The 72,089-nt window shown below is 41.9% G+C and overlaps 1 protein-coding gene and 1 pseudogene across 1 annotated transcript; both read left to right on the top strand.

Moving 5' to 3' along the window:
• Positions 1-32,225: 32,225 nt before the first annotated feature.
• On the top strand, positions 32,226-35,441 carry LOC115145321 (calcium/calmodulin-dependent protein kinase II inhibitor 2-like). Its single transcript, XM_065026474.1, has 2 exons — positions 32,226-32,763; positions 33,469-35,441. Exons 1-2 carry the CDS (start codon positions 32,601-32,603, stop codon positions 33,537-33,539), a joined length of 234 nt encoding a protein of 77 aa, XP_064882546.1. The 5' UTR covers positions 32,226-32,600; the 3' UTR covers positions 33,540-35,441.
• Positions 35,442-48,124: 12,683 nt separating this feature from the next.
• LOC115135448 (ATP-dependent RNA helicase DDX19A-like) lies at positions 48,125-66,332 on the top strand (annotated as a pseudogene).
• The last annotated feature ends 5,757 nt before the right edge of the window (positions 66,333-72,089 follow it).

The following is a 72,089-nucleotide window of genomic DNA, read 5'->3' as shown; positions in this document are numbered from 1 at the left end:
AGCAAGAGCCAGACACATCTTCACTTCTATGAACAAAAACAGGGGTGACAGGACAGGGAGGGTTACTTCATTCGAGAGATGGCCCCCGGAATTCTGTTAATTCCAGTTCTCCTCTCGAACACTGTTTATTTGTTCGACAGTGAATTATGTATCTTACCCTCCCGCAGTGCGATATGAATCCGGGTGGCCCACGGGACTGGATTGAGTGTCTTCACCTGTAGTTCACCTGTAGTGGATAAACTCTTGGACATACAGGTTTGGTTAATAAAACAGTTTCTTATTCGTCAAACCAATTAGCTAAAAAAAATGTTTTATTAGTTAATTATCCCGTAGGTCACATCCTATTCTAGAACACTATTTACCCATCCCCCTTTTGTTACCTGGCTCTGCCCAGGTAACAACCTTGCCTTATTCTTATACAATGACTTAGATAAGATTTAGTGAATTATCCTTATGTCTGACATTATCATTTAGGAGTGTCCCTTTCATTTTCCACGTGTCCAATTCTCGCTTTTGTCTCCACTCAGTAACTTATCTACACACTATGTTATCTTTGCTCGTCCTGGCCCCCCTTCTAAAACTTCTCTGCTCTCCAACCTTCAAGGTCTCTGCAGTGCGGGGGAGGGCTCTTCTGCCTGCCTGTGGCTGTTTTTCACATTCCCAAATTTGAACTACATGCCTCACTGTTTGTCTTTCTAAACTCATGGATTTTCTTTTAGAAAGAACATGTCTATGAGCGGCTTTTCTCTAAAGTCCTTAATCAATCTATCTTAATCCTAACAATAATCCTAAATCATCATAGATGTCCTATATTCCTGTTAAATATAATACTATTTAAAAACTTATAATCTAATAAATGCTAACCATATAAAAAATCCTTCCTACACTAACAAGCCCTCTCCTTGGGGACCCTCAGTATTCTATCTGACAATAACATGGATTTAATATGTGTTGCAAAGTGTGGAATAAACTTTGGTCCTGGAAAACAGAGTAAAGCAGAACAAAGCATTCTTATAACCCATCTGGTCCTCTCAGCTATTCTTATCCAGCACCAGGTGGGCACCATGCCACCCTTCACGACAGGGAGAACAAACATACATGGGTCATCCTCAGTCAGTCTTATCCTCCCCTGAAAGCATGCTTCACCTCAGCCTCTCCAACTGGAGCATCAAGCAAAGGCATCATGCCTGAAGCCTTCACCACATCTGTAACAGACTTCTTAAAACACGGTATGATGCAAGCTGCACATCACATCAATAACAAATAATAAAAGAATTAGGGTCAGAAATCCAGTAACCACCATACCAGTGTACTTACCTAACCAGGCTCCCAACTAAGAACAGTCAGACTCCTCCCCCCCCCATGGTCCTCATCTCAACAGATAGTGCATCAAGCCCATTAAGGCCCTTAGATATACTACCATCTGGACTGGTGTTATTAGGGATATACGTACAACATTGTTCACCGAACATTACATTTTACATTACATTTAAGTCATTTAGCAGACGCTCTTATCCAGAGCGACTTACAAATTGGTGCATTCACCTTATGACATCCAGTGGAACAGTAGTGCATCTAAATCTTTTAAGGGGGGTGAGAGGGATTACTTTATCCTATCCTAGGTATTCCTTAAAGAGGTGGGGTTTCAGGTGTCTCCGGAAGGTGGTGATTGACTCCATCTTGCAGACGCCCCCCTGACTAGCAAGAAGCATATCCTAAGCAAGTATATTCTGTATAAGACAGCCACAAATTGTCCCTACCATCAAAACCAGTCTCCGTGCCTAATTGATCAATAGCTGAATAGTCTAACATTAATTACCTGAATGGGATTTTTAACACAGTGGTGGCAGGTTCGGTCCAGGGGTGGTAGAGGAGTGTGTCTGGCCCTGGTTCGTCTGGGACCTCTGGTTTTGGCAGTACCTTAATAGAAAACACACCCACCGTGTCTGTCCCGGTCCTTTGTAGTCCGGGGGTGTAAGTGCCTGTATCAGAGAGCTTAATAGTTTTGGTGGTTAGTAGGATTTCATCACCTTTACAAAGTTCAACAGTGCTCCCAGGTTTCCCCCATATCATGGAAAACCTATCCACCTTTGTGGGATCCCCTATGCTATAAGGATATCCTCTTCTCCAGTCCCAGAACTGTCCCAAGTTGGTTATCATGTAATCCCCATACCGACACCTTCCCCCATTACACGGGTAATGTCCCCCGTCTTTTGACACTCCTGTACACGGGTGTTAAAACCAAACAAAAATACCTCAATTTCTTCCCTGCCCTGTTGGCTCAAAATATGTTATCTTCCCCTATTTATTCTCAATGATGAATATGACTTTCTCTCTGTTACAATACCAACTCCCTAATAGCCCATTCAAAAAACTTCACAGCTAATGTTATAAGACGGAATCCTGAACCACTTTCTCATTTGCGGTTCAAACAGTAATTCTAACCTCTCAACCAAAACTGCTTCATTTCTAATGAATTTACCTTAAAACTAGTAACTCAATATGACCCCATTCATTATACAAATGACTCTCCCCTGAGGCTGATCAGACCTCAGAAGCCAGTCATGATAAGGTCAAAAGGCCATACCATATTAGACATAAAGATCCCTTTATCCTTACAATAGAAATAGTCACCTGTGTGAGCGTGCCTCTAAAACCTAATGATAATTCCCCTTTGACTCAAATCAATAATCATAAGTTTTAAACATCGTCTACGGATATATTTACTTAAATGACCATGCTACCTTTAGATACAATTTAACTCGATAACATTATTATCCAATGCATTACTTTTTCTCTCTGCCGCAAATGTCGTACATTTCACAGTGTAAGGAATCCGTAATTTAATCCCCGATATTTAATAAATATGCATTCGCATTCTCTCATGGCTCCTTTAATTTACTTATTTTGGGTAACTCTCATCCGTTCCGGAACAAAGAGTTCTATCTAAAACCCGCCAGAACACACTGTTCAACTAAGTTAAATCAAACCCTAAAATTGACTATAACCAATAAACAAATATACAAAACACTTTTATCTCAACTTCTGAAAGGTCACTCGAAGCCTCGATACACACACTAACAGCCATACCGTTTGCTCCGTTATCCCCAGTCCCTGGTGACAAAAGTGTCTCGCTAGTGACGTCATCATCAAGCACTCAACCTGCCAATTCGTAGCGACTTCAAATGGATTGTAAATAATTCTTGTTCGATTAACCAAACCTAATTTATCACATCTGTTCAAATCCTGAATTATAATTTACCACCCCAACCAACATCTTTAAATTCGCCAATTTTATAAAAGCTTTTCGATGGGCATAAATCATAATTGTCTCTTTGTTATCATTTAGAATCCATTTAGCTCTAAATACCTGTCTCGTCTTTGACTTAGTATTTTAATTACAACTCTATTCCCAATACGTTATTCACTTGTCTAATTACAAACTCAGACCAGCCTTAGTGAGTGCACGCCTCAAAAATGCCTTGTCTCTGGGAACAGGGAAATCCCCTTAACCCAAACTTTCACTCCTACAACGACACCCAATAATTCTGATGATCCCTTCACATCGTTCGTTTTAAATCTCTTGATGTATCATGTAACTTGTTTTTCTATCTTCGAATTCTCGTCCCACAATATTTTTTCCACTGTCATACACTCAAACCACTGTGATTACCGTGCACTGTCCCTTTAAGATAAGACATTTTATTTGTTCCCCGCAATGAGGACGGAATTCAGATCATTTTTAGAATACGTTACTTTTTGTTCAATTTCACTGGCGTTACCTTAACCAAAAATCAATACTCGGAAAAACAATCACAACTTTTTACGATTAAACTATTCCTACCTAATTTATAGTCCAAAGCGTTGCACTATATAGCCCCATTGAGTGTCTAGCAATTCCGTTGCTGGCTTATAGACACAAATCTGCCCGCCTTTGTAAAATATATATTCCCTATTCAGATTGAGTTCAGTTTTAAATTCTAATCATCAGAGTAAACCCAACCGAACTTCTCAACTTACTATATCCTAACATTTAAACGCCATGTTTTTGTGTTAAACTTCTCATGTCAATTGACTCACAAATAGCCACAACGTCCAGGCAGGCTGGAACTGCATCGTATCTCCCCGTTATCCCCTCCATTCAACTCCAGGCAACTCTCTCTCTTCTATGATACATCTATTTAACTACGACTCCCATCTCAATACATTATTCCACCAGATCATTTTGGGCGAAATAGCGTTTTACATCGAAATTGTCTCGCCATTATTTTTAATGACTTCTTTTATCAATTCTTATCTAGAACACATAATATCCGTTCAGTTATATCTTTTGCAAACACTGGCGACCGTATTTTTCAGGCAAAACATGCAAATAGGTCAATTACGATCTAAAATCACTTTTAGTTAAACGGGAATCGAACCGTGGATTACCGTTGGTGAGACTGCTGCGCTCACCACTCCCCTACTAGCACAATGGAATTTGACTGAGACTCTCCGCAAATATACCCATTTTCACAGTTATCTGTATTTGTTACTCCGACATCTAGACAACAGAAAATAGCCCAAATTTAAACGCCCAAAGTTTTCCCTCAGTTCCCTTTCTTTACTCGATTGTCGCCTCTGACTTCCCCACAGTTAAATTAAAACCTGTTGACGATTTTTTCGTGGAGTGTTACACTCCCGGGCGAAATGTCCAATTTTGTTACAATTATAATTTTTAAAATTCTATATGTGTGGCTTTCTACGAATTAACAATTTACCGTTACTCAATTGCTTAGTTTTTCTGTCTGGCTATGTGTATTTTTATTTGGATATTTCAGTAGTATTAGTTCAATAGGAACGATGATAAAAATTTTTACAAGATTACCGTCCTATTTCCCAGTACCTTATTTAATATCCCGTCTTAATCTCGGGCGGGTGGATTTCTCACGATTAAGTTTAGCTCTTTTATGGAAATCTTACCAATAGTTTTGACTTTTGAATCAGATTTTTAGGTCTAACCTAACAACTATAAGCCCAGGGTTTGTAAGGCCCTAGTTAAAATCTTATTTTCCGGTTGTGTCAGTAAAGAACTCTAATAATCGTTATCTCACGCCACTAATTGTTATATTTCCCTCTCACATTAGATTTAAGTTACCCTCTCCTCCTTATTCGGCTAAACAATCCTTCCTTTTTTGTCTTAATCTCTCATGATTAAGTTTAGCTCTTTTATGGAAATCTTACCAATAGTTTTGAGTTTTGAATCAGATTTTTAGGTCTAACCTAACAACTATAAGCCCAGGGTTTGTAAGGCCCTAGTTAAAATCTTATTTTCCAGTTGTGTCAGTAAAGAACTCTAATAATCGTTATCTCACGCCACTAGTTGTTAGATTTTCCCTCTCGCATGGAAACATCATGTCTATAGATATGGTTTTTATCTCATTTCTTTAGATTTAAGTTTCCCTCTCCTCCTTATTTGGATATTTTCCGTAGTATTAGTTGAATCGGGACGGTGATCAATACTACCACTATTCACATGACCAATCCAGTTATCTTGCGCATTCTTGCCGTCTCTCTACGCCCAGTATTTGTACAAAATCACCGTCCTATCTCCCAGTACCTATTTAATATCCCTTCTTAATCTCGGGCTGGTGTGCCACTCATGACTAAGTTTTAGTTTATTTACGGTAGTGCACATTACCACAGGTTATTTTCGAACCTGCTTCTGTGTATATCGGTTCTACAAAACCCATTGTATGATGATCATACATCCTTGTGGGGATAGCAAAGTTCTCACTATTGATGAATTCTCACAACATCAATTAAAAAACTAAATTCCCCCAAAATCAAGAATAAGGGCTACTTTACCTGGCTGCCGGCTGGGAAGCACTGTTCGTTTGAATCTAGTCACTCCCTCTGTCCTCTGTGATAATACGCAGGCCTGTTTCAATTTTAACCTCAATTCAGAGGTCAGGTCTTTAGTAAAACGAGTCAAAAACGAGTCCGTGCACGTTTTCCAGCGTACTACCCCAAGGCACAGTGAGAGATATTTAGATCCGGCATTCGAATGACCAAATTGATAGAGGAATTCTAAATTCCTTTATGTTTTATTGCCAAAACCAATTCGCACTCATTTCTAATTCATTAATGAATTGTAAGTTCATTAATTATGCATGAAGTAGAATGAGACCAGTCTTAAAAGCCAAAAGTAACAGCGTTTATTACAAGAGAGTACTCCTGCATACACATTTTTCCACAGGTTATAAACTGAACATGACATCATCAGTTTCCGCCCCTCTCTCCGATTCTCACAAGAGCCCATTGTTCATTAGGTCTGGAACAACTCCCAGACATTTCTTATCTGTCTGACAAGCCATAGCATCGCTTCCCCGTTAACTTCCCAAGAGGCCCAGACAATTAATTCGTTCTGCTTACATTTTCAGTAACAGCTTAACCAATAACTTTTACTTTTCATACCATAACATAATAGTATTAGAATAAATGGTTCTAATCAATAATGTATACATAATTAATCATCTCAACTATAATTTCCTCTAACAACACCTCCCTCTGCAACTGGATCCTGTGACTTCCGGCGCCGACAGAGATGGCCGCCTCGCTTCGCGTTCCTAGGAAACTATGCAGTTTTTTGTTTTTTTACGTGTTATTTCTTACATTGGTACCCCAGGTCATCTTAGGTTTCATTACATACAGTCGAGAAGAACTACTGAACATAAGAGCAGCGTCAACTCACCATCAGTACGACCAAGAATATGACTTTCGCGAAGCGGACCCTGTGTTCTGCCTTTCACCCAGGACAACGGAATGGTTCCCAGCCGGCGACCCCAAAAAACGACTTCGAAAAAGGGGAAAACGAAGCGGTCTTCTGATCAGACTCCAGAGACGGGCACATCGTGCACCACTCCCTAGCATTCTCCTCGCCAATGTCCAGTCTCTTGACAACAAGGTTGATGAAATCCGAGCAAGGGTAGCATTCCAGAGGGACATCAGAGACTGTAACGTTCTTTGCTTCACGGAAACATGGCTCACTGGAGAGACGCTATTGGAGACGGTGCAGCCAGCTGGTTTCTCCACGCATCGCGCCGACAGAAACAAACATCTTTCTGGTAAGAAGAGGGGCGGGGGCGTATGCTTTATGGTTAACGTGACGTGGTGTGGCCAAAACAACATACAGGAACTCAAGTCCTTCTGTTCACCTGATTTAGAATTCCTCACAATCAAATGTAGACCGCATTATCTACCAAGGGAATTCTCTTCGATTATAATCACAGCCGTATATATTCCCCCCCAAGCAGACACATCGATGGCTCTGAACAAACTTTATTTGACGCTTTGCAAACTGGAATCCATATATCCGGAGGCTGCATTCATTGTAGCTGGGGATTTTAACAAGGCTAATCTGAAAACAAGACTCCCTAAATTTTATCAGCATATCGATTGCGCAACCAGGGCTGGAAAAACCTTGGATCATTGCTATTCCAACTTCCGCGACGCATATAAGGCCCTGCCCCGGCCTCCTTTCGGAAAAGCTGACCACGACTCCATTTTGTTGATCCCTGCCTACAGACAGAAACTAAAACAAGAAGCTCCCGCGCGTTGAGGTCTGTTCAACGCTGGTCCGACCAATCTGACTCCACACTCCAAGACTGCTTCCATCACGTGGACTGGGATATGTTCCGTATTGCGTCAGATGACAACATTGACGAATACGCTGATTCGGTGTGCGTGTTCATTAGAACGTGCGTTGAAGATGTCGTTCCCATAGCAACGATTAAAACATTCCCAAACCAGAAACCGTGGATTGATGGCAGCATTCGCGTGAAACTGAAAGCGCGAACCACTGCTTTTAATCAGGGCAAGGTGACTGGAAACATGACCGAATACAAACAGTGTAACTATTCCCTCCGCAAGGCAATCAAACAAGCTAAGCGTCAGTATAGAGACAAAGTAGAATCTCAATTCAACGGATCAGACACAAGAGGTATGTGGCAGGGTCTACAGTCAATCACGGATTACAAAAAGAAAACCAGCACCGTCACGGACCAGGATGTCTTGCTCCCAGGCAGACTAAATAACTTTTTGGCCCGCTTTGAGGACAATACAGTGCCACTGACACTGCCCGCAACTAAAACATGCGGACTCTCCTTCACTGCAGCCGACGTGAGGAAAACATTTAAACGTGTCAACCCTCGCAAGGCTGCAGGCCCAGACGGCATCCCCAGTCGCGCCCTCAGAGCATGCGCAGACCAGCTGGCTGGTGTGTTTACGGACATATTCAATCAATCCCTATCCCAGTCTGTTGTTCCCACATGCTTCAAGAGGGCCACCATTGTTCCTGTTCCCAAGAAAGCTAAGGTAACTGAGCTAAACGACTACCGCCCCGTAGCACTCACTTCCGTCATCATGAAGTGCTTTGAGAGACTAGTCAAGGACCATATCACCTCCACCCTACCTGACACCCTAGACCCACTCCAATTTGCTTACCGCCCAAATAGGTCCACAGACGATGCAATCTCAACCACACTGCACACTGCCCTAACCCATCTGGACAAGAGGAATACCTACGTGAGATTGCTGTTCATCGACTACAGCTCAGCATTTAACACCATAGTACCCTCCAAACTCGTCATCAAGCTCGAGACCCTGGGTCTGACTGGCCGCCCCCAGGTGGTGAGGGTAGGTAACAACATCTCCACCCCGCTGATCCTCAACACTGGGGCCCCACAAGGGTGCGTTATGAGCCCTCTCCTGTACTCCCTGTTCACCCACGCCTCCAACTCAAATCATCATGTTTGCGGACAACACAACAGTGGTAGGCTTGATTACCAACAACGACAAGACGGCCTACAGGGAGGAGGTGAGGGCCCTCGGAGTGTGGTGTCAGGAAAATAACCTCACATTCAACGTCAACAAAACTAAGGAGATGATTGTGGACTTCAGGAAACAGCAGAGGGAACACCCCCCTATCCACATCGATGGGACAGTAGTGGAGAGGGTGGAAAGTTTTAAGCACAACGCATCACCGGGGGCAAACTACCTGCCCTCCAGGACACCTACACACCACCCGATGTCACAGGAAGGCCATAAAGATCATCAAGGACAACAACCTCCCGAGCCACTGCCTTTTCACCCCGCTATCATCCAGAAGGCGAGGTCAGTACAGGTGCATCAAAGCTGGGACCGAGAGACTGAAAAACAGCTATCTCAAGGCCATCAGACTGTTAAACAGCCACCACTAACATTGAGTGCCTGCTGCCAACACACTGACTCAACTCCAGCCACTTTAATAATGGGAATTGATGTAAAATATATCACTATCCACTTTAAACAATGCTACTTAATATAATGTTTACATAACCTACATTATTCATCTCATATGTATACGTATATACTGTACTCTATATATCATCTACTGCATCCTTATGTAATACATGTATCACTAGCCACTTTAACCTCTTCAGTCGACCCTCTACTTTTTTGAACATTCTGTTAAAAATCGCGCAACATTTCAGCGCCCTGCTACTCATGCCAGGAATATAGTATATGCATTTGCTTAGTCTGTGTGGATAGAAAACACTCAGACGTTTAAAAAACTGGTTAAATCACTGCTGTGGCTTTACCAGAACGGCATTTACATCGAAAAGCACAGGAAAAACTGATCACTGAAAATGGGAAAATATATCCATGCGCTACTTGAACCCATTGATAAACGTGAACCACAATTAATTGACTGAGGTTGCAGTACCTACAGCTTCCACAGGGTGTCTAGAGTCTTGTCATTTCCCTTCAAGTTTTTTCTTGGTCAAACACATACAGGACACCGTATCTAATCCGGTCTAGGACCGGATATTTTCGTTGAGTTTCTAGCCGGACATTTTTCCAGACGGACAGCTAATGATCTTTACATCGCCTCCTGATGAATTTTATCGCTTATTAACGTTTACTAATACCTAAAGTTGCATTACAAACGTATTTCGAAGTGTTTTGTGAAAGTTTATCGTCGACTTTTTGAATTTTAAAAAATGACGTTACGTTTTGAAACGATGTTTTTTTAGTTTATCACACAGTCTACATATAACGATATCTAGGCTTTATATGGACCGATTTAATCGAAATAAAGACCCAAATAGTGTTTATGGGACATCTAGGAGTGCCAACAAAGAAGATGGTGAAAGGTAATGAATGTTTTCTATTTTATTGTGCGGTTTGTGTAACGCCGAAATGCTAATTATTTTGTTTACGTCCCCTGTGGGTCTTTTGGGGTGTTGCATGCTATCAGATAATAGCTTCTCATGCTTTCGCCGAAAAGCATTTTAAAAATCTGACTTGTTGCCTGGATTCACAACGAGTGTAGCTTTAATTCGATACCCTGCATGTGTATTTTAATGAACTTTTGAATTTTAACTAATACTATTAGCATTTAGCGTAGCGCATTTGCATTTCCAGAGCTCTAGTTGGGACGCAAGCGTCCCGAGTAGAAGCAACAGGTTAACTATGCCACTTTGTTTACATACTCATCTCATATGTATATACTGCACTCAATACCATCTACTGTATCTTGCCTATGCCGCTCTGTACCATCACATTCATATATCTTTATGTACATATTCTTTATCCCCTTACACTTGTGTCTATAAGGTAGTAGTTTTGGAATTGTTAGCTAGATTACTTGTTGGTTATTACTGCATTGTCGGAACTAGAAGCACAAGCATTTCGCTACACTCGCACTAACATCTGCTAACCATGTGTATGTGACAAATAAAATTTGATTTGATTTGATGGACCGCTCCCAGACGGTAAGGGTAGGCAACAACACATCTGCCTCGTTCATCCGCAACACCCTGGCCCCTCAGGGGTTTGTGCTTAGTCCCTTCCTGTACTCCCTGTTCACCCACAACTGCGTGGCTGGCACTACTCCAATACCATCATTATATTTGCTCACAACACAACAGCGCTAGGCCTGATCAACGATAACGATGAAACAGCCTATAGGGAGGAGGTCAGAGACCTGGCAGTGTGGTGCCAGGACAACAACCTCTCCCTCAATGTGAACTAGACAAAGGAGCTGATTGTGAACTATAGGAAAAGGAGGGCCGAACAGGCCCCCATTAACATTGACGGGGCTGAAGTGGACCGGATTGAGAGTTTCAAGTTCCTCGGTGTCCACATCACCAACAGACTATCAAGGTCCAAACACACCAGGACAGTTGTGAAGAGGGCACGAGAACACCTTTTCCCCTTCAGGAGATTGAAAAGATTTGGCATGGGTCCCAAGATCCTCAAAAAAGTTCTTCAGCTGCAACATCTAAAGCATCCAGACTAGTTGCATCATCGCCTGCGTAAGGCGCCACTGCGTAAGGCGCCACAGCATACGGCCCAGTACATCACTGGGGCCAAGCTTCCTGACATCCAGGACCTATATACAAGGAGGTGTCATAGGAAGGCCCCCAAAAATGTCAAAGACTCCAGTCACCCAAGTCATAGACTGTTCTCTCTGCTATCGCACGGCAAGTGGTTTCAGAGCGCCAAGTCTAGGACCAAAAGGCTCCTTAACCTGTTGCGACAAGCAATCCCGTATCCGGGATCCTATTTATAGCCTCAAGCTCATTACCATAACGCAACGTTAACTATTCATGAAAATCGCATATGAAATTAAATAAATATATTAGCTCTCAAGTTTAGCCTTTTGTTAACAACACTGTCATCTCAGATTTTCAAAATATGCTTTTGAACCATAGCTAAACAAGCATTTGTGTAAGAGTATTGATAGCCTAGCATAGCATTTAACCTTAGCATTCAGCATGCAATATTTTCGCAAAAACAAGAAAAGCATTCAAATAAAATAATTTACCTTTGAAGAACTTCAGATGTTTTCAATGATGAGACTCTCAGTTAGATAGCAAATGTTCAGTTTTTCCAAAAATATTATTTGTGTAGGACAAATCGCTCCGTTTTGTTCATCACGTTTGGGTAAGAAAAAACCCGAAAATTAAGTCATTACAACGTAAACTTTTTTACAAATTAACTCCATAATATCGACAGAAACATGGCAAACGTTGTTTAGAATCAACACTCAAGGTGTTTTTCACATATCTATCGATGATAAATCATTCGTGGCAGTTTGGTTTCTCTTCTGCAGACACCTTGGGGAAACGACAGAAAGTGCAGGCTCATTCCTGGCGCATTCACAGCCATATAAGGAGACATTGGAACACAGGGCATTCAAACTCTGGACCATTTCCTGTATGAAATTTCATCTTGGTTTCGCCTGTAGCATTAGTTCTGGGGCACTCACAGATAATATCTTTGCAGTTTTGGAAACGTCAGAGTTTTTTCTTTCCAAAGCTGTCAATTACATGCATAGTCGAGCATCTTTTCGTAACAAAATATCTTGTTTAACCTGTTAGTACTCTAGGGGCAATATTTCATTTTTGGATAAAAAGACGTGCCCGTTTTAAGCGCAATATTTTGTCACGAAAAGATGCTCGAATATGCTTGGAATTGATAGTTTTGGAAAGAAGAGACTCTTACGTTTCCAGAACTGCAAAGATTTTCACTGTGAGTCCCTTAGAACAAATGCTTCGGGCAAAACCAAGATGTATGACCGACCAGGAAATGAACAGGATTTTTGAGGCTACGTTTTCCATGATCGCCTTATATGGCTGTGAATGCGACAGGAATAAACAGACACTTTATCTTGTTTCCCCAAGGTCTCTGCAGCATTGTGACGTATTTGTAGGCATATCATTGGAAGATTGACCATAAGAGACTACAATTGCCAAGTGTCCCGCTTGGTGTCTGCGTGGCATTTGGTGCGCAAAAGTCAGGTCCCAATATTTTTCCATTCGAATCAGACAACAAAGCAGGCTTCAAGGACGGTGCTTTCAATGGAGAGATATATGCCAAACCACCTTCAGGATTGATTCAAACAACGTTTTCCATGTTTCAGTCGATATTATGGAGTTAATTCGGAAAAAAGTTCGACGTGTAGGTGACTGAATTTTCGGTTAATTTCGGTAGCCAAATGCATAGTAACAAAAGGGAACGATGTGTCCTACACAAGAATCTTTCAGGAAAAACTGGACATCTGCTATGTAACTGAGAGTCTCCTCATTGAAACATCTGAAGTTCTTCAAAGGTAAATTATTTTATTTGATTCCTTGGCTGGTTTTTGTGAATATGTTGCGTGCTAAATGCTAACGCTAAATGCTAAGCTAGCTATCACCACTCTTACACAAATTATTGATTTTCTCTGGTTCTAAAGCATATTTTGAAAATCTGAGACGACAGGATTGTTAAGAAAAGGATAAGCTTGAGAGCAGGCATATTTATTTCATTTCATTTGCGATTTTTAGAAATCGCTAACGTTGCGTTATGGTAATGAGCTTGAGGCTGTAGTAACGATACCGCATGCGGGATGGGGCGGACTATGAGGTTAAAACGGGAACGTTTTTTATCCAAAAATTAAAAGAGCGCCCCCTATCTCGAAGAAGTTAACAGCTTCTACCCCCAGGCCATAAGACTGCCGAACAATTATTCAAATGGCCACCCGGACTATTTACATTTACAAATGACCTTGACTATCCTGTACCCCTGCACATTGACTCGGTACAGGTACCCCCTGTGTATAGCCTCGTTATTTTTTCATCATTTTCTTGTGTTACTTTTACTTTTTTTAACTTTTTGTGTTACTTTTTGATTTAGTTTATTTAGTAAATATTTTCTTAACTCTATTTTTTGAACTGAATTGAGCTTGTGAGTAAGCATTTCACAGTGAGGTCTACACCTGTTGTATTTGGTGGATGTGAGAAATAAAATTAGATTTGCTTTGAACTTCACCATGCTAAAGGGATAGTCAGTGCTTTTTTGACCCATCTACCAATAGGTGCCCTTCTTTGTGAGGCATTGGAAAACCTCCTTGGACTTTGTGGTTGAATCTGTGTCTGAAATTCGCTGCTCATGGGACCTTACAGATAATTGTATGTGTGGGGTACAGCGATGAGGTAGTCATTCAAAAATCATGTTAAACACTATTATTGCACACAGAGTGAGTCCATGCAACTTATGTGACTTGTTAAGCACAATTTTACCACAGATTCTTTTTAGGCTTGCCATAACAAAAGGGTTGAAAATTGTCGTCTCCCAATAGAGTGGACTCAACCTGGCCCTGAGTGTGAGTGTGTGTGAAAATATGTGACTCACCACCTGGATTCGGTCTTATGTAGAAACATTTGAATTTCTGTTTTTTACATTGGATAAAAGTAGAGACTCAGAGCTACAAATAGTATATCACACACTGTATTTGAGGAAACAATGGGAAAGTCATTCTGCTTTGAAAGTTGATCAACTTGTAAACTCACTTTTGATTAAATCGTCTTTCAACGTTTTTGGTACTACTATTGGAGTGTCCTTCTTTGTCTACATCCATTCAGCATTGTTGACACTCTCTTAAGCCTTAGCCCCACCCATCTCTTTAAGGGTTGATCCGTTCGATCACTTACATTTGCTTCAATCCAAGTATTTTTGTCAGCCATCTTTGCTGGAGAAAGTCTCCAGCCTTGGTCGCATGGCATCAAATTCGGCATGGAACTACTCAATATGATTGGTCATTGCCCAGCGGTCGCCCCTGGTGATTTGCATAAAGTTGGGAAAAGTTTATCTTTTTCACTGCCTTCCACGCCACCTTCTCACCGCCCAAAGGTGCCCCGCCCTCTCCGCTTCTCATTGCTTTCCTTGACTTGAAATGAATGGGAAGCGGTGTTTCACCATGCTGCATCCTGTGCAAGTGTATCATGATACACTGGAAACTTTCTTCAGCAAAGATGGTTAACAAAATACTAGGATGGGTTAGTGATTATGTCATAACGAATCATGCAAAAAATGTACAGTTGACAGGAATATGTTAGTTAATGTAGAGACAAATGATTATGCAATTTTTTTAATCATAAAGTTCATTTACAAAAATCGTGATTTAGCAAGCTAACTGACTAGCTAACATTTGCCAGCTAGCTGGCTAGCTTTATGGGTGTTGTGACATGAGTATGAACTTGTAATTCTGGTTGTTTAATGTTTTATGGACTACTGAAACAACCAGCAAACCAGGCTGTCACCTTGTGAGACACTGATAGGCTGGACAATAGAACGAGTCCAAATTCCCTCAAGGCTGAAAACGGCAATAGAATGTTGGCTAAGCTGGAACACTAGCACGAGCCCATGGCAAATGAATTGAATCAAACGTTCACAGAGCCTATTTTGACTGGAATTATGCTTAGATTTCCATTTTGCCTAAATGGTACAAGAAAAGGTATCCCTTTTCATATTACCACTACAATTTGTTCTTAGGACGATGCTGAAAACCCCCAACTTGTGTAGAAAGTAAACATACGCACCTCTATGGTGTCAACTGTGCTTATGTCTGCATGAGGAGGAAGTAGAAAACAAACTGCAACTAAGGATTATTTTTGGCCCAGCAATCAATGACAATGAGATACACTGCCCAGCCTTACATAATTATAAAGAAGAGATTTTCCTGATTAAAATGGTGTCCTACTTGAAAAAGAATCTACATTTAAACATTGAGAGATATTTGGTGAAATATACCAGCATGCCTCTTCCACAGGAAAACAATGGGGGGAGTTCAGCATTCCAAGGGCAAAAAGTATTTCGTGGCTAGCGATCGATGACAACGAGATACACTGCCCAGCCTTACATAATTAGAAAGAAGAGATTATCCTGATTAACGGGGGGAGCTCAAATAATGTTACCTATGTAAAGAAAGGGTTTTTAAATACTTAATTAAATCTATGGTGTTTTTGAACCATCAGTTTAATTGTTATGCTGTAAATGTTTTATTTTATGATTGTAATTGATTAAATAATCTAGCAAATATTTTCTTTCAAGCATTTCTGTGTAATTGCTATTTCAGTAAGGATATACACTTTATTCAGTGACCTTAGGTATTGTCACACCCTGACCTTAGTATTCTTAAAGACCTTGTTATTTTGGTTAGGTCAGGGTGTGACATGGGTGATGTATGTGTTTTTCCTTGTCTAGGGGTTTTGTATGTTTATGGGGCTGTTTCCTTTCTAGGTATATTGTATGTCTATGGTTGCCTAGATTGGTTCTCAATTAGAGGCAGCTGTCTATCGTTGTCTCTGATTGGGAACCATATTTAGGCAGCCATATTCTGTGGGTACTTTGTGGGTGATTATTTCCTGTCTTTGGGTTCTCTGCACCAGAGAACTGTTGTTTTCGGGTTTTTCCACGTTTGTTGTTTTTGTTATTGTGTTCATGTTGGGTTTCTCTTATTAAAAACCATGAACTCTAACCACGCTGCATTTTGGTCCTCCTCTCATTTTGGTCCTCAGAAAACTGTGACAGAATCACCCATCAGTACAGGACCAAGCAGCGTGACAGGCAGCGGCAGGAGGAGCAGCGCAATCAGGACTATTGGACTTGGGAGGAGATACTGGGTGGAGATGGACCCTGGACGCAGCCGGGGGAATATCGCCGCCCCAAGGCAGAGCTGGAGGCAGCCAAAGCGGAGAGGCGGCGGTTTGAGAAGGCAGCACGGAAGCAGGGCTGGAAGCCCGGAGGCCGCCCCAAAATATTATTGGGGGGGGGGGGGGGGTCACACAGGAAGTATGGCGAAGCCAGGTAGGAGACCTGTGCCAACTTCCTGTGCTTACCGGAGAGCGAGAGGGACCGGGCAGGCACCGTGTTATGCTGTGGAGCGCACGGTGTCCCCAGTGTGGGTACATAGCCCGGTGCGATACATACCAGCTCCTCGTATCGGCCGGGCTAGAGTGGGCATCGAGACAGGTGCCATGAAGCCGGCTCTATGCATCTGGTCTTCAGTGCGTCTCCTTGGGCCGGCATACATGGCACCAGCCTTACGCATGATGTCCCCGGTTCGCCTGCACGGTCCGGTCTATCCAGTGCCACCTACACGCACCAGCCCTCCGGTGGCAGCCCCCCGCACCAGGTTTCCTGTGCGTGTCCAGAGCCCAGTACTCCCTGTTCCTCCTCACCGCACTCGCCCTGAGGTGCGTGTACTCGGCCCAGTACCACCAGCGCCGGCACCATGCACCAGGCCTACAGTGCGCCTCGCCTGTCCAGCGCTGCTAGAGCCATCTCTCCAGCGCTGTCAGATTCTTCCATCTCTCCAGCGCCGCTAGAGTCTCCCGCCTGTCCAGCGCCGCTAGAGTCTCCCGCCTGTCCAGCGCCGTCAGATTCTTCCGTCTCTCCAGCGCCGCTAGTCTCCCGCCTGTCCAGAGCTGCTAGAGTCTCCCGCCTGTCCAGAGCTGCTAGAGTCTCCCGCCTGTCCAGAGCTGCTAGAGTCTCCCGCCTGTCCAGAGCTGCTAGAGTCTCCCGCCTGTCCAGAGCTGCTAGAGTCTCCCGCCTGTCCAGAGCTGCTAGAGTCTCCCGCCTGTCCAGAGCTGCTAGAGTCTCCCACCTGTCCAGAGCTGCTAGAGCCGCCAGAGCTGCCAGTCTGCCAGGAGCCGCCAGAGCCGCCAGTCTGCCAGGAGCCGCCAGAGCTGCCAGTCTGCCAGGAGCCGCCAGAGCCGCCAGTCTGCCAGGATCCGCCAGAGCCGCCAGTCAGCCAGGATCTTCCAGAGTCGTCAACCAGTCCGGAGCTGCCCTTCAGTCCGGAGCTGCCCTTCAGTCCCGAGCTGCCCCTCAGTCCGGAGTTGCCCCTCAGTCCGGAGCTGCCCCTCAGTCCAGTGGGGCCATTTAGTAGGGTTGCCAATCCTAGGTTGACGGCGAGGGTCGCCGTTCCTAGGAGACTAAAGCGGACAAAGACTATGGTGTGGTGGGGTCCACGTCCAGCACCAGAGCCGCCACCATGGACAGACGCCCACCCAGACCCTCCCCTATAGGTTTAGGTGTGCGGCCGGGAGTCCACACCTTTGGGGGGGGAGTACTGTCACACCCTGACCTTAGTATTATTTGTTTTCCTTGTTATTTTGGTTAGGTCAGGGTGTGACATGGGTGATGTATGTGTTTTTTCTTGTCTAGGGGTTTTGTATGTTTATGGGGCTGTTTCCTTTCTAGGTGTATTGTATGTCTATGCTTGCCTAGATTGGTTCTCAATTAGAGGCAGCTATCTATCATTGTCTCTGATTGGGAACCATATTTAGGCAGCCATATTCTGTGGGTACTTTGTGGGTGATTGTTTCCTGTCTTTGTGTTCTCTGCACCAGATAGGTCTGTTTCGGGTTTTGCCACGTTTGTTGTTTTTGTTATTGTGTTCATGTTGAGTTTCTCATATTAAAAACCATGAACTCTAACCACGCTGCATTTTGGTCCTCCTCTCCTTCGACGGAAGAAAACCGTGACAGGTATAGACATTTTTTGACAGTTGTTGTTTTTTAAGAATGAACTGTGTTTACTATCTCTACAATGACTTGTTGGACTTCACGAGACTCATCCAAAATGGAAACAGGTTAGTTCAAGCCGTTCCTGCTGATCTGAATGTCATTCAGTTCAATGCGGGATGTAGGGCATTAAGTCCAAACAGGTTACAGAACCATTCTGGAGAGTTCTTGGAAAAAAAGATTCTTGCAATGAACAAGTACAGTATGCTTGTTATAAAGCTCACAGAGCGGCAGGCAGACAGCAGCACCTTCATTAGAGGCGAGGCCACTTTGTTTGATGACGTAGACGTCCACAGGGGACCCATCTTCAACAAACTCATAGCACAAGAATCAGAAGAGTTTGATGACATGACAAAATAAGCTCGAGAGCAAATTTTTGCTAGTCTAGTGAAAGTGTGCTGTAGGTTGACCGCAGATCACCTAAAGCATGGATGGTATGACAATGTATCTGATGAGCAGAATGCTCCAAAAACTAATGTTGCATGTGAGAGGGATTTATGAATGAATAAGATTAAAGATTAGGACAAGCATAATAGTATTAGAGATACCATTCTTGGGAATGGTTGGCTAGCTTAGGTCCTGAGAGGAAAGCTAAGGTCCTTGAAACATCTAGGGCATCAGTTAAAGGACAGAGAGCCATATATTGTGAGCGCATGTTCAAAATAAGAGAGACTAGACTGCAGGCACTTAAAGAGAAACAAGATAGACAAAATCAAAAAGACCTTCAGGGAGTCAGTAAAAAAACAACAGATTACTGTAGATATGGGAAAATATGGTGGGTTCTGGACCAGTGTGGATGAAGTGGATGAGCAGATAGCCAATTTAAGTTACGTGGATAAAATACCAGCTGTGACTGTATTTCATAGAATTGTGTTTGTTATAATATATAACTCTGTGTCAATACAATGTAGCTGCTTTAGGACTGGCAGGAAAGTGATATGAGACAGGGAGCCTACAAGGTAACTCTTTGTTAAACTTGAATGCCCGTTTATAAAATGTAACTTCAGTCATTTGATTAGATTTGCATTCTAATATATGAACCTCTGTTGCTCTCCCAAACCCAAAACAAAGGCTCTTTTAAGAGCCAACTCCCACCTTCCCATTCCCACCCCCTAATCATACTCTTTTAAAAGACTGTGTGTATATATATATATATATATATATATATATATATATATATATATATATATATATATTTGTGTTTAATTAAGTATGTACAGTTGAAGTCGGAAGTTTACATACCCCTTGGCCAAATACATTTAAACTCGGTTTTTCACGATTCCTGACATTTAATCCTACTAAGAATTCCCTGTCTTAGGCCAGTTAGGATCACCACTTTATTTTAAGAATGTGAAATGTCAGAATAATAGTAGAGAGAATGGTCTATTGCATCTTTAATTTCTTTCATCACATTCCCAGTGGGTCAGAAGTTTACATGCACTCAATTAGTATTTGGTAGCATTGCCTTTAAATTGTTTAACTTGGGTCAAACGTTTTGGGTAGCAATTCTACCAGCTTCCCACAATATTTTGGGTGAATTTTGGCCAACTCCTGACAGAGCTAGTGTAACTGAATCAGGTTTGTAGGCCTCCTTGCTCGCACACGCAATTTCAGTTCTGCCCACACATTTTCTGTAGGAAAATCAGGGCTATGTGATGGCCACTCCAATACCTTGACTTTGTTGTCCTTAAGCCATTTTGCTACAACTTTGGAAGTATGCTTGGGGCCATTGTCCATTTGGAAGACCCATTTGCGAGCAAGCTTTAACTTCCTGACTGATGTCTTGAGATGTTGCTTCAATATATCCACATATTTTCCTTCCTCATTATGCCATATACTTTGAAGTGCACCAGTCCCTCCTGTATAGCAAAGCACTCCCACAACATGATGCTGCCACCCCCGTAATTCATGGTTGGGATGGTGTTCTTCGGCTTGCAAGCCTCCACCTTTTCCTCCAAACATAACGATGGTCATTGTGGCCAAACCGTTATATTTTTGTTTCATCAGACCAGAGGACATTTCTCCAAAAAGTACGATCTTTGTCCCCATGTGCAGTTGGAAATCGTAGTCGGCTTTTGTATGGCGGTTTTGGAGCAGTGGCTTCTTCCTTGAGCGGCCTTTCAGGTTATGTCGATATAGGACTTGTTTTACTGTGGATATAGATACTTTTGTACCTGTTTGCTCCAGCATCTTCACAAGGTCCTTTACTGTTGTTCTGGGATTGATTTGCACTTCTCACACCAAAGTGCATTCATCTCTAGGAGACAGAACGCATCTCCTTCTGAGCGGTATGACGGCTGCGTGGTCCCGTGGTGTTTATACTTGCCTACTATTGTTTGTACAGATGAACGTGGTACCTTCAGGCATTTGGAAATTGCTCCCAAGGATGAACCAGACTTGTGGATGTCTACAATTTGTTTTCTGAGGTCTTGGCTGATTTCTTTTAATTTTCCCATGATGTCAAGCAAAGAGGCACTGAGTTTGAAGGTAGGCCTTGAAATACATCCACAGGTACACCTCCAATTGACTCAAATGATGTCAACTAGCCTATCAGAAGCTTCTAAAGCCATGACATCATTTTCTGGAATTTTCCAAGCTGTTTAAGGGCACAGTCAACTTAGTGTATGTAAACTTCTGACCCACTGGAATTGTGATACAGTGAATTATAAGTGAAATAATCTGTCTAAACAATTGTTGGAAAAATGACTTGTGTCATGCACAAAGTAGATGTCCTAACCGACTTGCCAAAACAAGTTTGTTAACAAGAAATTTGTGGAGTGGTTGAAAAATTAGTTGTAATGACTCCAACCTAAGTGTATGTAAACTTCCGACTTCAACTGAGCTATTGCACAGCTACAGAAATAGTTTTGAACTGATTACTGTGAATGAATGACCCTTAATTTGTATTATTACCTGTATTCATGTGCATGTATTGAAATGATACTTCATTACTATTTCAATAACGATTATCAATAATCCTGAACATTAATTCAGTCACCTCATATTGACACTTTTAAGTGGGATGCCCATAAAGAAACCTCCTGTCTTTGCTAACATTAACCCTCAAATTCAATGGATATGGACGTCCCAAGGAACCTGGATAGCAGGATGGCAAGGACCAGAGGGCACGTCATCGGGAAGTTTCCCACCTGGAAACGGTAGCCAATCAGATACATGCATTTGATTTGCTCGAGTTGAAACCGACTGCACGCAAGTGCATGCATTTCATTAGGCATGCTATTAGCATGCAATATCACCAACTTATATAACACTATAACAAAACTTTCTCATGAAGTAAAATTGACGGTCGACCACATCCCGAGTAGCTTAGATACACGGTTTTACAACCATCCAAAGATATCTGCAATCTAACATATAGTCAGGGTGCCTTGTTCATTCTTAGCCAGACATACAGGCATATTTATTAATGTTTATGGTTGGGAGAATTTCAGAAATCACATGGAGGGGGGGGGGGGGGGGGGGGTAGCATGCTTGTGTTGTAAACCCGATGGGGAAAAATGCAGTCAAGGATTGCACTGATAGCAATATGTCTTACACTATAGGCCTGTCAGAAGTTGCACTAATTCAAGTGAATGTCATCACAAGAATGAGGCAATTTGGTGCATTTTAATGGTTGGCAAAAACACAGCAGAAGCCAATAAACAATGTTTGTAAACGTTTCATAAATTGACAAAGTGCAGCAGTTCTCATATTCAAGTGAACGGGCATCACATGAACGAAGAGATTTGGGGCATTTCAATGTTTGGAAAACAACAAGGAACATGAACACCGGATAGCACAATAAAACCTCAAATCAATGTAAAGAAAATGCAAAGAAAATAGAAAAAAACTGACTAACCTACCTCATGTAATGAAACAAAAAACGCTGCAAATAATCAAAAAGCCTACCCTTACCGTGACAATTCAGATGAAGCTGGTCACTGCTATAAAGTGTGTGATTGGGTTGTGAGTGCCTCATTAATTATCTATTAGTTCTAAAATAAATGACACCATCGTTTTCATGTGACAGATGCCCCAAAAGCTGTTTTGTTTCCTTAACTACACGTTTAGTGGTAGCATTGTCCTTCGGCCGGGGTAGAATGGCGCAAACGGCAAACTTTACTTCATACCGATACGCCCTAACTCCGATGATCAGTTCCTGTATCCTACTGATAATGTCATAAGGAGAATCCCATTGAGCTACGTTGTTTGTGCCTATGTGTACAATCAATAGCAGTGGACCACTGAAGATATGCAAATGATACAACTGCTGATGTGTTGCTCACTCCAGAGAGGTGTCAGGGTGCACCCGGCAGTGTGCATCAGGCAATGCATGTTTTGCGCCTTGAAACATATAATCTGCAAGAACACAAACACTGAGTCCTGTTGGGGAAAACATTAAGGTCATTCAAAAGGAACAGATTTCGGGTTGATTGAGATTACACAAAAGAAATACTAGGCTACATACCTGCACCGGCTCCTCTGGAGGCAACGCGCCAGCGCCAGGCGTCTCTAAAGCCCATATGGACGTGCGGGGGCGTATCTTTGGTTTTGCATTCTATAATATGGCGACCGGTACGGCTACCCTATATATCCTATATTATGCAAAACGAATGCCCCGGGCGTTATCGCTATTGACTGCATACTATAGCTGACAGCCCCCCAGCTCCCACACCACTTCGTTCTCACAGAAGAACTCCCGCACACGCTTTTTTCTGTCCCTTTCTACACTGCTAATGCAAGAGGAAGGACCGAAACAGCATTTTTAACAGATTAATTTACAGTCAATAACACAATAGAAAAAGTATATATACAGCGTGTGCAAATGAAGTAAGATTAGGGAGGTAAGGCAATAAATCGGCCATAGTGGCGAAATAATTACAATTTAGGAATTAAACACTGAAGGGATAGATGTGCAGAAGATGAATGTGCAAGTAGAGATACTGGGATGCAAAGAAGCAACAAAAAAAACAATATGGGGATGAGATAGTTAGGTGGGCTATTTACAGATGGGCTGTGTACAGGTGCAATGATCTGTAAGCTGCTCTGACAGCTGATGTTTAAAGTTAGTGAGTCAGATATGAGTCTCCAGCTTCAGTGATTTTTGCAATTCGTTCCAGTCATTGGCAGCAAAGAACTGGAAGGAAAGGCGGCCAAAAGAGGAGTTGGATTTGGGGGTGCTACGGGCTACCCGTGCTATGGGTGGGTGCTGCTATGGTGACCAGTGAGCTGAGATAAGGCGGGGCTTTACCTAGCAAAGACTTATAGATAACCTGGAGCCAGTGGGTTTGGCGACGAATATGAAGCGAGGGCCAACCAACGAGAGCATACAGGTTCCAGTGGTGGGTAGAATATGGGGCTTTGGTGACAAAACAGATGGCACTGTGATAGACTACATCCAATTTACTGAGTAGAGTGTTGGAGGCTATTTTGTAAATGACATCGCCGAAGTCGAGGATCGGTAGGATAGTCAGTTTTACGTGGGTATGTGGGTATGTTCGGCAGCATGAGTGAAGGATGCTTTGTTGCGAAATAGAAAGCCGATTCTAGATTTATTTTTGCGGGCAGCGATCGGTTGAAGAGCATGCATTTAGTTTACTTGCATTTAAGAGTAGTTGGAGGCCACGGAAGGAGAGTTGTATGGCATTGAAGTTTGTCTGTAGGTTTGAGGATCGGTGTCCAGCTAGCCGGAGAACTTCCGGTGAAACTGGAGGGAGCGCAATTGAAATAAATAATCATAAATATTATGGATTTTAAAAATGTAGGTACACATAAGTGTCTTATATCGGCTGAAAGCTTAAATTCATGTTGATATAACTGCACTGTCTGTTATACAGTAGCTACTACAGCTAAAACATGCCATGCAATTGTTTGAGGACAGCGCCCCACATTCAAATATTTTTCCACCGGCACAGGTTTCATACATTCACATATAACGATTAAATACTCACATACTGTTTGAAAATCTTCCTCTAATTTGTCATCCAAAGGGTCCCAGCTATAACATAGTGTTGTTTTGTTAGATAAAATCCTTCTTTATATCCCAAAAACTCTGTTAGTTGGCGCCATCGATTTTGAGTAATCCACCCGTTCAACTTGCAGAGAAAGGAATCCGAAAATCTACCCCTAAACTTTGTTTCAACAAGTCAAAATACATTTCTATTTACTCCTCAAATACCCTAAAATCTAATCAAACTACAATATTTATTTTGGAAAGAAGTATGTTCAATAGGAAATCGATTTTAGCAGGTGTGTAATTCCTTCAAGGCGATCGCAAACACACATTTCCAAGACTGTGTCCTTCTACTAAAACCGTTATTTCTTATTTGTTTTTGAAGTAACAAGCCTGAAACCATTAACATAGACTACCGACACCTTGTGGAAGCCATTGGAATTGCATCCAGGGAGCTGATTTTCAATATGTCCTTTCTCTTGCATTTCTAAGAGGATGGTCTCTCTCTCTCAATAAAACAATTATGGTTGGTTTTTCTTTGGATTATCTCCTACCATATCTAGTGTGCTATATTATTATAGCATTATTTTAACATTTCTACAAACTTCACAGTGTTCTCTTTTCAATGGTACCAACTATATGCATATCCTGGCTTCAGGGCCTGAGCTACAGGCAGTTTACTTTTCGTATTATATTCATTGTCACATTCTCATTGTCAAATTCATCAACCAACATAATCTAGCCGCTCTGTCTTCTCGCACAAGTAGCCAACTCAACAAGCCCTGCCAAAAGCTCATGCTGTCAGTGGCAGCGATCACTCTGTCTTCTCGTGCAAGTTCATTTGTTAACTGCGAGGGTTGCATTTAATTTAATTTTTCGCAGGCTGTTGGAGAGGCAGTCTTTTGTGTTTTCTGTTATTGTTAAATGAGGTATTAAGATGGTCACATAATGCATGTATACTAGAGTTGAGGTTTGCGCATCTGACTAGTGATTATTTGTCCGGGTTTCAAAACTTGCTATTATATATATATATTTTTTCTCTCCCAAAACCAACACAGGCCTAAGACGATATATATATATATATCATGGGACATATAGGATTTTGTTGCCTGCTATATTATGTCAATCAGGGTTAGGGTTAAGTTTAGGGTTAGAAAAATGGTACCATTACAGCTATAGGTGCATTGTGTTACAAATCAGGGTTAGGGTTTAGGGTTAGGGTTTTTAAGGCAAAAAACAGTATGGGTTTATAGCTCTCTTGCTCCTCCCTGTGGCCTTCTGTGGGTACTACATTACTCATTCGTAACAATTGTTAGGTTCATAATCTGAGGTAGCAACTGCATCAGATCTGCAAATCAATGAGCTAGACCTATCCATTTGGTTTGCAACTCAGTGAAACTGCGTAGCATTCACTCAATTTGATGCATACGAACAAACATATTTAGACGCATATCAAATTCCCCAGCAGCCATTTAGAAACAACAAATCGTAAAAAAAAAAAGAAGTTTTTTTCTTAATTTAAGAAATGTCTTCTGGCTGTTTAAATCGGCCACATCTTGAAAAAGAGGACAGCGATATGCCTTTTGTTCAGGTTTACACCTTTTTCTGAAAAGAATATGGTTAACCATGACCATAGAATGTTTAACATTTGATGTCTATGCGCCAGTCATCATTAACTCAGTGGGTCACAAAAATGTGTACCCAGGCGAACAGTGAGCTTGCTCACAAAGTAGTTGTAACCTTTTTAATAATGAATCACCTGAGGTAAGCCTCCAAGTTCAATGTGGGCAGGTCTCAGTGCCAGCAATAGCGAAGCAGGCATTGTGACGTAGAACAATGGGCTGGGAATAGAATGTTCGGAAGGCAAGTTGGTTCCACGGTGCTCAATAGAACTAATAGGAGCTGGCAGGGTGAAAAATGCCCTAAAATAAGGCCTGTCTTTTTGTGATTGCTTCAAAATTATGGCAAGCAGCTGGGACATATTGTAATATTATGAAACTGGGCTCCATGGCGGATGCAATGAACTAGTTTTTGTCCGAAAAAAGTGTTGTTAAGAATTTCATCTGTCTAGCCTAACAGTGGATGTAAAGAATCTAGCTAGCTAAAGCATTTACTGCAAATTGAATGTACGATTTTGTAAGCTTGCCTGGCTGATATTTGCCATGCAATGCAGATAGATGAAATAACGTAGTTAGCTATGTTCTTGCTTATTGTGCAGTGGAGGATAAAAATACCTGTATGCCTGTGGATGTGTAGCTAGCTATCTAGCCGATCTGTGTATGGACCCAAACATTTGGTATACGTATTAGGTCAGAACCTAGCTATGAACCTCAGCTATCATAGCTAGTTGTATCAACTTCAAAACAGTCTGAATGACATTAATGAAGCCTATGGATTGAGTACAATATAATATAACTTTGTGCCAAGGATGCAAGTTGTATATACATGTAGTTATTACCATGCATGAGATCCCCACATTGTAACCTGTACATTTTAATATATTCACTGATCATGTACTCTACCTTGGCAAATAAAGGGGAAATTCAGGTATGAATGTCTTTGAGATTATTTTTCAGTCATATCCAAATTCCAGTCTTTGAATTATGCTGTGTCTGCATGTATGTATTACAATTATACACTTCAACAGCGTTTACCAATCTTGGTCCTGGCACATCAATGGTTACACATTGTAACCAATAGACTACAAACAGGATTTAACTAGTTAAAGGCTGATTTGTAAAACATATATACAGAGATAGAATTTAAAAAACAGTACACTGCACTTCCTATGCATGATGTAAATACTCTAAAACCGGTTCATCTCAATGTCTAACGTCCTTCATCTGCATTGATCTGATAAACACAAGATAGGTGTATTATTTAATCTATTGAGAGACTTAATTTCAACCAGTAGAGAATGTGAAACACTTCATTATCCAAGTGTTATAAATACATGCATTATAAATATTATATTTGTAATATTATAAATACAAGTTCAATCTGTACTTCAATGCACATCTGTTGTGCATTATAAAACAGAGGAAGAACGAGGAGGTAGCGAGAGAGGTATACAAGACAGAAAAGGAAAGAGTTAAGGACATAGGAGCAGGGAAGGCAGCATATGCTCAAAGAATCACAGTGCTACCCAAATATCCTCTCAGTTCATCACAATTACACAGTGTATCTAGTTAGCTTGAAGATTATCTTTAAACAGTGTGAGGTGGAGATGATGGGACTGAGGGTTGGCATCCTCTCTCACATCAAAACGTATCTGCAGACGAGAGACCGATGGAGGGGGAGAGAGAGAGCATGTTTAAGCCTTTTTAGTTTTTATTCTAACATTGTTAATCATCATAATAATCAGGAGGTGAATTGCAAAACTGACCTTGGATCATTAACTCTGGGACTACTGCATCTTTATCTGTATTTCAATGTAAAACATCTCTTTAACAATACTTCCTGTTGACCTCACCTCCGATCATGCTGTGCCCTCTATGTAGCCAGTTCGGATGCGGGAGGGGTTCACCGACACAGCTGATATGACCTACAGGATTTAGGGAGTAGAGGAGAGAGGGGTGAAGTGAAGGAGAGAGACTGTTATTGAGAAAACAAGGTAAAGAGACAGTGTTCAACAGGAATCTCTGTGTGTGGCCTCATCTGGTGTCCACACTAAGTGGACATGCTGAAAAACATGAATGGACACATGAGGACAAACAATATAGTGTACTTCTAGAAATAATGAAGTGTCTTACTATTCTCCTTGGTTGGACCTCTTGCCTATTCTTTTACGGTGGAAGGAGCCACAGTTATACACCTGAGCCTGCTTCTGCACAACACAATCCATCAATCAGATTGCTACATCAGTGTGTAGGTGTGGGTTATAGGGTGCCTAAATGTTCTACACTTTTTCAATATGGGTGATTTTAAAATAGCCTGCTTTGTTTTTGTACAGACATCACACCCTTACCTAAACAGCACCCTCACCTGAGAAATAGAAATCAAAAGGAGAGAAACTGGGAATTGAATAAATGCAGTTGTCATAGCTAAGTAAATGGAAGAATACTCTTATTGCAATGTGAATGTCTCTTAAAAGAGCCTTTCGTTGTGCATAGTGTAGTCTATGGTGTTGCCAGGGAACAGCACCCTCTTCGAACAAGTAGGAGGTGAAGATCTCCCGCACACGGATAGCCTCTCTTGCTGCGTTGTTGGACCCAATCCTTGAAACATCCTGCAGAGCAGCAGACTTCTCCTCTGGAACACGTCGGCAAGCTGCAGATCCCCTCCTTGTCCAGGACACAGGTAGCCTTCACACACCTGAATTCCTCCCGGAGGCAGTCCCAGATACCCCTGGTCACCCAACCTTGCAGTGCCCAAATGTTAACTGTAGGCAATCGTTTTGAAGGAATATCCAGTTACAATGTATTTGTAGGAATATGGAAGACAATGTAATTATTTGACTTTTACATCACCAGGTCATTGTGGATTACTAAAGTATAATATCCCTGATAACGTCACAAGCGGCACGCTGCAATTTATCGCTATCTAGTGTACATGCACCGTAGGGTTGTTCCGAAAGCTCTGACCTCATAACGACAGTCAAGCACCCAATCTAACTGGCTACCAGCCAGCTAGCTACTTCCAGACACATGATGAGAGAACACCCCACTCTGACCATTTTACTGCCACTATCAGAGCTGGTTAGGCAGTTTTTATTTTATCTAGAGCATTGGTGACCTTAACAGTGCTGCTGGCAAGAATTTAATTATGCTTTGTTGCCAACGTTTACTGACACTGGACATATTTAACGGGTGTTGAGTGATCAAAAATCCATCAGTTATTCTGTGCTCTAGCAAACTAAGACGAGAGTCTTTTGTTAAGAAATGTAGCTAGATAGCTAGCTTGGTAAACAATGAATCCCAATGCATGACGTAACGTTAGTTAGCGAACCAGCCAACTAACGTCAGCTAGCTAGCTAACAGTACACTAACTTGAAAATACTTTGTCAAAATTAGAGTGGAGTCTTTTGTTAAGACATGTAGCTAGCTAGCTAGAGTATCAATGGACTATAATCACAACTCATGACGTTACTACCCTGCATGAATCTGCAGGTAGCTAACCAACCAGGTTCAATGGCTATAACTAACGTAAACTCACCCCATTCCGTACAAATGTGCGCAACCGCAACATTCAAACGAGGCTACAAAGAAAACTAATGGGGCTGTAGCGACTGTGTTGACCTCAAAATCGGGGGTTTGAACTATGTTTCTATTCAAGCGTTGATCGACATGGTAATGGCTCTACAGTATTGGAGAAAAGTTGAGAACTGACCCTCCGTTACATCGTGACGTGTCATGCCGTAACGTACAGCACGCATAAAGCTACTATTTATGTCTTACAATCTCTCTCCACCAGGTGTAGCACTTCTCTCATCCTTTAAAAACAAGAAATGGACAGTGACGGGCGTAACGGGGGGATACCTAGTCATTTTGTGTCATCATTGCATGCGATCATCATTCTCAAAGCCGCTGTTTACTTCTAAGATCACTTTAGCACCGCCCTAAAAACCTGATTCAAATTATAGTGTTTTATTTACATTTTTAGAGGCGATAAGTTGGACAGATCGAGTGTAAAAAAAAGAAGCAATTGTCCCACACAACATCTCTCCTTCTCACTATCACCCATTAGTTTCGCTTCCCCACCCGCCATTTAAAAAAAAGACCCGACGGGGCTCATTGCCTTCTTGAATCATGCAGAAACGTGCAGAAATTGTGCTTTACAATGGTATTGACATTACAGTTGATCTGGAAGTATTACGTTTTTGGGGAGCTAAAATAAGGTCAATTGTACGGACCAAGGCGATGTACAAAAGTGAGTGAGTTTACATTGCTCAAGCAAATGTCAAAATTAGAAATGTGTAATATCTGAAAATGTAGCTAGCTAGACTATCTTTTTTATTTCTATTTGACCTTTATTTAACTAGGCAAGTCAGTTAAGAACAAATTCTTATTTTCAATGACGGCCTAGGAACAGTGGGTTAACTGCCTCGTTCAGGGGCAGAACGACAGATTTGTACCTTGTCAGCTCGGGGATTCAAACTAATATAGCTAACAGTACACTTTAACTTGAAATTAGGTTTATGCAATTTTACTACGCAATACATTATTTAAAAAAAATGTGTTTGACACTTACCTCAACATACTGATCAGCTCCAATAGACAGATGCATGCTCTATGGCAGACCAATACAAACTCTTCTCTCAGCATGTCCAGTCCACTTATTATCTCTGCCAATCACGGCTAGCTGGAAGGTTGCTCACTTTTTCTGTGGCTAAACCAACTAGGCTCGCAATTTAACAATTGTATTCGTATTTACAGATGACATACAAGTTTGATAAGGCACATGAACGTTCACATGTTCGAGAAGGCATTCCTGCCAAAAAACACATTTTGATTTAAAAAATAAAATAAAATGTTTATGTTCAAACAGGTCTTCTGTGAAGTCGTGACTTACAACATCCGCCTAGTTTCCTGAATTGGGTCACATATGGGAATTCAGAACAGAACAACAAAACAAATTATAGGTGTAAAAGTCTTAAGGGGCATTATGTCCCAATTCAGCTTAGGTAGCCTTCATGGTTTTTAGGGTGAGAAACAGAACCAGGTCCTGTATATACATGGCTGTGCTCCTTGGATCAAAGACTGACCGCCTGTCTGTCTGATCATATGAAAACACTGCCATGCTCTGGTGAGGCTTCATGCTTGTCTACTAGGTGGGTGTATCCATAACAACACTGCTGTAACACAGGCATTACAAGGCATGCCAGCTAGAAAAAAAATCAGCCTGGTCTCATAGACTAGACGTAACATAGTAAATGTCATTACGAGACACTCAAATGAGTATGATATGTTACATTTGGTATGGATACATAAGACAGTTAGCTCAAAAAACGAAAGTTGGGTGGTTGGTCAGTGTGGATGGGTGGGTGTATAATGCAAATGTATGGCAACCCAAAGGTTTGAACTTAAACTTTAGCATTTTAGCTAATTAGCAACTACTCACTACTTTTTAGCTAACCCTTTCCCTAAGCCTAACATTAACCCTTTAACCTAACGCCTAACCCTAACCTTAATCCCTAACCCTAACAGTAGTGTTAACCACCAAGCTATCATTAATCACAAAAACATTGAATTCGTTACATATCATACCTTTTTGCAAATTCATAACATATTGTATGAATTGCAATTTGCAACATATCATATGAATTATAATTCGTAAAATATCAAATATATGAAATGGATGATGGACATCCCTAAATTAATACATACCATACGAAAGGTATCACATCATACTAATTGGAGTGTCCCGGATTTGCATTTACTATGACACGACTACCCCTAAGTCCAGGTTGATAGACCATCAGACAATATTGGGCAAAATACAGTGACTGGACCTATACATCAACTCAACATTAGACTTTAAAATCAGCCAAAAATATCTTTAAAATTCTCTGGAGAAAAAGCCTATATTGGACTTAAATTTCCTTTTTAAATGTGAGAATTAAAAAGATGAGAATTATCCTGCTTTTGTTCCTTTAATAGGTTGATGAACATGCAATAATATTGAATAAAAAATATCTCAATATTTAGTCTTCCAGTAAAATACTATTCTAGTGTCCTTTGGATTTCAGCTAGATCCCAGAGGGCAGATGGAACATCAGCCTGTCAGGACAAACTGGAATCTTCTCTGTTCTGTATCTGATATGGGCTGCAGAAGACGCTCAGGTCTGTCTCTCTCTGTCTCTCTCTCTCTCGCTCCCTCCCACTGCCTCGTTTCCCTGAGAGCCGTGTTTTGCATCTCTCCCTAATTTGCATTTCTTCTTTAGATTTTCCGTGCGACGGTCTAGCCGCTCGAAATCATAGAATAAGGCGTAGCACCGCAGCAATATCTACATGCTCCCGGCATTTCCAAAGCAATACGCACGGCGGAACCCATTGGAAAATTTGAATAATGTTGCCGAAGCTTTCCGGAAGGTGAAATTGAGGAATATATTTGGATCAATCCGTTTGGTTGCGCACTAGAGGAGACACATGCCTTCGAGGTAAACAGACAGCAGGACTGGACAGCCAGATAGTAGCCTAGGTTATATCGTTTTTCTCCCGCGTTATAAGCGGTTACAGGCTGTTATAACGCCACGGTAGTGGTCCTAAGGTCGAGCAGAGCGTCATATTTTGGTTTGTGCACCTTGGTTGGTTATTGAGACGCAGTTGGAAATGTCGGAAGTACTACAAGACGAAATGAGTCATTATGGAAATGAGGACGATGAGGGACACCTTTCCTTCACCTGTCGCCTCCAAGACACCAACAACTTCTTCAGCGGCTCGCAGGGGGGCAAACGCCCGCCCAAACTTGGACAGATAGGCAGAAGCAAACGAGGTAACCATGACCAAAGTATTTTCAGTTGTGTCTCCATTGTCCATATACTCAACATTGGATGGGAAATAATGGTAGGCTATCGGCAATTCAATGGGAAGTTTATTCTGATGAATATCGTATGGGGGTAATCGTTTTTAAGAATTCTGTTCGCATTGCAACACAAGTTTGGATGCGCAGTGCGTGCGTTCTGCTGTGAAATGCCTCTAGGTCCATGTGTAAAACTCAACTCCACAATGTACTTGACATCACGGAGTTGACCGGCGACTAGTGTGTGCGGACAGGAGCTCAGACGTCACATAAAATGTAGTTTTTATTTTTTTAAACGATGTATTTCAGCACTCAAATAATAGAACAAATGTTCGTGGATTTGAGTTTTACTTGGCTAAGTGTTGTCATGCTGTTCCACTGAATTTTCCACATGGTGGGATTCTATAGGATTGTAGAATGTATTCTGTATGTGCCTTATTCTTGTGTGTGTGTGTGTGTGTGTGTGTGTGTATGTGTGTGTTACATACAACTCATGTATCACATGCGCAAATGCACACACACCATCTTTCTCTTTGTCTTTCTCTCTTTCTACTTCCGTGCAGTGCTGTTGCCTAGTGCATGAGTTCCGTGTATTCATACCAGTTAAAGATTAGATTCTTAGATGTGATAATGTGCCAAACCGCCTCCTCCTCATCATCTCCCTCGTGTTCTTCACAGTCATCGAGGATGAGAGCGGCGTTGACGAGGCGCAGAAAAACGGGACAGAGAAAACACAGACGGAGGCTTAAACACACCACCCCTGCCCCCCCCCCCCCCCCGAAAGACATTGATTCTCATTTTCTATTCGAAATCAACAGTTTTAATCCAAAAACACTATATATAAGCACCTTCATCCCATATGGCAGCAAGCACTTCTAGACCCTCTCCCAGTCCTCATGATGGTGATCTCCTGGGACTTATACTGGCAGGATGGGGAAGCAGCCAAGACAAGAGATGGAGACGGACACGGAGACCGAGACGGTGATGGATACAGACGCCCAGGTGAATGTCTGCCAGGGTTTACGCCCATAGAGCTTGTCTAAAACGGGGGATGACCAGCCTTCTACCCAGAGAGCTACATGGTGAGCAGCAGGCTTTTGCTTCAGCCCTACACATTTTACACTAGTCAATTATTGGTCGTATATAACTCCTAAGCAGGTTGACCAACAAATGTAGCAGTCTGAAAACTGTCTTTTCATGGTCCTGGGTAGCAGCTCATTCGTAGCATTAGGTGTATTAGAATAGGGATGGATCAAAACCCTGCCGGAGGGGGATAGTTCTCAAGGAGGAGGGTCTAAACCATGTGACCAGGAGAGGATGCTGATGGAGGAAGACAATGCTGTCGAACAAACGCAGAAATCAGGGAACAAACTATAGAAATTATCTTATAAACTAAAGCACACACACACACTCTTATATCAATCAAACCATATGATATTACATTACCATTCTTTCTGCTCTTGATTCTTCTGATGACGAGTGCAAACAAATAAATAATATAAATAACTTGTAAATAAGAAATGGTACAGATGTAGGATCTTAATTTGATCACCCTGTTGCAGTAAAACTTGTAGTGTATGTGAGGTTTAAAAAGGCATCTGAAGTTAGTCATTTCCACTTTGAAATTTCAGGCATGATTTCCCTTATGAGAAATGCATCAAACCCTACAAATGTCCATTAATTATGATCCACATAATAATTCACATTTCCTGTTGCTGCAAGATTATTTTCCTGCTGTAGCAAACTGGCTCAAATTAAGATCCCTACATCTGCAGCCCCACGTTCTGTTCTGTGCCAGTCGGTTTCTGCTCTCTTGTCAACTCCTTTTGGAATTGTCATTTTTGGTGTGACAATTGGTCGTGATATGGACCTGGCAAGATGGCACGAACAGATCTGAGACCAGGCTAACGTTTTGTTGCACAGCGGAGAAAAGAAGCAGTGAAATGGTTTGTTGTAATCTAACGTAATGTGTCTGTATAAAGAGACCTTATTTATTAACCCTTTGGAGAAGTATTTTGCAGTGCTCAAGGCCTGAGGGAAAAACGGAGGGAGATTTTTGTATGGAGAGAATTACGATGACAGAATTAATGAAGTGATCTTTTCCTTTTTTTTTACTTCTTATAAATTTTGATGTCGCCTGATCAGTTTTTGTTACCATCCTTTGCATCTATAGAGTCATGTATACACATTATACAGTACTGTACATCACTTGTTTGTAAGGCACCAAAAGGCCTAAAGTCTGGATTGTTAAATATAAATGTACACACTCCCTATTTATGAACTATTTCTATTGCATTGCGCATTATCACGTGTGCCAAATATCAGGAGGGATAACCAGACAACATGGTTGCTTATGTTGTGCTTTCTATACGTTTAATTGTACAAATTTTGTTATTCTTCTGTTGTTGCCATTGTTCAGGGCTTTTTCTTACCACTGAATTACCAACTGATGCATGGCAGAAATTGAATCATGCATGCATGGCAATGTTCTGAAGATGATCTTGTGTATTCTAGAACACCTCCTATACCACTTTGAATGACTATCCTCCAGAACAGTCTTAATATGACGTATGTTGTACTGTGCTGTACTATTATCTCACTGATTTGTACAGTAGTCTAATATCTTGTAATAAAGATTCAGAAGAAGTTAATTAAGAAGTTTACAGTGTTTATTGTGATGTATGTTGGATAATTCTACGTTGCTGCCGAAATGGTGCTGCGTCAGAGGCGTCATGCCCATTGGGGGCACAAAGACACGTGCCCCCTCAGATGTTTTTTTTTCTTCTTCTGTCAGCAGTATTTTGTGGAGGGGGCACACAGACTTTGATTGATAGCCTGAAATGGAGTACCCCCACCTATTGTCCCTAGTAAAGTGGTTCCTTCCAAGGTGCACCACAGAGTATGCTATGCAGGACGCAGTGCATGCAGACAGTATCGCCAGTGGAGGAGGAGAGAGAGAGTGTAGCAGACTGACACATACAGCGTTTGATTTGATTTAAGCTCCCGGTGATCGGCATGACTTGAGGTATGTTTGCAAATTAATTTGATCAAGATATGTAGCCTATTGATTCCTTGTTGATGAATAAATCATTTTAAAAAATGTTTCGTTGTTTCTCTGTAATACTAGCCATCTAGCAATTTAATGAGGTTGGCTTTAGCTAGCCAGCTAGATAGGTCCCCAATCTCCTGACCTCATAACTAGCTACCAAGCCAGGCTATCAATCAAGTTAGAGTAGCTTGTCGAACTAGACTTTATAACTTTATAAAAGGAAGCAATTACTGCGCGAGGTGGTCAATCGGGGAGAGAAGGTCCATAGGCAGGCAGGAAGCGTGGTCTCATAAAGATGTCTCGCTGTCAAAATTAATCACCCACTTGGATGATGCTACGTCATTAACATGGTACCATAAAGCACACCACATTTAAATAATAATTCAAAAGCAGCCTTATAACTTTGTCCTCCCTATGATCCTCATCACTGCACACCTCTGCTGTCTTGCTTTCTGCTTCTCAACCTCCGGACACTGGCTGGCATTCAAATCAAAACAGCAAGCCAGCTAACGTTAGCTAGCTAGCCAAACAAACAAAATGACTTGCCAGCTTCAATATTAATGCTGTGGTGGATTCTAATGATATTAATTAGCTATATTGATTATTCAATCTTAAAACAAAAATATTGTAGGAAAAAAAATTACATAAAAAATTAATTAATTACAAAATGTACAGGAGCTCTCTGCTTTAATGTATTCTGTGTGTTATGATCCAATGTAGTGTGTTGAAATTTGGAAGAAATATCCTAGGCATATTAGTGCAGTAGCCTATATTGAGATGTGGTATTTACAGTCAGAATGACACCCTCATTAAAATTACAATTGAACAGGTAAGGTATGCTTAGATAACCTATGCTGAACAATATACTTTACTATTTTACATTAAAACAAAACATAGAATTAGGCATAATGATTATGGCACTAGATTGCACGAAAAAGCCATTTCAGGTGTTTGCAAAATTCTCCAACTTCCTCCATCCTCATGTACCTCGTGCCACCTCTACAATAATGGGTGCATGACGCCCCTGTGCTGCTTTATTGATATGTGTTGGGCCTGTATTTGCTGAACACACAAAACACAGAAAGAGAATGTATTCAAGTCAACTCTGGGCAGTTTCACAGACACAGATAACGCCTAGACCTGGACTAAAATGGCTATTCAGAATTGTGTTTAATCCAGGACTAGTCTTAATCTATGTCCAGGAAACTGTCCCGAGAGGAATGGAAACACTACAAAATAAGTTTTGCTCATGTGGTCTCCCACTTGACAGTCAAGGTCGAGTCAGCCCTCTTTTTTTTCCCCATGTGAGAAAGCCCATTACTGTTTCTGGGAAACTCAGATAAGGAATTAAACTGGAATTACAGGAACTGTTTGACCAAGTAAATAATGCTCATTAATAATGGAGTCAGTCACAGTTTTACTTCAAAACTGTTTTCAATAAGCTTAACTTAAAGACTCAAGAGAGTAGATGAATGGAGCCACTAGTGTCTCTTGGCTCTGTAAATTAATCTTTGTTATGTTATGTCTTCATTTTCTCATCCCAGTCATAGGATTGGTTCTTGATAGTATCCGTGTCTCTCCCATCCTTCACGAACAACCCCTGCTGCTGCGGTATCCAAATCTCAGTTTATCTCTTTACTCAAGACTTCCTCCTCCTCTTAAACTCTTAACTCAGGTTGGTGTAATGTAGACAGCGTGGTTGCTGGGGCACTGAGGTATGTTGCGTCGTGATGAGACTTGACATTTCCAGCTCTGCTCTGGTGACTAAATGATTCATGTTCTGTGACCAAGCAGGCAAGCTCTCTCTATGTCAGCGAATCAACAGCACCACTTTAAGTCAGAACTTATCTGAGCCGAGACACAGTAGCAAGGAACACACACGGAACACACACAGACAGTTTAAACACACTCTGCAGGCTGCCCTGACACACCACCAGGGTTTTCCCACCCACCACCCCAGCCCCGGGGCCAGGTCAGTGAAGGAGTGAGTGAAAACCACAGGGTGGAAAACCACACTGTCCTTCGTCATCGGGTTAGTATGTAAATGGATGTGGTGTGGTGCAGTGTGGTCCTGTGTGTGTGGCATGCAAATTACCCAGGAAATATGACCCAGCAAATTACCCAGGATAGATTTGCATCTGTTTCAGGTTGGAGTCTCCCGTCATATCGTCAGGCATCGTCAGTGCTCGGAGTACACCATGCGACCACTGATAAGCAGGGAGATCGGGAAGAACAGTGGGGGAAACAGGATCTAGTGCCTAAAGAGTACCAGGAATGTTATGTCTGAATTCTCTGTATTCTAGAACGTCAGCAACCACATTTCCATCCACAGTTTCTGTGCGAGTAAAGTCATCGTATTTTTTAAAATCACGACGCTGTGATTGAAACAGGAAGTTTCATTGTAATTTTTAAAATGCTGGCAGATAATTTGTTCGTTCGACATGGTATCTTTTTGTGTCAGTAAAATGTATTAAGCAGGAAATGGCGGTGGAAATGCCTTAAATATTGATATAATAACCATCATATCAAAGTCGATTTGGAGTCACACAATGATATGGTGTGTGGTCTTCCCACTATGACTCGGGAAAATGGTCATGATAAACTTCATAGGGTAGTGAAAGTGCACGGTGATGAGCTTAATGCTGCTTTCCTGTAAATATCAATGATGACCTGACATGATCATCAACGCTCGACTGTTGTTTATCCATAATAATCTCATTATGTAGACTTGCCAAACCGCACAGCCTACTCCCACTGTATCTGCGAGATGTGCCCAGAGTAGGCACATTTGCTATTCAATGTAACAGTTTTTGTGACCCAACTATCGGTAGAACTGAAAATTGCGATAGAAACACATTGAACTTTAGATTTTTATCCGGTACATGAAAACTTAAGCGAAAAATTACATTTTGTGTGTACTACTTTATCACGCAGTGCTATTTAATCCGCATTAGGTGGAAACATACACTATATATTCAAAAGTGCGTGGACACTATTTCAGACACACCCATTGCTGACAGGTGTATAAAATTGAGCACACAGCCATTCAATCTCCATAGACAAACATTGGCAGTAGAATGGCCTTAATGAAGAGCTCAGACGTGGCACCGTCATAGGATGCCACCTTTTCAATGGTCTGGGGCTGTTTTTCATGATTCGGGCTAGGCCCCTTAGTTCCAGTGAAGGGGAATCTTAACGCTACAGCATACAATGACATTCTAGAGATGATTCTGTGTTTCCAACTTTGTGGTAACTGTTTGGGGGTAGGCCCTTTCCTGTTTCAGCGTGACAATGCCCCCATGCACAACGCGAGGTCCACTAATGCTCTTGTGGCTGAATGGAAGCAAGTCCCCGCAGCAATTTTCCAACATCTAGTGGAAAGCCTTCCCAGAAGAGTGGAGGCTGTTATAGCAGCAAAGGGGGGAACAACTCCATATTAATGCCCATGATTTTGGAATGAGATGTTTTTGACGAGCAGGTGTCCACATAGTGTACCACTGGTGGGAAAATGCACATATTTTCTTTATGCAGATTCTCGAATACTCACTTGAAAATCTGTCGCCAATTGGATGGAAACCTAGCTACTGTTGGAAATTGTTTTTCTGTTGTGTTTTAATCACAGTAGCCGTTTTAAAAAATGAAGTTTTTGTAGTATATGAAAATAGATTGCTATGTTTGTGTTCAGGGTTTTTACATGTTTCTGTCACAGGTAGATTCCAAAATAGATTTGAGCTTAGGACGTGATACCGGTTTTGAAATCTATATGCTACCAACTTCAGTCACAGCAGGAAGTGAAGATGGCACGACTCAACAATGACTTTGATCCACGACTTCATCTTCTTCCCATGTTTCCTTCTTTCTCTGGCAGCCTACTGCACCAGCTCCCAATCTGAAACCAAAGACCCAGTACACGTTTCTGCCTCATGCCTGACGCCCCCTCCTCCTCCTCACGCCTTTATTTTAGCAGATGAAACTGAACAGTCATTAGAACAGAAGCGAGAAAGACAGAGAGACAGAGAGAGAAAGAGACAGACAGATGGAGACCATTCTGTATTATCGTCAAACAACTTGCTGTGATCTCACAGGAGGAGGAGGGGAGAGAAAAGTATACGGGGAGAGAAAGATAGACGGGAGAGAAAGAGAGATGAGAGGAAAGATAGGAAGAGAGAGGGAAATGTCGAGAAAGATGTAGAGAGAGAAACAGAGAGCATAGGCTCAATATGTTGAAACGTGCGCCAGACAACCAGCGAAACGGTCGGTTCAGACCGACCAGGATGGTTGCCATGGCAACCATTACCAGGCTCTCTCGCACTGTTGCTTTGTTGCTGTGAAGCCTTTGGAGGGAAACGGACTGACTACGAGAGGAGAGGATTTTTTTTAGCAAGCCCGATTTTGGTGCATGTGGCATCATCATCATAAGCAGATGTTAATAAACCAACTTAATTTCACAGTAACAATAATGCTGTTGTAACACTACATGTCTCATGTCCCCCCTCTCCCCTCCCCCTCTCTATTCCTCCCTCTGTCTCTCCCATCTCCCTTTTCCATCTCTCCATTGCTCCCTCTCTCTATCTCCGCCTCTCCTTGTGAGCTCTTTTTCACACTGTGCTGCTTGATCGCTTTCCATCCATCCCCATGCACTCGTCAATCATTTTTAGATACTGTGTACAGTATATATCTTTTAGCATAATACAATGTTTTGGGAGTTTAAGGAGAGATGTCTGCATTGATCTGTGTGTGGCATTGATCTGTGTGTGACAGACTCCAAACTTTTGAACGTTAGTGTATGTCCATCACCATGTCTTAGTTGCTCTTTCATGTGAACATATGCATGGACATACACTAACGTTCAAAAGTTTGGGGTCACTTAGAAATGTCCTTGTTTTTGAAAGAAAAGCAAAAATAAATGGTCCATTAAAATAACATCAAATTGATCAGAAATACCGTGTAGACATTGTTAATGTAAATGACTATTGTAGCTGGAAACGGCTGATTTTTAATGGGATATCTACATAGGCGTACAGAGGCCCATTATCAGCAACCATCACTCCTGTGTTCCAATGGCACGTTATGTTAGCTAATCCAAGTTTATCATTGTAAAAGGCAAATTGATCATTAGAAAACACTTTTGTGATTATGTTAACTACAGTTTTCAGCTGTGCTCTGATTAAAGAAGCAATAAAAGTGGCCTTCTTTAGACTAGTTGAGTATCTGGAACATCAGCATTTGTGGGTTCGATTACAGGCTCAAAATGGCCAGAAACAAAAAACTTTTTTCTGAAACTCGTCAGTCTATTCTTGTTCTGAGAAATTAAGGCTATTACATGCGAGAAATTGCCAAGAAACTGAAGATCTTGTAAAACGCTGTGTACTACTCCCTTCACAGAACAGCGCAAACTGTCTCTCACCAGAATAGAAAGAGGAGTGGGAGGCCCCGGTGCACAAATGAGAAAGAGGACAAGTACAATAGAGTGTCTAGTTTGAGAAACAGATGCCTCACAAGTCCTCAACTGGCAGCTTCATAAATAGTACCCACAAAACATCAGTCTCAACATCAACATTTGGGGCAGCAGGTAGCCTAGTGGTTAGAGCGTTAGATTTGTAACCGAAAGGTTGCAAGATCAAATCCCTGAGGTGACAAGGTAAAAATATGTTGTTCTGCTCCTGAATAAGGCAGTTAACCCACTGTTCCTTGGATGTAATTGAAATTAAGATTTTTTTCTTAACTGAGTTGCTTAGTTAATTAAAAGTCAAATAAAAAAACAGTGAAGAGGCATCTCTGGGATGCTAGCCTTCGTGGCAGAGTTCCTGTGTCTGTGTTCTTCTGCCCAGCTTATTCTTTTATTTTCATTGGCTAGTCTGAGATATGTATTTTTCTTTGCAACTCTGCCTAGAAGTCGCCTCTTCACTGTTGACTTGAGACTGGTCAGTTTTATTGCTTCTTCAATCAGCACTACAGTTTTCAGCTGTGCTAACATAATTGCAAAGGGGTTTTCTAATGATAAATTGGCCTTTTAAAATTATAAACTTGGATTCGCTAACACAACGTGCCATTGGAACACAGGAGTGACGGTTGCTGATAATGGGCCTCTGTACACCTGTGTAGATATTCCATTACAAATCAGCCGTTTCCAGCTACAATAGCCATTTACAACATTAACAATGTCTACACTGTATCTCTGATCAATTTTATGTTATTTTAAATGGACAAAAAAAAAAGTGCTTTTCTTTCAAAAACAAGGACATTTCTAAGTGATCCCAAATGTTTGAACGGTAGTGTGGGTGTCCATCCAACATGCATAAGGAATCATATGCATCTCTCTCTGTCCCTCTTTCTCAGCAACACGTTACTGTTAGCTGCTATCACAGACACACACCAACACACACACAGATTGTATTCTCCCCTGCGTTGAACGGCGACCTCCACCACCACCACTTTACCCCCCACCCACTCCCAATCAGCAATATCCAAACCAGGCTGCTTGCTGCACAACAACACCACAAAAAACGGAATGCTTTCTGGCCTCATACACGGAGATCATTTTCACCCATAGGGCTCTGGTCCAAAGTAGTGCACTGTATAGTGACTAGGGTGCCATTTGGGACCGACCAATCAGGGATTGTGTATAAGGCCCCGGGGCAAAGTGGCATGTAACTGTGTACGTGTGCCGAGCTTCCTGAATAAAACATGGTGACCTAGGTGGAAATCCGCCATTGGTCACTTAATTTGTCCTACATGCGTGATTGGCTTGCGTCAAAACACACAGGACAGTGAGGCGTTAGAGAATTTTTTTTTTTTTTGTATATCATGTGGATGAAATTAGCACACGTTCCCAACTGTTGTTGCTGGTTGTCCTCTTTGGAGTTGGAGAATGACAATGCAATGGCGTATTTTGCATACAATAGAACATGTACAAATAAATAAAAAGGAGCTGAATATTGAATTAAAGTTAGTCTCAGGGAAATGTCATTGCCACGAGCAGCACCGGAGATATTGAGATGAGCGAGATGCAAGACTTCGCTCTCTCACAATCACACACAGTATCTGCGCATGGGTCCACTTCACGCTATCACAGCACGGTAGCAAGGGGACCAAAAAAGCGGAAAAGTTGAGCCTCGCGCTTCAACTCTATTAGTTGTTGCGGAAATTGACCCACTATGCTGTTTACTTTCTGCATCTACATCATATTCCCGAGTCTACCTTTAAATAGATGAGACATGATCCAAGGACAGTGTACATCTTACTAAGATACTGTACATATGACATGTTTTTAGATACAACATTTTGCTCTTTCTCAATATGTAATCTTGGTCATGGTTGCTCTGTTTTTACTTCACTTCTAATCAAATGTATCAGTTTTTTGTATTATGGCTTGTCGCTTGGGGTTTGTATCATTTCTCCCTTTCACAATGCGATATATCATTCACTCTTGCAAAATAAAAAACCAAATTTGAGAATGATAAGCATTTTGTTGTGCTCTCGTCTCCTCTTCAGTTCAGTGATGCAGATAACAATCATGCCTGTTTCCACAGACCACATGCAACTAAACATAGCTCACTGTACTGTATGTCTGCATCTCAAGTGGCACACCATTCCCTACAGCAGGTTTTCCCTGGGCCCCAGTTGGTTGCATGTTTAGGTTTTTGCCCTAGCACTACACAGCTGATTCAAATAACCAACTCATCGTCACTCTTTCATTATGTAAATCAGCTGTGTAAGTGCTAGGGCAAAAAACTAAACGTGCACCCAGGGGTTTGTTAAACCCTGCCCTACATAATTCATTACTTTTGACCAGGGCCCAGGAACAGAGCAGTAGAGCATCCCATAGGGCCCTGGTCAAAAGTAGTGCACTATATAAGGGAATAGGGTGCCATTTGGGACAAAGCCAATGTCTGCAAGCATGGATGAGCACAACAGACAAGTCTTTTGAATCCACACGGCTATAAGACTACACTGAACCCTCTACATCACATGTCAAACTCATTCCACGGAGAGGCTGAGTGTCTGTGGATTTTCGCTCTTCCCTTGTACTTGATTGATGAATTATGTTCACTAATTAGTAAAGAACTCCCCTCACCTGGTTGTCTAGGACTTAATTGAAAGGAAAAACCAAAGGCCCGCAGATACTAGGCCCTCCATGGAATGAGTTTGACACCCCTGCTCTACATTATTGATATGCAATTTGATTGTCAGTATAGTATCAATAAATTATTAGGGAATTAAAAATTGTTGAGTGATGGAGGACATTGAAGCGGGGCCATGAACCTGACAAACAAAGCAAGGCAGGGAGCATCAACAGCATCAACTTGGACTAGGTCTAGGTTAAAGAAACCTTGAATGTTTTCAAAGAACCTGCAGCTATTTGACCCCCATGAGTTATGTCATGATCCAGCTATTGAGGGTAAACAGCTCTGTTTACCAAACTATAGCCCAGTTCACCCCTGAGACTCCAGCCTGCAGACTTGTTCTGCTTGGACATTACTAGAACCCTCTAAATTAGGGAGTGGACAACTAGTCATTGCATAACCCCAGAACTACTGTATTTTCCTGATTTAAAAAATAAATAAAATTACATTCGTTATGGAATAGTTTGTTCCAATGCAAGACTGATAACCACTAACCCAGGGATGATCAACTAGCTGGTTTTCCTCTTGTTCCTAGCACCTATCTTATCCATTAACGCTACTAATAACCCAAAATATTGCCTGGATTTCCAGGTCTAAATCAGTCACTGTTCCAAAGGGAGAAGTGAAACCTAGCAGACACAGCGGCCCTCAAGGACCGTAGTAGTGCTCCCCTGTTCAAGAAGCCACTCAGTCGGGTAAACCAAGAACATGCTTGGTATTCACTGTGGGACACATCATCATTCAGAAGTACGTAGCAGATAGAGAGAAGGCATTTGGAATGTAATTAATGACTCCCTATCATGTGGGACAGATATGCATGTCCAGTCTATCCAATGAATTTCTGTGTGCAACGATGCTCTATGCATCCCAGTGAAGAATAGTGGTGAAAACCCTAGCTAATACATGGTTCTATTATGGGATGTTGTGTCGCCATTGTAATTCCGTGGTGATGTCCAGTACGCTCCGCTCACTTCTCTCACTAAGCCTCTGGAATAACAACCAGCCTTGATCTCTCTCTCTTTCTCTACCTCTCTCTCTCTCTCTCTCTCTCTCTCTCTCTAAGACAGAAAACAACTGCTGCATCACCATTTTAATTCTGGCGTGGGTGTGCATGTTTTCTGAGGGAGGCAGAGAGAAATAGAAAGAGAGAGAGAGATGCACAGAGAGAGGGAGACAGAGAAATAGAGGAAGAGAGAGGGGGGGCACGGACTGCATGTTAATGTCTTCCAGGAACAGAGCAGTAGAGCGTCCCAAATGGCACCCGATCCCTTATATAGTGCACTACTTTTAACCAGGGCCGATAGGGAATAGGGTACCAATTGGAATGCAAATGAGGACTGAGGAGGAGAATCTTCTTTAATCCCTGCTATCTGACCACAGGGACCTGCAACCAGTTTACAGGATCAGCCTCCCTTTGATCTCATTCATTAGCAGACAAACAAACAGCCAAACACCTTCACAAAGGGACTGAGGAAACAGTAAAGACTGAATCTGGATGTGAAGGAACCTGATCATAGTATTATTGCCATATTGACCATGGTTTGGTACCTGTAAATATGTGACTTCGACACTGGTAAAAAATAAAACTGTCAAATCGATTTAGCCAAAGTGCATCTGAGTGAAGAGACACAGGCTTGAAGCTCAACATTTGTGAAAACAATGTACTGTCACATATACAACTATATCTACCTTATCTCTATAGTTGTCACATTGACAATGGTTTGGTACCTGCAGTAATGGTAAACACAGTCTACTAGATGTATGTAGATGACGTGGTAAATTGGTAAGTCTTGTAAGTACAAGACTTACCAATTCAATTCAAAATAAATTCCTTCTCCCTGTGAATTCAATTGAATTCAATTCAAATTCCAAGTCAGTGTTTGAATTCAGAGATAATTCCATTCCTCTCAATTCCAATGTTAGGTCAATTCCAATAATTAAATTCCCAATTCAATATTATCCCCAACAATTTTTTTTGTTTTATTTTTTATTTCACCTTTATTTAACCAGGTAGGCTAGTTGAGAACAAGTTCTCATTTGCAACTGCGACCTGGCCAAGATAAAGCATAGCAGTGTGTATAGACAACACAGAGTTACACACAGAGTAATCAATTAACAAGTCAATAACACAGTAGAAAAAAAAGTGAGTCTATATACATTGTGTGCAAAAGGCATGAGGAGGTAGGCAAATAATTACAATTTTGCAGATTAACACTGGAGTGATAAATGATCAGATGGTCATGTACAGGTAGAGATATTGGTGTGCAAAAGAGCAGAAAAGTAAATAAATATAAACAGTATGGGGATGAGGTAGGTAAAATTGGGTGGGCTATTTACCGATAGACTACGTACAGCTGCAGCGATCGGTTAGCTGCTCAGATAGCAGATGTTTGAAGTTGTTGAGGGAGATAAAAGTCTCCAACTTCAGCGATTTTTGCAATTTATTCCAGTCACAGGCAGCAGAGAACTGGAACGAAAGGCGGCCAAATGAGGTGTTGGCTTTCGGGATGATCAGTGAGATACACCTGCTGGAGCGCGTGCTACGAATTCTACAAATTCCAATTCTCTCAGGCTTTCAGGCTGATCGCATCACTGTTTAAACTGCCTAGCTATACATGAAATATAGAAATCAAATGATTTAAAGCAAATCTTGCAGTAAATGTTTGATACGAAGTACATTAATTCCATTTACTTGGAAATGTAAAAAATATTGAATTCGAATTCAATTCAAATCCAAAGATGAAATGTTTTTACAATTCCAATTAAGTTCCAATTCCAAAACTTGAAGACTGTTGAAGGTCGAAATTGAATTCAACGTAAATACTCGACTTCATGAGTGAATTCAAGAATTGAATTTGAATTGAAAACTAAATTGGAATTGACGCCAAACCTGCTTGTTGGTAAAACATTTTTTGGCAAAATACTGTATATACAGGCACACACAGACATGCACACACACACCATTGAGTTTCATTGATGTGATTATGTGTAGCACTTCTTCTTTGTCTCTTCCAAAATTCTCGGGGGACCTTAAACCTTACTTTTACACTTTCGGTTGCCATGGATACCTCCTCCAGCGCAGCCGCCGTTTGTAAGGGAACAATAAACTCAAGACTCCTTTTTAAGCCTTGATAAATGTATCTCCAAACTAAAGCTCTGAAAGTCCCCACACACACCTCCTCCGATACCTCAACATGCACCGATGATCACTCTCGACGAGTGACATGGGAACAACGATCAAGATAGTCTTCCTCAATGCAATCCAAAGCCACTGTCATCGTATACAACTCCCTCTTCTCTATCTTTCTCTTTCACTCTCTCTGTCTCGCCATCCATCTAGCCATCCCGTCTCTCTCTCTCTCTATCTCTCTGTCCATCCATCCCAGTGGAACGAGACCAAGCAAGGTGTTAAATCAATTCTGCATGTAATGAAGCAGCAGCAGTAGCCGCAGGGAAGTCAAGCTTCAGAGAGGTGACCTCTGGCTCTCTGTGGGTTTAATCAATGCTGTGTCTGGACAATGCAGCTGGACACACAAACACATGGAGAGAGAGAGAGAGAGAGAGAGAGAGAGAGAGAGAGAGAGAGAGAGTGTGTGTTTGTGAGACAGAGAGAGAGACAGAGAAAGTGTATGTGAGAGAGAGAGAAAGACAGACAGACAGACAGACAGACAGGCAGACAGGCAAACAGAGCCTTTAGGTGCCCTGTGCTTCTATTGGTCAGGGCGTTGGGCTTGCTTGCATCCAGCGGTGACAAGAGTAAATTCAGAACACAATTCCATAGACTGTCTATAAATAACTGGACACAGCCATTACATGAGCTATGAGCTATGAATGGATTCCTACTGCCGAAGTCTTCATCTTCATTGCAAATAGTTGCAAACTGTTCCCTAAGATCTATGAAATGACTTGAATGCAACCACTATCCCAGTTTTCCAAGACAGGATGTTTAGGTCGACATCTAAAGGCTGAGTAAAGTATTTCATATTGTGAGAAATATTTTACTGCAGATAAATTATTGAACGCATCGGCAAGTATTGAGAAAACTCCATTGGAAATACAATAATATTATCCAGAAAGGGCGTTTTTTTTGTAAATGCACAACATATAATTAGAGAGTTTTGAATGCACTTTTTTTTGTGCCAGTTGGGTGTTGGGAGGAACTATTTTGCTCGCTCTTGTCTCATTCTCCATCCAGACCTTTTTACGGACGTACAGGTGCTTTCCAGAGCGGTCCTCACTAGTTACCACTGACACAAAGTCATACAACCAGCCTAATTCTACAAATACTTTTCTTAAAATGAGATTTTATTAAACCTAACCGTGAATGAAGACCAAAAATCGATGTCGACTTTGTGGCTGTGGTAACTAGTGGAAACCATCTGGAGCCGAATCCCGTCACATTATTGTACAATTAGTTTATTTTTCAGACTTTGGAAACACTTTTCTAGCTCAGTTGTCTGTTCGGTGTTGAAACTAGAGGGGTTCCGGTGGTGAGAAGACGACGAGGGTGACTGAACAACCGCTGACATCATGGCAACGGACTCCTGGGCCCAGGCTGTGGACGAACAAGAAGCCGCGGCGGAATCGGTAAGCACTAGCCCGAACTGCGCTTTTGACGAAATGTTAGTCCACCTGCCTATACTTCATCTAGTTCTCTAGCTACCGCGTCCTCTGTCAACATACCTAAATGTATTGTAAGCAATGAACATTGTATGCATGACTCAAAAGACTCCCTCAATCCTAAAACCGATCAACATCACGACGACTAACGCTAACTAGTTAACCAAGTGAGCTAACATTCTAACTCGGCCAGCCAGATCAACTAGTAACAAGTGGTTTGTTTTTGATGGTAATGCATGCCATTACGCTTATGACACAATTTGATTTCGTACTAGATTACAATTATTGCTTCTCGCGACATGTTCACGAGCATGTCATCTGTCCAGGCAGATGTGTGAAATCAGTGGTTGACGTTTACCCACTCATCGATCTGTCAGTGCACTTGGCTGTCAGTTGCTTTGAGTCAAAGTTAGCCCTTCTCATGACTCCAATGGGGCTCTCGAGAACCAAGTCAAAGCGAGCAATCATTCTTTGTTTGTAATTGAAAGGGTGCACTTGAAATGACAAGTAACAACATAATCAAAATTCCTGCACCTCCCCAAAAACAGTCAAGGTTTTTGTTTCCTAGATTGGTAGCCTGCAAATCAAAGACAAGCTTGAGGGAAATGGTAAGATAGGTTCTCAGCCACCTTAGGTCTATAAAATATTTTATTTTAAAACGTATACTTTGTCCTGAGAATACAAGCTAACACATAACGTATTGAACCCACACAGGCGCAGCAAGCACGACAACAACAACCACATCAGCAGCAGCAAGTCCTTCAACGTCTGCAAAGATGGAAGGAGGCGAGGGAAACAAAACAGAGGAGGAGGAAGACGACAAAGGTGGGCACAACCAAGACAACAGACCATTGCAGCTTGGCCTCACAGAATACGGTTACTTATTTATAGTATGCTTAAGCTTACTTTGACAGAGAGCCTGGGTCGCCTTCAATGATCAGATGTTCATGGAAATGTTCAATGTTGTCAAAGTACTGCTCTGTTCTTCAACTTGTAACAGCATGTCCAAACTGACATCTCTTCTGGTGTATTTGATGTTCCTTAGATGACAAGGCGGCACAGTCGTTGTTGAATAAGTTGATACGCAGTAATCTAGTGAACACAACCAATCAAGTAGAGGTCCTTCAGCGGGATCCTAACTCTCCACTCTACTCCGTAAAATCATTTGAGGAGCTGCGGCTGTAAGTAATGCTACAAACAGTCCAGTTATAGACGGTCAAGAGTGCACCTACAGGGGTCATGTTTATTAGGCATCAAATGGAAGGAAACAGACTGAAACGGGCACGGAATACCTGAAATGAACTTGCCCCCCCCAAAAATATATATATATTTTTGCTCTCTGTTGCAAAATATTTTAAAACATTTTCAGTTGCGAGTCTTATTGATCACAACCAATGTGCTTTTCCCATGGTGCCCAAGTCTCCTTTTCTCTCTTTAATGCGCCAATGCAGCCATTTTTTTTCCATCTCTATCAAATAATTTCTGGGTAACAATTAAGTACCTTACTGTGATTGTTTTCAATTAAAATAAAAAAATATATGCGCTACAGTGAATTATGATTGCATGTCTACTTATATTAACTATAGCATTATTAATATATGCCTACTGTATGATAGCTAGCAAATGAATTAGCTAACTAAGGTTAGCCTGCCTAGCTACTGCTGAAGAAGGAACATGTTATGTTAACCGAACAAAAACATCATTACTTTTATGAGACCTGTTTGTGCATTAGTAGCACAATTTCAAACTTATATACATTAGTTTTTACTTTTCTAAAAAGTTGACTCCATATCGACGTTGAAGTTTTAAGTTTTGGTGGACTTTTCTTAGCGGATGTACAATCATCGCAAATTGAATTATGTGGCATTTCAGGCTCCAAGTGAACATAATTGTACACTCGCAAACTCCATTTCAAAACGAGGGCTGAGGGTCTTACTCTGCAAACTTCCCTTGCTTGGCTAATCATTTGAACCGACGACAAATATGGCCGTGGGGATTCCCCCAAGGGCATAAGGCGAGGGTAAGTGGACGAGGGTGTTTGAAACGCAGACTTTGTTATTGGTCTATTTAGTTATACCACCTGGTAATGTCGCTAGGCAGGCGAAAACTCCATCCCACCAAAACAGGCTGAAATTTCAAGCAGTGTTTTCAAACCGCTCTTACACTAAAAGTGCATTATCATTTTCACAATTTCACAGAATTATTCCAACCTCCATAGTGTGGAAATATATAAAACAGAAGAAAATCATGTTTTTGACTGTACTCGGCCTTTAATATTCACTGTGTCCTTTCACCCCTTCCCGTCCTCACAGTAAACCTCAGCTGCTTCAGGGAGTATACGCCATGGGCTTCAACCGCCCCTCCAAAATCCAAGAGAACACTTTACCCTTGATGCTCGCAGAACCGTGAGTTTACAGAGAGCTTCCTCTAGATTTGAGTTAAAACATGAGATCACTACCAAGAGTCTACCTCCCTCACTCTCTTGCTCTTCCCCATTTAAGACGGCTGCTTTCGTCCTGGCCATGCTCAGTCACGTCGACCCCAACAACAAGTTTCCTCAGGTGAGTCTTGTAATATTTGTGTTGTGGAGAAATGACCAGGCAGGAGACGGGAGTACAGTTAGTTGTCGTTTAGTCAAAAACCCCTCGTGCTCTACAGTTCCCGGCACCCCAGTGTGCATGTGCATTTCCTATTAGGTGTAGTAACGTAACACTGCCGTAATGCATTACTGCTTAGTAACAGCACAGTAACTAATATAAACAGATGTAGATCCCAGATACTACACTCCTCCCCCATAGTGTTTAACTCCCAGAGAACAAGGTAAATATGTTAGGTAACTACTAATGCAATATCTGAACAATGCATTCTTAAACATGTTTCAACTACTGGGTTGAAGCAGACTTTTCAGAGCCCAGCACAAATCCAGGGGATTATTCTGCCCCGAAGATGGAGTTTGTGTCCTAATAACTAACCCAGGTAATGTCCTTTTTCTTTCCTTTTATCTAGGACATATTAAAGTGTTTGTTTTACTGTCCGTTACCTCCTTAACCAGCTCAACTCACAGGTCAAGCTTTTGAGGTGCCCTTCGCTGTTGAATAGGATGGCTTCCTGTGGTGGGCCAGGTTCGGGTGGAAGGTCAGGCTCTGTCTCTCCCGTACGTCCACAGTCAGGAGAATAGTCCTGGGGGTCGTTATTGTTCTTGTTCTCTCGGCATGTCTCTGCTGGGGCGTTGGACCATAGCAGATGATCCACATGAACGTTGACCTGGCGATTACCAATTTGGACTTGGTAAGTCAAAGGTCCTCTGCGTTGCAAGATCACACCTGAGTTCCACAGGCGCTTGGGGTGTCTGAAATCACGTACCATCACCCTCTCTTCCTCTTTGAATTCTCTGACAGTCTTAGAGTGTATGTCATGAGCTTTCTTCTGCTGTAGCTGGTGCTTTGCCACAGTGCTTGACAAGTCTGGTTTCAACAATGTCAGGCGGGTACGTGGTTGGCGTTTCAGAAACAGTTTAGCTGGTGTACATTCCGTTACTGTGTGTGGTGTGTTACGGTAAGTAAACAGGAACCGCGGAATCCTTTGGTGGGTGGGCACAGACTGAACCTCGAGTCTAGTCCAGGCCTTCTTAAAGGTTTGCACGGCTCTCTCCGCTGCTCCGTTTGATGCCGGATGGTAAGGTGGTGACAGGATGTGCCTTACTCCGTTGTTCTTGAGAAAAATTTCAAAATTGTTTGACGTGAACGTAGGGCCATTGTCCGATACGAGCTCCTTGACTAGTCCAAAGGATGCAAACAGGTGTCTGAGAAGATTGATGGTCTTCTCAGCTGTGGTCAGTTGAGTAGGGAACACTTCCATCCACTTGGAATGGACATCAACGACAACAAGGAAATGTTGCTTGTCTATTTCGGCGTAATCCACATGGATGCGTTCCCAAGGTGTAGCAGCCCAGGACCATGGATGAAGAGGCGCCGCAGCAGGCTTGTTGCGAACAGCTTCACAAGGTGAGCAGTGGCCTACATGCTGTTGAATGTCCTGATCCAGTCCAGGCCACCACAGATAACTGCGAGCGAGTGCTTTCATTCGAGTGATCCCTGGATGTCCCTCATGCAGGTCAGATAGCAGTCTCCTCTGGAATTTGTGAGGTACCACCACCCTTGATCCCCACAGAACACACCCTTGATCAGTGGACAACTGGTCTTTCTTGTCGATGAATGGACGAAGGTTATCGTCATTTACGAAGGTTGGCCAACCGCCTAATGTTAAGTCCAAGACTTTGGAAAGCACTGGGTCTTTCCTTGTTTCCTCTGCTATGTCAGAAGCAGATATGGGCAGTTCATCAATGAGGGAGATCTGGAAGACTGCTCTATCATCTTCACTGTCGGAGTCACTATTGCACGGTAGTCTCGATAGTGCATCGGCATTTGCGTGATCACTGGATCGTCTGTACTCAATCTCGTAGTCGTAGGCTAACAATATCAGAGCCCAACGTTGCATTCGAAGTGCCGCAAGGGTTGGTATAGCTGATTTTGGTCCAAGGATGGCCACCAGAGGCTTGTGATCTGTTAGCAGTTGGAACTTCCTTCCGTAGAGGTATTTGTATTTCATTAGGACACACAGTACCAGGTAGTACGTCCAAACGCGCCTAATGAACATGACCCAGGTGTAAAGGGGCAAGACTGCATGGGTGTGTCTCCATTGTTCATAGTGTTATATTTTGGGCATTAGCAGGTGAGATGTTTAATACCACTTTTATCTAACACCTTCCTCTCTCCTCTCCCCTAGTGTCTGTGTGTGTCTCCCCCTACAGATAGGGAAGGTCATTGAGCAGATGGGGAAGTACTACTCAGAGGTCAAACTAGTCTACGCCATCAGAGGAAACGAATGTAAGTCTATTACTTAGTCCTTTACTGTCTCTTAAAAAAGGTTGCAAAATGCTAGTATAAAATAAAAATCCAGGTTAATTTATGCACATTTTAAGTGGTTTTAGTTTAAAAAAGTGTCTATGGTATCAAAAATCTTTTGCCAAGCAATCTAAGTAAAGTCAATCTGAACGTCTCAGCGTTGGTTTGGAGTTGATGGTGAATGAGGAGAGGTCGAGAATTTGATTTTTTTTTTTTTTCTAGTGTATGGACCTTTTTGCCATCCGAAATGCATTGATATATCCATAGCAACGGTGCAATTTGCTCTACTCAATGAAGCGACATAAAGAGAGGTGTTAGTTGGCTAACTGCTTTTCGTCACTCTGAACTCTGACAAACAGCTGTTATTGGTAGAATAATTCTGTTCTAGATTATGTGCCGGATTTTAATAGCACAGAAATAGACCAAGATGTCATACCCTCTAAGTTTGTGTGAGTATCCATAGCAACAGCTCTGTTTGGGCTGCATAATGATGAGACCTAAGAGGGCTGTTAGCTAGCTTTTGTTTGTCACTCTAAACTCCTACAAACAGCTAACTTTTTATTGGTAGAATATATTTTTTTGTTCAAACCAGATTTGAATAGCAGTATATGAAGATTTCATACTCTAAGTCTTTGTCTGACTTGTTGGGGGAGTGGTCAAAACAGCAGTTGTTGTGGAAATAAATGTGTTAAAACAGATCTATTGTTAGATCCGTAGCTGATATATTTTTGTTCTGCAAACAGATTTGAAAGAAATATACGAAGATGTCATACCCTCTAACTTTTTGTCTAACTTGTTGGGGAAGTGTTCAAAAGGTGTTGTTTATAAAAAGTTAGATAAAATGTTGTTCATGCCGTTACTTAAACAGCTGTGTTTAAGTTTTATTGGTATCAGATAATTCTGTTAATATTTCAGATTTGTATAGCAGAGAAATACAGGAAGATTTCATATGGTTTAACTTTTTGTCTAAGTTGATTGCGAAGTGGTCAAAGTAGCTGATGTGTCAAAAGTTACATTGTTTACAGTGTATGTTAGTGATGATGTCACAATGGGAAGTTTCAGAAGAGCCAAACTCAACTGGTGGACTGCGATCCGGGTCCGGGCCCAGAGAAGGGTCAAATCCGGACCGGACCACATCGCATTTTGATACATAAAGTTAATAAATTATTTTTAGATGGCTTTAAAAAAAAAAATATCTACCGGGTGCAGCGCTCTATTTAATTCTGCAACCTCTCTTTCTTGCTCTCTCTCAAAGCAACGGCCACCTACTAGTGCCCCGTCTAATCCAATCGAGTAGTTATATGCAAATGCAAGAAACCGCGTCTTACGCAATTACATCAATCCAAATATCCTCTGCGGAACCTTGGGACAAGTAGACGGAAAGAAACAACGTTTTGACCGTAGTTCACAACTGTTAATATCACAGATAGAAGGAACTTAGTTACCAGTATCTTTGTTAATATAGCTTGTTAAAAAAAATAAAGGTTGACTCTGAAAACCGTATTTTCAAAGACAATTGGATGGAACAGCATGTATTCATTCTCCCCGCAACTAGCACATATGTGCCTGATATGCAGTGAGTCCTTAGCTCTTGTGAAAAGTCCCAATGTTAAGCGCCATTATGAGCCCAGACATAGTAAATTGGATCAGATGTATCCCCTGAACACTGAGGTGAGAACGAACCAGATTAACCAACTCAAATCCCAATATGAGATGTTCACTAAAGTCCTTGTCAGTTTCCTGACAGCCCAGCAATGTGCAATGGATTTTTCACTGAGGATAGCTTGGGTTTTGGGAATACACCAAAAAACATGTTCAGATGCTGAGACGGTAAAATAATGCATGTGTAAAGTTGCTGACACCTTGCTTGAAGGTAAACAAAAAGATGAGCTCAGGGAGAAGATCAAACAAATCCCACTGTCAGATTCCACAACAATGAGGACTGAAATATTAGCTGAAGATTTAACTTCACATCTTGATGAAGGCCATTCAGAATGCAACATTGCATTTCATTAGCTGTGGCTAAATCAACAGATGACACTGATTATGCCCAGCTTCTGGTGTTTTGTTAGATTTCATAACGAAAACAGAGAAGGGATTCTGTGAGGAGCTGTTGGGCTTAACAAATCTAGAAGCACAGACGCGGGGAGAGGATATCCATGAGGCCATCAAAGGGATAATGACAAAAAAGGGGGATGGATCTGAAGTCCGTGGTCTCCATCACCACAGATGACGCTCCAGCCATGATAGGAAGAATAAGGGTACTGGTTGCACATTTGAAAGAGGACCACCCTGACCTGACATATCACTGCATCATTCATCAATCGGTCCTATGTGCCAGTCTGGGAAAATAATAATATTCTGAGGTCATGACAACAATGATTAAACTGATCAACATTTTGAGAGAAACATCAACTGCTGCGCGGCATTCTGACAGAGGCCAATGCCAGTTTTGAGGACTTACCACTGCGCAATGTCAGATGGCTCAGCAACGGCAGGGTTTTGGAACTATTGTGGGCCATTTGGGAAGGAAATCAAATCTTTTGTTTTACTCCGAGAGAAAGAGTGACCAGGCAGCTCAGTTTTCTGAGTTTTTGGAAGATGAGGAGAAGATGGAAACGGTTGCATTTTTGACAGACATTACATCACACCTTTTAATCAAATGAATGTTAATCTGCAGGGATGGGACGACACAGTGTATGATATAATGGCTGCCCGGGCTTTCCAGAAGACATTGGAGCTTTTCAAGAGTGATCTCCAGGGAGAACTTACTTGTCCACTTCCCAAATATTCTGGTGTAAATGCAGGGAGACAAAGGTGTTTCCAACCGTGTTGATTTCATCCAGAAGCTGATGGATAACTTCATGGCTCGCTTTGATGACTTCACTATTGGAAGAGAACTGCTGCTGCTCATCCAGAACCACTTCTTGGTCACAAATATGACTAAGTTGTCAGAAGAAGCAAAACAGTTATTCAGATTGGTAGGTGTTGCATCACTGCAAATGGAGTTGATTGAGCTGCAAGAGAATGTGGCTTTGAAGGAGCAGGCTGGTGATTTAACTTTGTAACCTTTTGGGGAAAGATGCTACCTGCAGCTGATGTCCCTGTTCTCAAGAAACTGGCACTCTACATCCTGACCATGTTTGGCTCCACATACAGCTGTGAATCAGTCTTCTCCACAATTAACTTCTTTTAAAAACAAATACCGCACCAAGCTCACCAATAAACAACTTCTCCAGTGTCTGAGTTGATCTCACACTTTTGTGCAAAAGTTCAAAGCATTGGTAGGAGATTTCTCTCACTGATGCAATGGAAAGGCCCAGTGACTTCTACATGAATATTGCATGGCCCACAGTGATGTTCAGATTCGCATTCAGATGATTATTTCTGTTCAACTCTCCCTCCTTCTCCAGAATACATGCAATTTATTTTATTTAAGTGTTTTTAATTCAAGGCCCATGTACAATGCTTCACAGTACACTTTTTGCATAAGCAATTATGCAACCACTTTTATTCTTCAGCAATGTTGCACGTTTACATTCAAAAGAAAGTTGAAATAAATTAAAATGCTTAGTCTCATTTAATGTACATTTTATATAACAACATGTCGACAACTGTCTTACTGCGCTGTACCACAGTGCCGATAAAGGACGATGTCAACCCGGACCTTTGCCACTTAGGAAATGTGTGTCACTGGGCCTTCTCAAAGAGTAGTTGACTACTCCTGCTTTAGTGTTGAAAAAATAAGTCCCATTAAACTGAATGGCTGGACCAAAAGAAAGACTAATTATGAAAGATGTATACAAATCAAAAAGTTGTATGCAAGCAACCTAACCCCGATTACACATTATAAAGTTTGAATGGCGTTTCTATCTTAAACGGTGTAAGAGGAGTAGCCAGCGGAAGAATAAGAATGAGAAGTAGTATGACGAAGAGCTAAAGTATGGACTTTTGCTTCGCAAGTCTCACCTAAATACACAGTTTGGTTTGGGTTAGCACTATAGATCACCCTTTTCTCACTATCTTCCTCTCCCCCCAGTGCAGAGAGGCACACAGCTCCAGGAGTAGGTAGTGATTGGGATGCCAGGCACCATGCTGGACTGGTGTCTGAAGTTTAAATTCATCGACCCCCAAGAAGATTAAGGTGTTTGTCCTGGAAGAGGCTGATGTCCTGATTGCTACACAGGGACACCAGGACCAGAGCATACGCATTCAAAGGTACCAATGCGCACACAAACACACAGATCCCCTCCGCCCTCTGTGTTTAAGGATATTTCCAACAAAACAAAAAAACACACTGACCCCTGACACACTCTCGCGCTCTGTATTTTAGGACTCTACCCAAACAGTGTCCGATTCTCCTGTTCTCTGCCACGTTTGAGGAGATGGTGTGGAACTTTGCCCAGTGCGTCGTCCCAGACCCCCAACATCATCAAGCTGAAGAGGGAAGAGGAGACGCTGGACACCATCAAGCAGTACTACGTCATCTGTCACAGCAAAGAGAAGTTCATGGACCTCTGCGACATCTACGGGGCCATCACCATTGCTCAGGCCATGATCATCTGTCATGTGAGTTAAGAGGAGTTATTCGGGGCGAGTCATCTGGACGTTTGCAGGTGCAGAATCACTAATCGTTATCACATGATGTGTAGTTATTTGGGAAGCAAGGTGATTTGTAGATCAGTGATTCAGAGTAGTCTCTGCAATGTAGTCGATCTCAAACACACACAATGTATTTTATTTATTCTCAGATAAGGGATGGAATATCAGGACATTTTCAATCCCAACTGCCAAGCTTTAAATTTTAAAATAATGTAAGCAGTATTACCATATTGCTTACACCTATTTGATAATCTCAGATCTGCACAACGGGCTAGGGGAGCAGTTTCAAGTGGGTAGGGGGTTGATTTGGTATGTGGTGTTCTTCTCAGTATACTTTATCCCCCTTCTCTGTCCTCCCTCAGACAAGGCTGTGGGCTGGCTGGCAGGTGAGCTGTCCCGGGAGGGCCACCAGGTGGTGCTGCTCAGTGGGGAGATGCAGGTGGAGCAGAGAGCTGCTGTCATCGACCGCTTCAGAGAAGGAAAGGAGAAGGTCCTGGTCACCACCAACGTCTGCGCCAGAGGTTACTCAACCAACCATACTAACGGGAGCTTTGAATGCATTTTACTGAATTGAATGATCTGAATGTGGAAATTGTCTACAGTATAGGACTCACTCAGGGACAATACAGACATGCATCAGAACACATAGACCTGAGAGCTCTTTTAGAGAAAGACTTTCAGTTAAGGTAGTCATACAAGAGCAACTCTGACTCCTGCACATGGCTGTAGTAGACTGATACATTACACAGGTCTATCTCTACTTGGAAAACTATTGTGTACACTACCTTTTAAATTTTTTTTTAAATCAAATTGTATTTGTCACATGCACCTGAATACAACAGTGAAATGCTTACTTACAAGCCCTTAATAAAATAAAAAACGAAGTGATAAGTAATATAGAAAATAAAGTAAAAAATAATTAAACGGCAGCAGTAAAATAACAAGCGAGGCTATATACAGGGGGTACCGGTACAGAGTCGATGTGCGGGGGCGCCGGTTAGTTGAGGTAATATGTACATGTAGGTAGAGTTAAAGTGACTATGCATAGATAATAACCAGAGAGTAGCATCAGTGTAAAAGAGGGGTCTGGGTAGCCCTTTGATTAGCTGTTCAGGAGTCTTATGGTTTGGGGGTAGAAGCTGTTAAGAAACCTTTTGGACCTAGACTTGGCGCTCCGTTACCGCTTACCGTGCGGAGAGAACAGTCTATGACTAAGGTGGCTGGAGTCTTTCACATAATAGGGCCAGTCCTCTTCTGGCTGTGCTGGGTGGAGATTATAACAGAACATGGCCAAGATGTTCAAATGTTCATAAATGACCAGCATGGTCAAATAATAATAATCACAGTAGTTGTCGAGGGTGCAACAGGTCAGCACCTCAGGAGTAAATGTCAGTTGGCATTTCATAGCCGATCATTCAGAGTATCTACCGCTCCTGCTGTCTCTAGAGAGTTGAAAACAGCAGGTCTGAGACAGGTAGCACATCCGGTGAACAGGTCAGGGTTCCATAGACGCAGGCAGAACAGTTGAAACTGGAGCAGCAGCACGGCCAGGTGGACTGGGGACAGCAAGGAGTCATCAATGTTATTCTCAGAGACTACCCAGAACATATCACAGTCTGCGGAATCAAAACAATCTTGAAGCGTTGATTCCGATTGGTCAGACCAGAGTTGAATAGACTTTAGCACAGGTACTTCCTGTTTTGAGTTTCTGCCTATAGGAAGGGAGGAGCAAAATGGACTCGTGATCAGATTTGCCGAAGGGAGGTCGGGCCTTGTAGGCATCCCAGAAGTTGGAGTAGCAGCGGTCGAGTGTTTTTAACAGCTCGAGTACTACAGTCAATGTGCTGATAGAACTTCGGTAGTGTTTTTCTCAGATTTGCTTTGTTAAAATCACCAGCTACAATAAATGCGGCCTCAGGATATGTAGTTTCCAGTTTGCATAAAGTCCAGTGAAGTTGAGGGCCGTCATGGTATCGGCTTGAGGGGGAATATGCATGGCTGCGACCCTAGCCAAAGATGATTATTTTGGTAATATGGTCGGCATTTGAGGTATTCTCGGTCGGGTGAACAGAAGGACTTGAGTTCCTCTATGTTATCACACCTCGCCCTGAGCTCGTCAACTTTATTATCCAGAGAATGAACATTAGAGAGTAATATACTCGGAAGCGGTGGGTGGTGTGAGCACCTCCTGAGTTGAATGAATGTCCTCAACACTCCGAGTATCTCTCCTCTGCCGGCTGTGTTTTTGGTCAGCTTCTGGAATCAGTTCAATTGCCCTGGGGGATACTAACAAAGGATCTGATTTGGGAAAGTTCTATTCCTTGTCGTAATTCTGGCAAGTAGCCGCCTCTCTGATATCCAAAAGTTATTTCCGGCTGTATGTAATAACACAAAAAAATCTGGGCTAATAATGTAAGAAATAACACAAAACAAAAAAAAATACTGCGATGTTTCCTAAGAGCTAGAAGCACAGCAGCCCTATCTGTCGGCGCCAAATGATCTGGCCATCCACCCTTTCTCATCTGTCTTTCTGACCTTCCCTCCAGGTATCGACGTGGAGCAAGTTTCCGTGGTGCTAAACTTTGACCTGCCGGTGGAGCGAGACGGTGACCCAGACAATGAGACGTACCTGCACAGGTCGTTTTGGGAAGAGGGGATTGGCCATCAACATGGTAGACAGCAAGTTCAGCATGAATGTCCTCAACAAGATCCAAGGATCACTTCAGTAAGTCACGATGGAAATGCTATGTTGTGCAATATTTCTCTATATTAATTTCTGCATGCTATATGACACAGAAATAATGAATTTTCAACCAAGAACAAAATAACAACTTTAGAATACGTCCACTGCAGAGATTTATCCAGTTTAGCTAGTCATCCATTTTCTTTTGAGATATAACATGTTGTTTTTTTCTCTCCATGAGACAATAGTCTTTATAATGACCTAATCCTTATTCCCCATCATCCACAGATGAGAAAATTGAGAAGCTGGACACAGCTGATCTGGATGAGATTGAAAAAATTGCTAGCTGAAGAGAGTGTGTCTACACCCTGACTGCTACAGCCTTAGCCCCCCTCTTACCTGCCACACCAACTCCTCAGACTCCTCCTCCGCCCCCCTCCAACCCCACACTGACTGTACTCCTATAGTTTTATTTTCAAGTTGGAGAGAGAGAAGTAGAGCAAAGGCCACAAACACAGCTATAATGTTTACATGTGATGGAAATGTTTTATATCTCTGGTATTTTTAATAAGTCTCTGAAATGTACGGGTTTCACTCTTTGTACTTCTTAATGAATAAAGTCTGTAATATTAGGGAATATTGTCTAAGTGTGCATTGTAATGCCATGGTACAATGGTAGGCTTGGAGCACAATGGATTGTGTTTAGCTTTTTTATTTTTTATTATGCAAATGAAATGTTACTTGTAGTGCCGCTGTCTTCCCAGTTCATGCATTACTTTTAGTGGAGTGGAAACAAGTGCCATCATTTTACAGAGATTTTTGTATAAAGGCCCAGTGCAGTCGTGATATTCCTGTGTTTTATAATATTTCTACCCTGAGGTTAGAATAATACTGTAAAATTGTGAAAAATGCTAATTACTTTTTAGTGTAAGAGCCTTTTGGAAAGACTACCTGAAATTACAGCCTGTTTTTGTTTGATGTAGTTTTCACCATACGGCAAATTAGTTAATAGACCGATTTTAAAGAGTTCCAAACCTCTGTTAATAACATCTAATTTACAGTTTTCCCCTCCCCAACTCAGACCAGGGTTTCTCAAACCCTGTCCCCAGGTGCACTTTTAGTGTTTCGCCCAAGCAATACTTAGCTGATTCAAATAATCCAAGCATGATGATGAGTTGGTTATTTGAATCAGCTGTGTAGTGCTTGGGGAAAAAAATTGAAATAGATTTATTAGGCCCTAATCTGGATTACACATGACTGGGCATGGTTGGGCCTGGGAGGGCATTGGTCCACCCACTGGGGAGCCAGGCCCAGCCAATGAGTTGGAGGTGGCTTATGGTAGAGAAATTATCTGGCAACAGCTCTGGTGGATGTTCCTGCAGTCAGCAGTGAGAGAAGGTAGATTTGGAGTTAGATAAACTTGTTTTTTTCGGCAGGGACATATGAAGGATGCTACCCTCCACAGCATGGCCTTTGCTCCAGATCAGAACTCCAAACCAACAACCTAATTTTGGACAAAATTACCTGGAGGTATTACCGCTACCAAGGATTCCTTTTTTCAAGCTATACAGCAGAGACCTGAGGACACCATCCAACCTGGAACTGAGTGAGTAGTGTTTTTTCTGATTCTATTTTGAAACCTGAGAAGAAAAATGAAAAATAAAGTACGTTACAATGATATATTTTACTTTGTGTTGACTGAATGCTGAGTTAAGGCTGCCAGGCTTGCTAGGACAGACCAGATACAACTTCAATTAGCACTGAGGTGAGAGGAATCAAGGTTTTTGGGCCCAACAAGTGGCACGAGTAACTCCATCTGCCCAACCCAAATCCAGAGGTCTTTGAAGCCACCTCCCGTTGTTCAGAGACCATCCACTGACATTTTCTACGAGAAAAAGCTGCTCCCAAATGGATGACACCTACACCTGTTGCATGCTGCACTGCTGCTTGGATTCCACCTGTTCACCGTCTGCCGTGGACCATCTCCCCCTGTCTGGTACAGGTACTCCCACCTCTCCCGAACATTCGCTCGCCTCCAGCACACGCACTGCTGGGGAAAGTGACCCTGACCTTACAATGGCTAGCCCCAAGTTGTTATATATATTTTTTAAATTCTTGTGCATTTTGCTATTTGCCTCATAACTCCTGCATGCTTTGTTGACTGAACTTTCTTGCTTACCCAAATGTGGGACAGATTTGTTCCCTCACTCGGGACTCTGACTCTATTGGTTATACAGACTTTTGGCCTCCCACCCTATTCTAACCACTTCTCACCGGCTCTGTATTCATGTTATCTGATGAAATTGCTGTACAATATGATCTTGTTGCCATCTGGTGAACATTCATAATCATAAATTATGAACTCTTTCTTTCTCTCTCTCGGAGGACCTGAGCCCTAGGACCATGCCTCAGGACTACCTGACATGATGACTCCTTGCTGTCCCCAGTCCACCTGGCCGTGCTGCTGCTCCAGTTTCAACTGTTCTGCCTGTGATTATTATTATTTGACCATGCTGGTCATTTATGAACATTTGAAGATCTTGGCCATGTTCTGTTATAATCTCTACCCGGCACAGCCAGAAGAGGACTGGCCACCCCACATAGCCTGGTTCCTTTCTAGGTTTCTTCCTAGGTTTTGGCCTTTCTAGGGAGTTTTTCCTAGCCACCGTGCTTCTACACCTGCATTGCTTGCTGTTTGGGGTTTTAGGCTGGGTTTCAGTTCAGCACTTTGAGATATCAGCTGATGTACGAAGGGCTATATAAATGAATTTGATTTGATAAATCAACACTGCAGAGCTCTCCCTGTCCTCTGCCGTACCTTGATTGTATTACTGCCAATTATATGTGGAAATGTGCATGTACACCCTGGCCCATCTACTGTTGCTAGCACCAATTCTGACTTGTGCTCTGATATCTGCTCCACTGATTTGTGCTCTCGTAAAAGCCTGTGTTTTCTGCATGTTAACACTAGAAGCGTATTACCTCAAATGGATCAATTGAAAGTGTGGGTTCACAGCTCCAATCCAGATGTGTTGGTCATTACTGAGACGTGGTTAAGGAAGAGTGTTTTGAATACTGATGTTACCCTTTCTGGTTATAACCTTTTTCGGCCAGACAGATCTTCCAAAGGTGGGGGAGTGGTGATCTTTACCAAGGATCACCTTCAGTGCTCAGTTGTCTCCACCAAGTCTGTCCCCAAACAATTTGATTTGCTGGTTTTAAGCATTAAACTTTCAAAAAGCTCTTTGTTGACTTTTGCTGGGTGCTATTGTCTTCCATCAGAACCGGCCCTTTACACTAAGTCTACCAATCCCACAAGGTATGACTCCAAACACTCAGAAAAGGCTACTCTCCTCGAAGTTATACTCGCAAATAATCCTGATATAGGTATCAGTCTGGTATTTTCTGTAATGAGCTTAGTGATCACTGTCTTACAGCCTGTGTTCGTAATGGCTGCTCAGTGAAACGACCTGTCCTGATTTGTCATAGATGCTTGCTAAAAAAAATTAATGAGCATGCCATCCTTCATGAACTGGCCTCTGTCAAATGGTATAGAATCAGCTTGATCCCCTCTGTCAAAGACACTTTGAACCTTCTTTTTTTTTTTTTTTTTTTTCAGTGGTATTGTTAACACGCCACCATAAAAAAAAAAGATAATTAAAAGCAGGTTCAGCCCCTGGTTCAACCATGATCTTTCAGAGTTACTCTACCTCAAGAATTACATTTGGCAAAAGGCTCAGCATACGCATACTCAGGCTGACTCATGGCTCTCGTTCAGGCAAATGAGAAATAAGTGCACTCAGGCTATCCGGAAGGCCAAAGTTAGTTACTTTAAGGAGCAGTTCTCTCTCTGGGTCTAACCCCAAGAAGTTCTGGAAAACAATTAAAGATCTGGAGAATAAACCTCCTTCAAATCTGCCCATGTCCCTTAATGTTGATGATGTGGTTGTTACTGACAAGAAGCACATGGCTCAGCTCTTTAATCACCACTTCATTAAGTCAGGATTCTTATTTGACTCAGCCACCCCTTCTAATGCGACTAGCTCTGACGCTCCTCCCCAAAAAACATCTGGGTCAGATGGTTTACCCTTTCTTCTTTAAGGTTGCTGCCCCTATCATCGCCAAGCTTATCTCTGACCATTTAACCTGTCTCTCCTCTCTTGGGAGGTTCCCATTGCTTGAAAGGCAGCCCCGGTCCGTCCTTTATTTAAAGGGGGAGATCAAGCTGATTCTAACTGTTATAGGCCTATTTCTATTTTGCCCTGTTTATCAAAAGTGTTGGAAAAACTTGTCAATAATCAACTGACTGGCTTTCTTGATGTCAATAGTATTCTCTCTGGTATGCAATCTGGTTTCAGGCTATGGATGGGTCACTGCAACCTTATTAAAGGTCCTTAATGATGTCGCCATTGCCCTTGATTCTAAGCAATGTTGTGTTGCTATTTTTATTGACTTGGCCAAAGCTTTTGATACGTTAGACCATTCCATTCTTGTGGGCCGGCTAAGGAGTATTGGTGTCTCTGATGGGTCTTTGGCCTGGTTTGCTAACTACCTTTCTCAAAGGGTTCAGTGTATAAAGTCCAAATCTGTTGTCTCAGCCACAACCTGTCACAGAGTACCCTTGGTTGTCATGTGTTGCTGCCTTGCTATGTTGTTGTCTTAGGTCTCTCTTTATGTAGCGTTGTCTTTTGTCGTGATGTGTGTTTTGTCCTATTTTTGTGTGTTGTCGTGTGACACAACTGTACATTTTAGAGTGGTCTTTTATTATCCCCAGCACAAGGTGCACCTGTGTAATGATCATGCGGTTTAATCAGCTTTTTGATATGCCACAGCTTTTCAGGTGGATGTATTTTCTTGGCAAAGGAGAAATGCTCCCTAACAGGGATGAAAACAAATGTGTGCACAACATTTGAAAGAAATATGTGTTTTGTGTGTGGAAAATGGGATCTTTTATTTCAGCTTATGAAACATGGGACCAATACTTTGCATGTTGCATTTATATTTTTGTTTAGTATTTATATAGCATTAGGTCAAATACATTTGAATGAAAAATATATCTGAATGATCCATTTAAAATCATTCCTTACCAGCTGAATACACCTACAGCATTTCTCCATTATAGTAAATTAACATTCTGAGCAGCTGAGCAGCTAACCGATCCCTGCAGATGTACATAGTCCATCGGTAAATAGCCCACCCATTTTAGCTACCTCATCCCCATACTGTTTTTATTTATTATTTTATTTATTTACTTTTCTGCTCTTTTGCACACCAGTATCTCTACCTGCACATGACCATCTGATCATTTATCACTCCAGTGTTAATCTGCTAAATTGTAATTATTCGCCTACCTCATGCCTTTTGCACACAATGTATATAGACTTTATTTTTTCTACTGTGTTATTGACTTGTTTATTGTTTTCTCCATGTGTAACTCTGTGTTGTTGTCTGTTCACACTGCTATGCTTTATCTTGGCCAGGTCACAGTTGTAATTGAGAACTTGTTCTCAACTAGCCTACCTGGTTAAATAAAGGTGAAATAAAAATAAATAAATTGATGGGTAACTGTTCAAAATGTACAGGTATTTGGAGAACTTTCAGAGTCGTCCATACATTTACATTTAAGTCATTTAGCAGACGCTCTTATCCAGAGCGACTTACAAATTGGTGCGTTCACCTTAAGACATCCAGTGGAACAGGCACTTTACAATAGTGCATCTAAATCTTTTAAGGGGGGGGGGTGAGAAGGATTACTTTATCCTATCCTAGGTATTCCTGAAAGAGGTGGGGTTTCAGGTGTCTCCGGAAGGTGGTGATTGACTCCGCTGTCCTGGCGTCGTGAGGGAGTTTGTTCCACCATTGGGGGGCCAGAGCAGCGAACAGTTTTGACTGGGCTGCGCGGGAACTGTACTTCCTCAGTACATAATATGGCATGATCATTTTGTTTGATTTGAATGCTGGAATTATGTTTGTTCAATCAGAATATCCTTTACAGAACCTCACCTCACTTCTACAGTTTTGTGGATGTAAATGGATTATCAATGAGAGACAGAAAATGTTTGGAGTACATATGGTTGACCCACCATTCTGTACTTAACACTCCACACTCCTCTTAATTAAACCAAACTAATTTTGGTCTACGTAACACGGAGTTACCAATTTCCCACATTGGTTTATTAGATCATTTAAAAGCATGCATTAAGGTGTCTGTAATCAAATAAATGTGTTAACAAATGCAGACATTAATAAATTGCATTTCTATAGCGTCCAAAGTATTTTTTACAATGGTGGGGGAGTTGGCTTCAATACAGCGCCCCCTGGTACCCATCCAGGGTTGATACAGACACTGTTCATTATACAGACGCTAGTGAAAGTCTACACACCCTTTGCCTCTTTCCCTGCTAATAATCTACACAACTTACTCCACATTTGTTACGTGAAAGAACATTTTATTTTTCAAATGAATAAAAAATGAAAATGCAGGGCATTGTATGTTTTCACATTCCAGAGTTAATATTTCTTGAAGTACCTTTGGCAACAATTACAGCTGTGAATCATTTTGAATAAGATTCTACCAACTTTGTTTAACAGTATTGTTCTGTCCTTCTCCTTGCCCCAATCTTGGCTCGAACCAGGGACCCTCTGAACACATCGACAACAGTCACCCTCGAAGCATCGTTACTTATCGCGCCGCAAAAGCTGCAGGCCTTGCAGAGCTAGGGGAAACAACTACTTCAAGGTCTCAGAGCAAGTACATCACCGATTGAAATGGTACTAGCTAGCAATATTACGCTGATTACAGTTGCACAACTCTTAGTGCAACATATTTCCATTGTTTTTGTCAAAATCACTCAAGCTCAGTAAATTTGGTTGGAAATCATTGATGGACGGCAATATTTTTTAAACATTGTCTCTGATTTTCAAGCAGATTTAAGGACTGAGATTGGAAATGATCTGTGCACTGTCAACAGCCAAACAATAACTTCTCTGAAAGAGGTTCCCAAACTTTTATGAAGTAAGACATGATTAAAATATATTAAAGAGACTGTGCAAAACTAGTTTTATCCATTTAGGGGACCCCTTAGCATCCCCAAAGGCATGCGTCCTATATAGCCTCTTTAAACATCAAACTTGTTCAGCACATCAACATGCATTCATACTGTGTTCAATGCAAATTAAAGTCGAGAAGGGATCACAGGGTACATGCTGTGACTGGGTGGTTGGGTGTCACCCTGGTAGCAGTGACATCGGATGCCCTCTGTTCTGGGGTATAAAACCCTGGTGAGGAGGTTGTGCCATGTCATGTCAGAGGCCTGTGTTTTTTTGCAGTCTGTAGCTTGCTCATCATGTGGAACTATAAAATTGGACAGTGTGGAAATCAGATCAGCTCTAAGGTAAATTAACTGTTTTATATTAAAATGGGTAGATAAATATTTTGGGGGGTAAATTGTTCATCAAATCAAATCAAATTTATTTATATAGCCCTTCGTACATCAGCTGATATCTCAAAGTGCTGTACAGAAACCCAGCCTAAAACCCCAAACAGCAAACAATGCAGGTGTAAAAGCATTGAAAAGCATTGCTTTCGCTCTATGCTTATCTTGTTTCCACTACAAATACAGTACATACGGTGCCTTTCGGAAAGCATTCAGACCCCATAACTTTACCCACATTTTGTTATATTACAGCTTTATTCAAAATAAAAAACAAATACCTTATTTACATAAGTATTTGGGCACTTTGCTATGAGATTCGAAATTGAGCTCAGGTGAATACTGTTTCCATGGATCATCCTTGAGATATTTCTACAACTTGATTGGAGTCCACCTGTGGTAAATTAAATTGATCAGACAGGATTTGGAAAGGCACACCTGTCTATATAAGGTCCCACAGTTTACAGTGCATGCGCAAAAACCAAGCCATGAGGTCGACGGAATAGTCTGTAGAGCTCCAAGACAGCATTGTGTCGAGGAACAGATCTGGGGAAGGGTACCAAAAAGTGTTCTTCTGCAGCACAGGTCCCCAAGAACATAGTGGCCTCCATCATTCTTAAATGGAAGAAGTTTGGAACCACCAAGACTCTTCCTAGAGCTAGCCGCCCGGCCAAACTGAGAAATTGGGAAGGTGGGGAGGTGACCAAGAATCCGATGGTAACTCTGACAGAGCTCTAGAGTTCATCGGTGGAGATGGGAGAACCTTCCAGAAGGCAACCATCTCTGCAACACTTCACCAATCAGGCCTTTATGGTAGAGTAGCCAGACAGAAGCCACTCCTCAGTAAAAAGGCACATAACAGCCCGCTTGGAGATTGCCAAAAGGCACCTAAACACTCTCAGACCATGAGAAACAAGATTATCTGGGTCTGATGAAAACAAGATTGAACTATTTTGCCTGAATGCCAAGCATCATGTCTGGAGGAAACCTGGCACCATCCCAGCATCATGCTGTGGGGATGTTTTTCAGTGGCAGGGACTGGGAGACTAGTCGGGATCGAGGGAAAGATGAATAGACCAAAGTACAGAGAGATCCTTGATGAAAACCTACTCTAGAGCGCTCAGGTCCTCAGACTGGTGAAGGTTCCCTTTCCAACAGGACAATGACCCTAAGCACACAGCCAAGACAACGCAGGAGTGGCTTTGGGACAAGTCTCTGAATGTCCTTGAGTGGCGCAGCCAGAGCCCGGACTTGAGCCCGATCTAACATCTCTGGAAAGACCTGAAAATAGCTGTGCAGTGATGCCCACAATCCAACCTGACAGAGCATAAGAGGATCTGCAGAGAAGAATGGGATAAACTCCCCAAATACTGGTGTGCCAAGCTTGTGGTGTCATACCCAAGACGAATCGATGCTGTAATCGCTGCCAAAGGTGCTCCAACAAAGTACTGAGTAAAGGGTCTGAATACTGTAATATTTCATTTTAACATAAAAAAAAAAAGATTAACCAACATTTCTACAAACCTGTTTTTCTTGTCATTATGGGGTATTGTGTGTATATTGATGAGTGAGGAAAAAAACTATTTTAGAATAAGGCTGTAACGTAACAAAATGTGGAAAAAGTCAAGGGGTCTGAATACTTTCCGAAGGTGTTGTACTTTCAATGACTTTCATAACACATTTGGACAGTGGCAAAGATTTGAACAATGGCAAAGTATTATTTTATTTACATGCAATGATACTTATAAACAGTTGCAGTAGGGTATGTTACTTGATGATAATGTTGATGCCATTCATATACTACTATCAATGCACGACTGACCGATTAAAGTAAACCAATTAGCATTTTCTTCAGCTTAATATAATTTTTTATAGTGTACGTATATGAAATGCGCCATTGGGTGCTGGCACGTTGCCACTGGCGGTTGTTGAATGTGAGTGAAAGGGTGTTCCCCAATGGGGACTCTGCTCAGAGATAAGGAGGAAGTAGTAGAAGGCAAGGGTGGGAGAGTTTTATCATAGCTGCTTCTGAGAACAAGCATAGTAAGAGCAACCATATTTATGTGTCAGATTCAGGTACAGTTCACCACTGTAGGCTGCTCGGACATCAGCATAATATGAGCAGTGCATGTGCATATTAGGGCGGGCTGAGCAATGTGTGGCTCTGAGGCAGGCTTTGGGGCATCAACAGGGCCCTGAGATTTTCCTGACCTAATGACCCCAACATTGATGCAACACTGAAATAGCTTTACTACGTACCCATCACGTATTTACTGTGTATCAGCATTGAGGTCAATTCCATTTTAATTGGTCAATTCAGGAAGTACACTGAAATTCCCATTACAATTCTCTTCAATGCTTTTAAATAAGGAAAAAATTTATTGAAATTAGAATTTGGTCACCCATCTACACACAATACCCCATAATGACAAAGTGAAAACATGTTTTTAGAAATGCTTGCAAAGTTATTAAATTAAATACAGAAATATCTCATTTACATAAGTATTCACACCTATGACACTCCAAATAGAGCTCAGGTGCATCCAATTTCCTTTCATCATCCTTGAAATGTTGCTAGAACTTGATTGGGCTAATTAAATTGTTTTGACATGATTTGGAAAGGCACACACCTGTCTTTGTAAGGTCCCACATTTGACAATGCATATCGGAGCAGAAACTATTCCATGAAGTCCAAGGAACGGTTCATACATCGCTGAGATATAATTGTGATGAGGCATATATCTGGGGAAGGGTATAAAACTATTTCTAGGGTGTTGAAAGTTTCCAAGAGCATAGTGGCCTCCATCATTGGGAAATTGAGAAAAAAATTGAACTACCCAGACTCTACCGAGAGCTGGCCAACCGGGCAAGAAGGACCTTGGTCAGGGAGGTGACCAAGAACACAATGACCACTCTGACAGAACTACAGAGTTCATTGGCTGAGATAGAAGGACAACAATCTCCACAGCACTTCTTCTTTGAGATTGGGTTGGCGGATCGCATCTAACTTTTAAAGGCAACCGCACACACTGTATCGGAGTGAGGCCAGTCATGGCCTACCAACATTAAATTATCTTCATTAGTCCTGTCCTCAAAGAAAGAAATAAAGCCCTAAACACCACTTCCCCCCACTACACCACCCAATCCCCAAACCCGTCCAGCCTCTCTAACCCTTTCACACAATCTCTCCCTGTCTATCTTCATACCAAGATGGCGTAGCAATAGGAAGTGTGTATTTGTCTTTGTCTTATCCTGTATAAATAGCCGGTCTTTTTTGTATATATCTTGATCTCACTTTCTATCTACGAACTAAATATACTTTCCTGCAACCCGCCTCACCCAATGTGGTACGGCTCTGATATTTTTATTCTTTATAACTGGAACTTCCATCAGGAGCTAACTAGCTACGAGTCATTGTTAGCCACGGCTAGCGGTCTTCACCTTTTTCTCGGTCACCAGCCAGCCTTAGCTCGGACAACACCTGCCAGTCTGCACAGCGCGATATCAACCCAGAGCATATCGGACTGCTTCTCTCTACCATATCACCGGATTCCTGCCGCTCTGGATCATTACACTGGATCATCGCAGCTAGCTAGCTGCATACGAGTGGCTACTGTTAGCTAAAGCCTCTGTCCGAAGCAAGCACCAGCTAGCCTTGAACTAGCCTCGAGCTAGGCCCATATACCAGCTAATTCTAGGGCTACAATACTTCCTTTGCCAATTGGCCTGGATCCTTTATTGTCGACATGGAGCCCCGCCTATCCATCACGGCTGGACTGCCGACATGATCGCCCGATGTGGTCTCAACAGACTATTCTGTTACGATGTCGCCGAAAAACCATCTACTAGCCCTGGCCCGCTAGCTTCTATGAACGCTGTGTA

This window comes from Oncorhynchus nerka, linkage group LG2 (assembly GCF_034236695.1).
Source record: "Oncorhynchus nerka isolate Pitt River linkage group LG2, Oner_Uvic_2.0, whole genome shotgun sequence".
In the NCBI taxonomy this organism is placed as follows: Eukaryota; Metazoa; Chordata; class Actinopteri; order Salmoniformes; family Salmonidae; genus Oncorhynchus; species Oncorhynchus nerka.
This window is presented reverse-complemented; position numbering and strand designations above follow the sequence as displayed.

Bases quoted from the DNA above. Each gene is read 5' to 3' on its own strand.
- LOC115145321 (XM_065026474.1), top strand. From the start codon at position 32,601: ATGTCGGAAGTACTACAAGACGAAATGAGTCATTATGGAAATGAGGAC. The intron at 32,764-33,468 runs GTAACCATGACC...TGTTCTTCACAG, and splicing joins GATAGGCAGAAGCAAACGAG to TCATCGAGGATGAGAGCGGC.